Here is a 67,305-nt window from a genome sequence, read left to right as displayed (position 1 = left end):
ATTTCTGCTGGGTTTCGCACCCGATCCTGCTTTCAGTGCTGCAATACCAGTTTCCTGCGTGGCTGACGCAGCTGGTTTTTGCCTAATCCGTTTCGCTCCTTTGCTCTCTGTTTTTCTTTTTGTATAGTTTTCATTAAGTTCTTCAGTTTTACATTTTAGAATATTCATTTAAACCACCTTAAAATTAGCAGTGACTTCCCTTCTTTTCTTTCCATGGTTCATTTTCCATGCCCTAAATCCCTGCATGTTTTACATAAACTAAACCATTTGGTACATAGCTGTCAAGTTTTCCCTTTTCTCAGGAGGAAGCCTATTCAGCATAAGGGAATTCCCCTTAAAAAGGGGGATAACCTGACAGCTATGATTTGGTATTCCATTGTTACATCCATCAAAACATATTTACACAGTTGAATTTATCTTAATGCTGCCAAAGTTTTCAAGTGCACACAATTTTAACCCGTATATTCAGTAAACATTTCCCAATCTCCTTTAAACGTATGTTCCTCTTGTTCTCTTATTCTTTATGTTAAGTCTGCAAGGTGTGCATATTCCATCAGTTTTAAGTTGACATTCTTCTTTAGTTGGGACCTCACTCATTTCCCATTTTTGGGCTAACAAAAACAGGCCGCAGTAGTAGCATACATAAATAGTCTTTTTTGAATTTCCATCTGGATTATCCCCAACTAAAAGGACTGTGGGTTTTTTGGGAAAGTACTTTTAATTCCCCCCCCAATTCATTGTAAATTATTTCCCAATACTCCTTTGCCCTTTTACAAGTCCACCAACCTTTGCTCTCTGTTTTGATCCTCAAGAACCATTCAGTGTTTGAATCTGAAACAGTTTGGGCCATTGCTGACCCAGCCTGGATAGCTGAGTTCGTTAGAGCATGGTGCTGATAACGCCAAGGTTGCAGGTTCGATCCCCGTATGGGACAGCTGCATATTCCTGCATTGCAGGCGGTTGGGCTAGAAGATGATCCTCAGCCAACTCTATGATTCTATTTTGCAAGAGAGTTATAGGTGTGGTTTGGCGCCCCGGCCGCACGAACACTTTATTGCAGCCGGAATACAGCCCAGTTGGGGTTGGGCAAAAGGAGGTTGGACTGGATGACCCTTGTGGTCCAACTCTATCTATAGTTCTAGGAAAAAGGGACGCGGGTGGCGCTGTGGTCTAAACCACTGAGCCTCTTGGGCTTGCCAATCAGAAGGTTGGTGGTTCGAATCCGCACAAGGGAGTGAGCTCCTGTTGTTCTGTCCCAGCTTCTGCCAACCTACCAGTTTGAAAGCACACCAGTGCAAGTAGATAAATAGATACCGCTGGGTCGGGAAGGTAAACAGCGCTTCCATGCACTCTGGTTTCCGTCACGGTTTTCTGTTGCACCAGAAGCGGTTTAGTTATGCTGGCCACGTGACCTGGAAAGCTGTCTGTGGACAAACGCCGGCTCCCTCGGCCTGAAAGCAAGATGAGCGCCACAACCCTATAGTCGCCTTTGACTGGATGTAACTGTCCAGGGGTCCTTTACCTTTACCTTCACAGTTCTAGGATTCTATGATCTTTTCCCCAGACAAAGGCCCCTGAAATGGAGACACAGTGGTGCCTCACTAGACGAATTTAATTCATTCCGCGAGTCGCTTCGTATAGCGAAAAATTCGTTTTGCGAAGCGGCTCCCATAGGAATGCATTGAGAAAGTGTGGTTTCCCATAGGGTGCCTCGCAAGACGGGGGGGATTCGTCTTGTGAGGCACCCTATGGGACAAAAAAAACCATCTTGCGCACCATAGGAAACTTCATCTTGCAAGTCTCCATTGAAATCGCAAAACGCTTTTGTTTTGCGAGTTTTTCGTCTTGTGAGGCATTTGTCTAGCGAGGTACCACTGCATCTCCAAGTCTGTTCATGCTTTATCTAGCCGAAACCAAGGGGACAGCCTGGGCCAAAGGGACATGGCAACAAACAGAAACACAGCAAAGCTGCACAATCACAGGGCTGTGAAGCAGGGCAAAGTGACCTCAAAGAGAGTGAAGGAAATGGTGTGGCACCAGCAGACACAATGCTGGATCTTGATTCTTGTCAGACAGTAGTGTTGAATTTCCCGTCTATCACTTGCTCTGCTTTCCTTCGGACCACATCAGCGAGGCCGAGAGGGTGGTCTAGGCTGCCAGGAGCTCCATACACACACCTACCTGGAGAGAGGTCCCTTTGGGCACTGTGATTCCCCTATTGTTTTGACTTCACCCCCAGAAGCGCGCTCCATTGTTTCCCGAGACAGATGCTTATGCCAACCTAAGTCTAGAAAGCAGGAGTGGCTGATCTGTGGTCCTATAGATGTTGTGGGACTCCAACTCCCATCAGCCCCAGCTAGCGTGGCAGGGATGATGGAAGTTGAAGCCCAACACCTGGAGGGCTGTAGGTGTGTGCTCTCCCCACTGCAAAGATCAATCTACAGTACTGGTGTCAAGACTACTTTAAAAAGGCATTGAAGGGGGGGCAGGGGATGAGCACTCTAGACATAGCACTTGTCCCAGAAAATTCAAATGTGCCACTAATTTTCTTTTTTCTTTTTTAAGTGTTGTTTGAGAAAAGAAGGCCCATATCTCTGCCTACGATTAAGGAGTTCTGTTTGCACGTTTTCTACATGCCATGAACTCCTGTTTTCTAAACATGCTGCAGATAGTCCGTACAAGGTTCTAGCTGTCTCTTATGTTCCTTTTTTTCTTTCAATGCTTTTGTGATATGGTGGGCTAGCACGTTCCTTGCGTAGATGCCGGCCTTGGCATGCCGGCACTAGCATTATGAGAAGCCCTCAGTTTAAATCCATTAATTCTTAGGGTTTGCACATTTTTAACCTGCCCCTGTGCCTTTAACAGCAGCTTGCTGTGTGTCGACATTAGGGTGGGGGGGGGGAGGCTATGCTTAACCTGTTAATTTCTCTTTGCAACTGCGTTGTTAAACATGCAGGAATTAACCAGGGTTTCTCCCCCCCCTCCCCCCCCGTCAGCTGACAACCAAAGGCATTGCCATAAATCCTTTTGAAGAAATTATTGTTATTATTATTATTATTTCATTTTTACCCAGCCCATGTGCTCTGAGCGAACAGCAGCCGTTACTGTGCAAAGTTGTTCCAGTAAAACTTGGCATGGAAACCAAAACTATTTAAAAGCTCTGGGAGAGCTCTTTGGTTAATTCCAAAAGGAACTGGATTGCATCCTTACAATGCAGAACCTATAACACTGCTTCTCTATCCCAGACCAACACGCAACAACAACAACAACAACAACAACACATAAAGTGCAATCCAGCTGCTTCAGCCGCTTTTCAGATAAACCAGGAGACAATCTTCAAGCCTGGATGGAGAATAATGTGATTATTTGCTCCTGCAAACTGCATAAATTATGCAAACAGACTGGGAAATGCAATAGATGAACTTCACTTGAACCGTGAAGGGTCTGTAGCTACTCTTATAATACTTGCTGCTCTGGCTTGCTTTCCGTTTCTTGCTTGATATTCCTGAGAACTAAACTACCTGTTTAGGAAGCTTTTAATATTTAATAGATTATTATATTTTAATACTTCTGTTGGAAGCCGCCCAGAGTGGCTGGGGAAACCCAGACAGATGGGCGGGGTAGAAATAATAAATTATTATTAATGTTATTATTATTATTATTACCTTTGCTGCCACCAGTTATGGAGAACTTTGGTGCGTCCTAGTTTTGAATCATGAACGTTGCAACTAATTGGTTTTATTGGATTAGTTTTGGATCATTATTGGATGATCAAAACGAGGTCTTCAGTTTACTATTCCATTTAGCATTCCACTTATAAGTTGGTTTCTTATGTGGCAAAGCCATGAAACCCTGGGACAGGCATCCCCAAACTTTGGTCCTCCAGATGTTTTGGACTACAATCCCCATCTTCCCTGACCACTGGTCCTGCTAGCTAGGGATCATGGGAGTTGTAGGCCAAAACGTCTGGAGGGCCGCAGTTTGGGGGCGCCTGCCCTGGGATATTGGGGTGAAAATTGGTATACACATTCAGGGCACTGTTCTATGTTTTAGGTTGGACTAGCAGCTCTTGCCCTTCAACCCATTTTCAAATGCAAATACAACATAATGGGATATGAACCCAGAAACATCGGAGCAAAAGTCGCAGTGAATATTCAGGCCTGTATTCTGCATTTCAAGGACAAAGGTGAACTTCAGCTCAACCCCTTGCACTCCTTTTCAGGAAAGATGATGTCAGACACAACACAATGCAACATCTGTCTTGTAGGGGTGTTTTTCTTTTGTCTTTAAAGGGAAAATCCCTAAAAATAGGTTTTGCTTCCTAAACTAGCTTCTTTCTCTTTGGTGATCACTCGTAGCCGAGTAAGATTGTCTTCCATGAGCACGGTCTTAACAGTGACTCCGTAAGTGACTGTGGAGGCCAGTTCTGGATCCACACGTCCTTCCACAATGGGGACATAGGTTTCCAGGCGGGAATTGATCACAGTGTGGATTTGCCAAGCGTACCCTCCTCTTAGCACGTTTCTCCCTTTCGTCCTGAGTTCGAGAGTCTTCAAAGCCCATGACACCTTTGGTAAAAGGCTGTTCTCCAACTGGAGCGCTCGCAGCCTAGTGTTTCCCAGTTTTCAGTGTTTATACTTTTGTTTTTAATATTTGCTTTGAGAGTCTTTAAACCCTCCCACCAGATCTCAATGAAATAAACAACTATCTGACTTTTAGAAGACATCTGATGCCGTTTAGGGAAGTTTTAAATGTTGGATGTTTTATCGTGCTTTTAATATTCTGTTGGGAGCCACCCAGCCTGGCTGGGGAAACCCAGCCAGATGGGTGGGCTATAAATAAATTATTATTATTATTATTATTAAATCCATTTTGAGAAAACCTAAGGTTCTCACAGCGGCCTGTTTAGGGCGGGGTATAAATATAAAAACTAATAATAATAATAATATTCTTCCAGTACACTGACATCAATTCCCCTCCCTTCCCAAGTGATATGCCAATTTTTTCCGGAGACGCTGTCCATGGAATCTTTCGACGATTTGGAGAGGCTGCAAGTTCGAAACGAGTACTGTCTGTATATCGTTGCACAACAAGCACGGCGTCGATTGCACGATCGCCGGATTTTACATTGTCATCCGCCTCGCACGACTCCCGCTCCTTCCCGATTGCGGTAACTCAGCCCAGCTTCCCAGCTGGGGAAAATCTTAATTATTATTTTTTTAATGTCCACCTCTTTCTCTCTCACGCATATATGTGAAAGTTTATGATTCCTATTATTTATTTAATTAATAAGACGCATGCTGCTTGCAAATTTTAAAAGCAATAAAGCATAATTACCGCCCAGTCAGCCTGACATCAATACCAGGAAAGATTCTAGAGCAGATCATTAAGCAAACAGTCTGTGAGCACCTAGAAAGAAACTCTGTGATCACTAAAAGTCAGCATGGGTTCCTGAAAAATAAGTCATGTCAGACTAATCTGATCTCATTTTTTGACAGAATTACAAGCCTGGTAGATGAAGGGAACGCTGTGGATGTAGCCTATCTTGATTTCAGCAAGGCCTTTGACAAGGTGCCCCATGATATTCTTGTAAAGAAGCTGGTAAAATGTGGGCTAGACAATGCTACCATTCAGTGGATTTGTAACTGGCTTACTGACCGAACCCAAAGGGTGCTCATCAATGGCTCCTCCTCATCCTGGAGAGTAGTGACTAGTGGGGTGCCACAGGGTTCTGTCTTGGGCCCAGTCTTGTTCAACATCTTTATCAATGACTTGGATGATGGGCTTGAGGGCATCCTGAGCAAGTTTGCAGATGACACCAAATTGGGAGGGGTGGCTAACACCCCAGAGGACAGGATCACACTTCAGAATGACCTTAACAGATTAGACAACTGGGCCAAAGCAAACAAGATGAATTTTAACAAGGAGAAATGTAAAGTACTACACTTGGGCAAAAAAAATGAAAGGCACAAATACAGGATGGGAGACACCTGGCTTGAGAGCAGTACATGTGAAAAGGATCTAGGAGTCTTGGTAGACCACAAACTTGACATGAGTCAGCAGTGTGATGCAGCAGCTAAAAAAGCCAATGCAATTCTGGGCTGCATCAATAGGAGTATAGCATGTAGATCAAGGGAAGTAATAGTACCACTGTATTCTGCTCTGGTCAGACCTCACCTGGAGTACTGTGTCCAGTTCTGGGCTCCACAGTTCAAGAAGGATACTGATAAGCTGGAACGTGTCCAGAAGAGGGCAACCAAAATGGTCAAAGGCCTGGAAACGATGCCTTATGAGGAACGGCTTAGGGAGCTGGGTATGTTTAGCCTGGAGAAGAGAAGGTTAAGGGGTGATATGATAACCATGTTCAAATATATAAAAGGATGTCATATAGAGGAGGGAGAAAGGTTGTTTTCTGCTGCTCCAGAGAAGCGGACACGGAGCAATGGATTCAAACTTCAAGAAAGAAGATTCCACCTAAACATTAGGAAGAATTTCATGACAGTAAGAGCTGTTCGGCAGTGGAATTTGCTGCAAGGAGTGTAGTTGAGTCTCCTTCTTTGGAGGTCTTTAAGCAGAGGCTTGACAGCCATCTGTCAGGAATGCTTTGATGGTGTTTCCTGCTTGGCAGGGGGTTGGACTGGATGGCCCTTGTGGTCTCTTCCAACTCTATGATTCTATGATTCTATGATTCTATAATGTAAAATCAGAAAAGGAACGGCGTGCTCCGACAATAACTTTCCCCCTTTTGCGTCCCTCGCGGGGCGCCGTAGCAAAGGCTCCTCCCACCTCCCTTTCCCCGACCTCCCTCTCCCGCCCTTACCAAGATGGCGGCGGCCACCGGCGGCGGCGGTTGCGAGGCCCCCGTGCGCCTCCGGCTGCTCTTCGACTACCCCCCGCCGGGGTCGCCGGCCTGCGGGCTGTGCTGGCTGCTCCTGGAGCCCCGCCAGGTGCGCCTCGTCACCGACCTGAGCAGCCTCGTCCGGGACAAGTTCGGCTTCAGCCACCGCGCCAAGCTCAGCCTCTTCCTCGACGGGGCGCTGCTGCCGCCCACCGAGAGCGCGAGGATCGTGCGGGACAACGACTCTCTCCGGTGGGGCTGAGAGTGGGGCTCGGGGGGTGGGTGGGGGGGGGGAGAAAGAGGGCTGGGTAGGTGGGGGTGGGGTGGAAGTGAGAGTCGTCCTCGCGACTCCCCCCCCCCCGCCCCACTTTGAACGAACCAGCAGGTGGCTTATGTTTAGGGGTTCCCCGCTTCTTTGTTCTGGCAAAATACAGGACGGGACAATTGGGGGTGGGGTGGGAGGACTCCCCCCCCCATCTGTAACTCAGGAGGTATTATTATTATTTTGTTTTATTTTATGATTGAGTTTATATACCGCTCTATACCCGGTGGTCTCAGGGTGGTTCACAGAAAAGATCGTAACACGTACAGTACAGGTGAAACTCGGAAAATTAGAATATTGTCGAAAAGTGCATTTATTTCAGTAATGCAACTTAAAAGGTGAAACCAATATATGAGAGATCGACCAAAGGCCTGGTTTGAATGGAACGATAGTGGCAAAATACATTCCAAGGTATGAACTCCACTCCAGGTTATACTTGGCCGTTACAGATATCTTTTACACATACTGTACGCACTGTTCCAGGCATGGCCAAACTTGGACCTCCAGAGGTTTTGGGACTACAACTCCCATCATCCCTAGCTAACAGGACCAGTGGTCAGGAATGATGGGAATTGTAGTCCCCAAACATCTGGAGGGCCAAGTCTGGCCATGACTGCACTATGCATACTGTTGCTAGCTAAAAGTTAATATTATTATTATTTCTTGAGTTTCTATACCACCAAATCCCCAGAGGTTGCAGGGCAGTTCATAGAAAAAAACACACACAACATATATAATCAGAATAAAATGAGCAACCGAATTTTTAAAACCCCCAGAAAAGAACCACATTTTAAAAGGGTATAGGATCTCAAACAGATGGACCAAAGGCCTGGTTAAAAAGGAACGTTTTTGCCTGGCACATAAAGGTGTATAATGAAGGCACCAGGCGAACTTCCCTGGGGAGAGCATTCCACAGAGGGGAAGCCACTGCAGAGAAGGCCCCATTCTCGTGTTGCCACCCTCCAGACCTCTCGAGGAGGAGGCAGACGAAGGAGGCTCTCCATTCTTTGCTGGTTGCATCAAAGGCATGACAACAAACCTGATGTACCTTTGGGAGGCAGGAGGGACAAAGGGTGTCATTTGGCAACTGTAGTTTCCTATCCGACATGAGAATGCACCCAGGAAATGCCTGGCTTTCACCTGTAACCTGGTCCTGTGCGGAATTAGATGCAGATGCACTTAGGTCCGCTGAAGTAACGCTGCTGCCTTGCCGGGGAGTAAGCCCCATTTAGCTCAGTGGTGTTTACTTCCAAGTATGCATTAATAATAATAATAATTTATTACCTGCCCTTCCACATAAGGTCCTACTGTAACTTCATAAGATTGTGCCGTTTACTTGGCTGTAAGTTCCATTATACATAAATGTGCACACAGCTGCAGTCCAACTTGAAACCAAGATCCTTTCAACACAGTGGAACCAGAATGCTAAAAAAGTACATTGATTATGTGCACGTTTTTGCATTCTGGTCCTCCTTTGTTGAATGGATCCTGGTTTCAAGTTAGCTATTCGTGACATGCGGTTCACTGGCTTTCTTGTACTTTAAGACTGCAGTCCTAAACGTGCTCCTTAGGGAATAATGGAGCAACCCTAAACTCCTGGCAGGGTAGCAGGGGTATTGAAACCCTTGGTGTTCATGTTGCCTGGGACAGAAGATAGGCAACTGTGTCAGCTGCAGGCTGGTACAGCAGAGAGACGTAGGCTCCCTTGTGCCCTGGGCAAGATGTATCAAGCAGAGGAGTCATCTGGGGAGTGTGTGGGCAGGCAGGCTCCTAACCACTCTGAGTCAGAGTGGAGAGGCTCAATTTTTGCGCCCCCAACTTCTAGGTATGCCCCAGCCCCATTCTGCCATGTTTTGAGGCTACTGCTTGTAGGAATGGTGCTGGCATGCTGTTGTTGGGTGTAATAGGGCCATCTATGTAGAGATGTGCTTTTGGAAATCACCCTCACCTCTGTAGCATGGCTCAAGGTTATGGTTGCTCACCATAATGCTATTTACTTTCACGGAAAATGTTTCCAGTGTGAAACACACACTGCAAACAGGTGGTTCTACTGAAATCCTTAAGGTTTCATTGCCAAGTGTAGGATTAAAGTTTGGCGTGAATGGATGTTTTTAGAGTAACAATGTAAAAACGATGCCATGATCATAACAGAACTTTCTCTTGTATGATATCCCGACAGAGTCAAATTGGAGGAGGTTATCGGGGAAGACGACGATAAAATTGCCAACGGTTTTGGTAACCAATCAAAAAAACAAAGGAAACGACGCCGGCAGAAGTTGGAAGTGAAAGATTCTGACAGTGAAGACGAAGGTCGCAGAAAAAGAAAGAAGGGCAAATGGAACTGTGAGCGTCTTTCTTGTCAGGAAGAGAGCGCTGCAAACATTCAGGACCCAAAGGCCCTTAAGAAAAGGAAAAACGTGATCGGACGTTCCTCTACCCCAGACAGCGGGAGCGATGATAGTACTGGCCATTCCAAGAAGCTTAAAAAAAAGGTTGACCGGGAAAAAGAGCAGGGGGCAGTGAGGCATAAAAAGAAAAGGAGAAAAGAAAAGGCCATAGAAATAAATAACACTTCACAAAAGACCAACAAGACTTTTTCTTTGAGCCCCAGCCAAAAAAGTGCAGCGAAAACCCCAGCAGCACAGTCCGGCACAAAGAAATGTGAAACCTCAAGTGACTCTTCCACTTCATCAAGCGAGAGCGACCACAATATAGCAGATGCAAAACAAAAACACTCACATCAAACTAAGGTGGCATCGCAGCACGTAAACAAACCACAACTGGCTTCTTCTGTGAAATCTGCTGGCAAAGCTGCCGCTAATCAGAGAGGCAGCAATCCTCCTAAGGCAGCGTGTAGTAAAAAAGCCAAGAGTCCGTCCTCAGATTCAGATTCAGATTCAGATTCTACTTCAGGGGAGCAGGAGGAGCAGAAAAGCAATAACTTGAAAAGTAAGCAGCCATATAATAGCCAAGGACCTGCAAGAGGCCCAGCTTCAAGGAGCAAACCTAAAAGCTCCTCTTCAGAATCTGATAGCTCAGACTCGGAGGCTTGTACCGCTAAGAAACCCAAGACAAATTCTGCAGTCAGTCAGACGTTGGGAGGGAATGGCGGCAAACAGCTGCCAGCTGTCACTTGTGGACCAGAAATAAGTCCCAGCGACAGCAGAAGGGGTCGTGGCAGAGGAGAAAACCCCTTTTGGAGAGGGCCTAGGGTTCGTGGATGTCGTGGGATGATCAGGGGCCGGGGAAGAGGAAGGGGAGAGAATCCTAACTTCTTCCACAATTACAACGGTGAGCAGCAAAAGCAGCAACAGTTGCACGAAGTAGCAACAAACTCTTCAGTTATTATACAGGTGAGTCTGCTGGCGACTGCCTGCTTTTGTCTCCATGACACGTGATACACCGGTACTTCTCGATGGGACACTGTTTGATAACTCACAAAATTAAAAGAAACAACTGGTGTAAAGCAAAGCGTGTAACTGTTAGTGTGATCGTGGTGACCCTGCCTACACCCTAAATTACGTACAAAATAATAACCCACAAATTGAGCAATGTGGGTGACGAAATCCAGTGCTGCCATTCTGCTTGCAGAAAGGGTTTAGCTTAAGAGAAAGGGAGATGGTTTTTCGCTGATTTTCTACTGCAGTCCCCTGGAAATCTGTTCCAGGGAGTTGAGGTGCTCTTCAGGGCAGCATGGAAGGAGGTGCTGGGGAAAGGGGGAATTGAAAAAAGGGAAAATAAAATTATTATTAATTATTATTATTATTATTATTATTATTATTATTATTATTATTATTATATTTCTTAACTACCCTTCACCATAAGTTCCCTGGTAAAGCAATTTAAAATCAGAAGAATAGAGTGGACCTAAAAACGTGGACCTAGGGTGTCAAAAACCAAGACAAAGAGGTACGGTATGTCTTTAGTATATGATGAAGGTAAAATCTATGGGAAGGGAATTCCACAGATATTGCCCTCTCCCAGATCTCCCCCCCCCCAAAACCTCTGAGGGCAATGGCTTCCCCTCTGCTGATCTTAAGACCTGAAGGTTATAGAGAAAGAAAACATTTCCCAGAAGTTAGCAGACACTTCCATGGCCTCAGAAGACTTTCAGCAATTGGAATAGCAGCATTGGGTTTCACATTTTGTCGCCTGCAGAGGAAATATAGATACCTCTGAAACCTGACGAGCAGGACATGAAGGTGGTAGCTTTCCAGTCCTGGTTGTTCCCAGTATCTGGAACCCAGAGGTAGAGTGCATCTATGGTTTTTCCTGCAATTTTTCCTGCCTTCTTTTGCCCTCTATATGACATGAATGCTCTGTATTGGGTTTGATTGTGGGTGATAATGTATTTAATCATTGCTTCACAGAATCCACCAGAAGCTCCAAAGAAGGACTACAGCATATTGCCTCTGTTAGCTGCTCCTCCACAAGTAGGAGAGAAAATTGCCTTTAAGGTATGAAATCTCAAAACACTTTTGTTCCTCGCTTCTTACTTAAATAATTTTTATCCTGCTCTTCGGTCATCTTGCAAGCTGTATGAAGGGAGACACTAGTAACATTGGCAGGAATTTGAGGGCTGGAGTCAAGACTTCTTATGATGAGTGTGTTAGCATATTCTGTTGGGTGAGATAGACTACGAAATACATACTTGTAGTGTTAGCGTAGTTCTGGCATGAAGTCTTTAAGTCCTCAAGCATCTATTTTAGGTAGCTATGATTCCTGAAAGGTCATATCCTCGCCTATTTGCATATAGTTTAAGAACAGTCCTGTTTACGAATGATTCGGTTTACGAACTCCGCAAAACCGGAAGTAGTGTCCAAGTTTGCAAACTTTACCTCGGTCTAAGAACGTAATCTGAACGGTGGAAGGTCACCGGCGGTGGGAGGCCTCATTAGGGAAAGCGCGCCTCAGTTTAAGAACGGTTTCAGTTTAAGAACGGACTTCTGGAACAGATTAAGTTCGTAAACCGACGTACCACTGTATACTTAGATAAAAAAAAAATTTTTAAGCATTTTATTAAAATTTCCAAATAAACACATTTAAAACAATAAACAAAACAAATAAACATTCAAAAACAAATACAACACACAAAACTATCTTTTTAGCAATTCTTTCCAAATTTCTTCTTCTCAATGCTCTGCTGAGCTTGACTTCCCTCCCTCCCCTCATTTGGTTTTCTATTTAACTCTTATCTCACAGTTCCTTTATTCCATCCATATAAAATCAATTCGTATGATTTATTTCAGTCCTGCAAGTGTCTTTAAACTTCTACAGTTCTTTTCCATATAGTCCACAAATTTACTCCAGTCTTTTTGGAACCTTGTTTCCCTCTGGTTCCGGATCCTGCTAGTCAGTCTCGCTAGTTCCGCATAGTCTATCATTTTTGTCTGCCACTCTTCAATCGTCGGTAAATCCTGAGTTTTCCATTTTTGGGCTAATAAAGTCCTAGCCGCGGTTGTCGCATATAAAAATATTGTATAGTCCTCCCTTGCAATCTCTTGTCCAATAATTCCTAATAAAAATGTATCTGGTTTTTTGGGAAAGGTATACTTAAAAATCTTTTTCAGTTCATTGTATATCATTTCCCAAAATCTTTTAACTTTTTTGCATTTCCACCACATATGATAAAAAATCTTCTTCCTTCTCATTACATTTCCAGCACATTTTATTACTCATCCTATACATTTTTGCTAATTTTGCTGGTGTTAAATACCATCTATACATCATCTTCCACACATTCTCTTTCAGGGCGGTACATACAGTAAATTTCAATGTTTGATTCCATAATTTCAACCACGCATCATACTCAATATTATACCCAAAATCCTTTGCCCATTTTATCATCACATCCTTTGTCAATTCATCCTTTGTATACCGTTCTAGCAACAAATTGTACATTTTAGACAACAATTTTGCTCTCCCTTCCAACAATTCTATTTGGAATTTAGATCTTTTGTCTTCAAAGCCTATTTTTTTTAATATACTTAGATAAATTAATGCATCAATGTGTGTGTGGTTCCGCCCCCCCCCCCCTGTTTCCAGCAAATTAAAACACCAAGCACTGATAATTTATCAGTGTTACTTTGGTTGCACATCCCTTGGTGTTAGCAAAGACCAAAGGGAGGCATGGTTGGATTCAGGAGCCGACTGCTAAGATCTTTGGTTACTGACCATTTTCATAAGACAGAATGGCTATAGGGACTTACAGTGCAATCCTAACCATGTCTCCTCAGAAGTAAATCCTTTTTTCATTCATTGAGGCTTATTCCCAGGTAAATGGAGTTCGGATTGCAGCCATATATGGATGACGTCATCTCTTGGGATTACCAGCTTGTCTCATGCTTACTGTTTTGATTTTCCTTCAACAGCTTTTGGAGCTAACTGAAAATTACACCCCTGAAGTATCTGATTATAAGGTATTGAGACTGACTACTGTTCATTGTGTTTTGATGGTATTTTTTTTTAGCTAGATTGCATCTTGGCCTTTTAATATTGCCATTTCTCATTGCTTATTCTAATAATGGTTAAGAAAATGAGACACATCAGAAGGTTGCATAGTTCAAATTTGGATTCACCAAGCTCTTAGAATCACAGAGTGGAAGGGAACAATCCCAAGAAAATCCACTACATAGCTGGGGGGGGGGGGGAGAGAGAGAGAGAGAGAGAGAGAGAGAGAGAGAGAGAGAGAGAGAGAGAGAGAGAGAAATGTGCACTGCTAATTGCCAGTGGGGGAGCCTTCATCTCCCAGCTTGAGGTTCTATTTTGTGTGGCTTAATAAAAGAAATGAACATTCCACAAACTTTGTACAGTTGTACCTTGGTTTTCGAACAGCTTAATTCTCAAACATTTTGGCTCCCGGACGCTGCAAACCTGGAAGTGAGTGTTCCGGTTTGCGAACTATTTTTGGAAGCTGAATGTCTGTTAGGGCTTTCATGGCTTCTGATTGGCTGCAGGAGCTTCCTGCAGCCAATCAGAAGCCGCGCTTTGGTTTCCAAAAGTTTTGGAAGTCGAACGGACTTCCGGAACGGATTCTGTTTGTCTTCCAAGGTACGACTGTATACATAGATTAAGAATTCACCAGTATGCAGGAAAGAATCCAGATTAATTGTTTCATTTATATATCACCTGTTCCTCCATGGAGCTCAACATTGCACATGGTTCTCCCCTCCCCATTTTATCCTTACAACAATCTTGTGAGGTAGGACAGTCTGGAAGACGGTGACTGTCCCAATGTCACCCAGGGAGCTTCATGGCTTAGTGAGGATTCAAGCCCTGGTCTCCCAGGTCATAGGCCAACACTCTATAACCACTGTACCATACAGTCTCATAGTGTATACCAGGGTTTCCCAAACTTAGGTCTCCAGCTGTTTTTGGACTACAATTTCCATCATCCCTGGCCACTGGTCCTGCTAGCTCAGGGTGGTGGGAGTTGTAGTCCAAAAACAGCTGGTGACCCAAGTTTGAGAAACCCTGGTGTATAGCAAGAAGCCTGTGCAGCTGGGTTAGGAGAATGTAAAGGAGCGTTCTCAGCACCTGTTGGGGTGGGGAATGCTCTGGAATGACCCCATTTTCTTGACGGGGAGCAGTTTCATCCATAAGAGCTGTTTAGATTTTGAAGCTGCTTCTGTGCTTATCCTGACTTCCGATTCAATGCTTGAGGGTGAACTTGTTAATTCACATATACACACGCTGCATTCCTTTGTGGAGATCCCTGCCTATGAAGGTTAAACCACCCAAGGTTAAAGGAGAAGAATCAGGTTTTGCCCTTGCTACAGCAGTGTCTTTTAAGTGCAAATGTTGTTTTCCCCCATAGGAACAAATGGTACTAATTCACTGTACTGTATATGTGAAAGAGAAAGGCTATCAGGCATGGGCTAATGCTGCTGTATCTCTGCTGAGCCTGCTACTGAGAATCAAGCCTGCTCTTATCTTTAGCCCCGTCCGTGAGTTCTGTTCCTGGGTCACCCCTGAGTGTGACGGAACATTCAGCACTGACTTGTGTATATAATGGCATTCTAATGACTTGCGCCGATCTGTTGCAATTTGTACAGGATTTAAACTTGGGACAGGTGACATTTGTCCATTTACTCTTGACCTAGAATAAACACCGCTTTTCCTCCTTTATTTTTTCTTTTCTTTTCAAGGAAGGGAAAATTGTCAGTTGGAATCCTGCTAACAAACAGCTGGAACTTGAAATTCTTTCTTTCTCATCAGGTAAGAGATACGCAACTTTGGAGTTGAGTGTGAATATGGGTTGTATTCAAGCAAGTTCTACTTGGAGTAAACCCACCGAAATTAATGGATAGCTCAGTTGGTTAGCATGTAGTGCTGATAACGCCAAGGGTGGAGGTTCAATCCCCATATGATACAGCTGCACATTCCTGCATTGCGGGGGGTTGGACTAGATGATCCTTGGGGTCCCTTCCAACTCTACAATCCTATGATTCTATGACCCACGTTAGTCATGTTCATTCATTTCACAACTAATTGCTTTCACAACTAATATTGACTACAACCCAATATATTTTCTCATATGAAAGGCAGCAACTTCTCTTTTAAAATTGACTTTTCTTTACTAATTGTACATCATTCTGCTTTAACTGCATGTTACAGTGTGATTGTTTATGCATCAGAAATAAGTCCCACTGTGTTAAATGGGACTTAATCCCAGGAAAGTGGTTATAAGATTACAGCCACAATTATATAACCATCCTTGCAACTTCTAGCCACATTATCAAGTACCTCCAAACCTTTGTGCAAATGTTCTAATTGGATTTGTTGTGGTTTTTGCTTCTTCTTTAAGTTTCAAAAGAGCCAGGGAAGTTTGATCTGGTTTACCAGTCTGCAGATGGAGCTGAAAGAATAGAATATGCTGTGTCTCATGATAGCAAGGTATGGGGGTAGCACTTCCTTGAAATTAATTTAAAATTATTCCGATGACCTTTTATTTCTTACCATGTTCGTAGGGCACATTCCATTGTCTACTCAATTGCAGTGTCTCTCTGCATAGAGGATTCTCAACCCTGCAAGTTACTTGCCTTACACGACAGGCTAGAGGAGGGGGGAGAGGTGTCCCAGAATGTCCCCCCCAACTGCCTGTAATATAGCATTTGTATGTGCCAAGGTGTGTTTGGAGGAGACATAAGAGAACAGAGCTCTGTTGAGCCCTCCTGGAAGTCTCTGCGCTGGAGGGTTTTCATCCAACTGTATTGTCCTTATAGTGTGTTAGAAGGGCAATATCCAAATAATTTGGGGCAATGTTCAACTAATTAGTCCTGTTAGTGCAAAGATTACCACTAGTGGAAGGAGACTTTTCTGTGCCCTCACCCAATCTGCTCTGGAAGGTTGGGGGAACTCTTGCAACATATTTAGGGGAGGAGAAGGGAAATCCTCACGCTTACAGAACAATTGCATTTGTGCTGTGTTGAATGCAACCCTCATACCCAAATGAAATCAGTCCATTGGTTTCACTGGTTCTACTGTTGATTAAGACACTAAATATCACACTAAGACATAGCTGCCAAGTTATCCCTTTTTTTAAGGGATTTTCCCTTATGCTGAATAGGCTTCCTCGCGAGAAAAGGGAAAACTTGGCAGCTACCGTGTTTCTCATATTATAAGACATGTCTTATATTTATTTTTTCCTAAAAAAAAACACTATGGCTTATTTTCAAGGGATGTCTTATTTTTTTCCTCCTCCTCCTGCCGCGGCCGGCATTGCTGCTGCGCCTATCACTATGTCTTATTTTCGGGGTATGGCTTATATTCCTTGAATGCTTAAAAATCCTGCTATGGCTTATTTTATGGGTATGTCTTAAAATATGAGAAACAGGGTATGCACTAAGAAAATAATTGGTAACAATACAAATTCTTTGTCTAGTTCCCTATTTGAAATATTTATAGAAGTCTGCATTGTTTCAAATGTTGACAAATGAAATACTGCTTAAACAAAGCAAGTATACTTAAAAGTGCTGGCATTTTGTCTGCTGTTTTAACTTTGAGCATGCAATCATTTTGCCATTATTGCGATAGGAAGAAGCCTGGGTGACCTTTGGGATGAGATTGGAAGCTTTCGCTTTTTTTTTTATATTAACTGCAGCTTTATGTGTCACTCAGCCCTGACAATCTGTCCGCCCCCCCCCCGCCCCCCCGGAATTATTGTTTGCTTGAAACAAGGCAACTTCAGGCCAAGGTACACGAAGCTGCCTTGTTTCAATAAATCATAGAGATTAACCACAGGTTGATTGAAATAAGAAGTAAAGGGTTCTGATCTCCTGATGGTCATACGCCCTGGGAAGTGGGAGGGAGCCTCAGGCTCGCTTACACTCATTCCTGCCATGTTTATCATGATGCCTGAATGCAGCCAGGGAGACAAACAGATTCAGCCTCGAAGCTATCAGACATAGGTCTTGTTCAGCAATTTGTCTCTTGGGCAAGTGTGTGTTAAAATTGGATTTTATTACACAAAATAGTTTAATCACGTTAAATTTATTTAAAAGGATTAATGCTGGTGAAATGGCGTGTATCTGATCTTGGTGAAATGGCGTGTATCTGATCTGTTCATGTTGAGTCTTACATGCATTTCCCCCCCCCCCCTTTAGATAACTGAAAGTTGGGATGCATTGATTGAGCCCAGACTAATAGTCGACCCTCCGAATAACGAATCAGGCACTGGAAGTGGAAATCCCTAGGCTGTGAATTTACTTATCTGTAAATAGTCTGTGAAATGCTGTCCTTCTGTTTCTGAAGATAAGTGTATGCATACTGCTGTTTCTTTTCTAAAAAAATAATAAAGGATTTCAAAAACTGAAATGAGGTTTAAGAACAGTTTGTGCCATGGTTCAGGTGCTTGTTCTGAGATGTTTACATTAAGAGCTTGTGTTTTCATAGGGCTATGGGGGGTCTATTTTCAATGGAGGAACTTGATCTGCTCCTTGCCCTCTCCAATAAAGCGAATAAAAAGGAGGTCAACATTTCATTGGAAGTCTCTCCCATGGGTCAAATAAAAGGGGGAGGAAACAACTTCTCCAAGATTAGGTAATAAGTTGTATTGTGAAAGCATGCAAAACATACCGTATTTTTCCATGTATAACACTAGGTTTTTTCCCTTTAAAATAATGTCCAAAATTTGGGGACGTCCTATACGTGAATAGATCTTCCCCCATTTTCTTAAATCAGAGTCCCCCCCCCAAATTGGGGGCATCTTATAGACGGAAAAATACAGTACTTCCTGCAACCTAGCTGCCCAATTTGGGTGTGAAAGCTCGCAAATGGTCTGCAAGGGCTTTCTCATTCACAGAGGGGAAGGTTGGCTTTTAGCAAACTAAGGTATACATGCAGTAAAGGTAAAGGACGCAGGTGGCGCTGTGGTCTAAACCACCGAGCCTCTTGGGCTTGCGGATCCGCTTGGCAGTTTGAATCCCCGCGACAGAGTGAGCTCCCGTTGCTCTATCCCAGCTCCTGCCAACCTAGCAGTTCGAAAGCATACCAGTGCAAGTAGATAAATACTTCCCGCTGTGGCGGGAAGGTAAATGGCGTTTCCATGCACTCTGGCTTCCATTGCACCAGAAGCGGTTTAGTCATGCTGGGACATGACCCGGAAAGCTGTCTGTGGACAAACGCCGGATCCCTCGGCCTGAAAGTGAGATGAGCGCCGCAACCCTACAGTCGCCTTTGACTGGACTTCACCGCCCAGGGGTCCTTTACCTTTTTACCTTTTACATGCAGCAAAGTCCTGCACCGAACAAAATTCAGAAATGTGCTTTTCACATAGGTGTACCTTACAGAGATGGGAGGGAGGGAGGGCATTGTGAGTGTGGCTGCATACTTGACTCATTTTGGTAATGCATTTAGCGCACTGCAAAAATTATGTGAGTGATATAGCTTACTTCTCACTGTTTGCAATGTCATGGATCACGTCCAGCTAAACATATCAAGGGCACAAGCTGAACTTGCCAACAAACAGTACGAGCTGGCGCAGCATCACGAAACTTGCTGCCGTGTGCTGAGTCATGAAAGTGTGTGTGGCAACTCTACCTTGGGGCTAGGGTTCACTGTTGTTCAAACACTCGGACAGATCGAAATTTTTAAAAATGCCTCCAAGCTTGTGGGAAATGTGCTTCTTTCCACCACTCCCAATTAAACTAACGTCTCATACATTGTTTTCTCCGCACATGCGTAGGTTGCAAAGGAGCTGGGAAATTCATGGACACCAGTATTTATTTTAGGCATGAATGTCACCTGTCAATTTGGCAGGTGTCTTATTCATAAGGTCTCCAATTCCAACAAGTGGGATTTGGAACAAAATGTTGCAGTGTAGCCTCACTTCCTAGCACAGGGGACCTTAGGCCCTCCAGTTGTTGCTGAACTACGTCTCCCATCATCCCTGGCTACTGACCATGCCTGCTGGGGCCAATAGGAGTTGTAGTCCTGCAGCATTTGGAGACCGTAAGGTTCCCCACATGCCCTAGCAAGAGGGCTCCCAATTTAGGGCAAGAAACCAGCCGTAGCCTCCAGATCACAATCTCCCATATTTGGGTCTCCAGCTGTTATTGGACTACAAGTCCCATCATTCCTGAACCCTGGTCCTGCTAGATAGGGATGGTGGGAAATGTAGTCCTTTTCTTTGGTGATCACTTTTAGCTGAATAAGATTGTCTTCCTTGAACACAGTCTTAACAGTGAGTCCATAAGTGACTGTGGAGGCCAGTTCTGTCCTTCCACAGTGAGGACATAGGTTTCTGGGCGGGAGTTGATCATGGTGAGGGTTTGCCAAGCATGCCTTCCTCTTAGCACGTTTCTCCCTTTCATCCCGAGTTTGAGCGTCTTCAAAGCCCATGACACCTTCGGTAAAGGCTGTTCTCCAATTGGAGTACTCTCAGGCCAGTGTTTCCCAGTTGTTGGTGTTTATACTACTTTTTTTAGATTTGCCCTGAGAGTCTTTAAACCTCTTTTGTTGACCACCAGCATTATGCTTTCTATTCTTAAGTTCAGAATAGTGTAGTTGCTTTGGAAGACGATATTCAAACATCTGCACGACATGACCAGTTCAACGAAGTTGATGTTGACAAATCATTGCTTCGACACTGGTGATCTTTGCTTCTTCCAGTACCCTGGCATTAGTTTGCCTGTCTTCCCAAGTGATGTGTAAAATCTTTCGGAGACACCGTTGATGGAATCTTTCGAGGAGCTGGAGATGGCGTTTATAAGGGGTGCAAGTTTCACAAGCATACCGTAAGGTTGGTAGTACAATTGCTTTGTCAACAAGGATTTTGGTTTCTGTAGTGATGGACACGTCGTCAGGGAGTTGTTGCAGGTGAGCTGTGCGAGGAGCAAGCTGATTGGCAAGCTGGGCAAAGCCCTTTTTATCAACACAAATGCACACCTGTAGGAACAGTCTGACCTTTCGTGCTTTTACATCATGAGCTGACACATATGTTTCCTCTGACATTTGCGGGACTTGCCCCACCACGTCATGTTCCTACCAAGTGGGAAGTGAGCCATGCCTTTCCAAAGGGAGGCAAAGGTCCCAGGCAGGACACAGCAGACTACTGAGAAAGCCAAAGGTGAGAGTGAGGGCATGATGTGCAGACCGTCACGGCTTGCCTAGGGGGGGCAAGTGTGCCTCACCCCCAAAGGTCAGGCTGTGGCCTGCCAGGTGATCAAACCGCAGCCTATCTGTGGGGCGGATGTCTGCCTCACGCCCGGTGGTCACTGCTTCAGGTTTCCCTGCGAATGTCCCGGTCCTCAAACAGTCTGCACTTGGAGACCCAAGTTTGGGAAGCCCTACACCCGAGTATTGTAAACTGCAAAGGGTGCAAGGCAGCCAATTGATTGTCTTTTCCTCCGTCCTGCCTCCTAAGCTGCAGTAAGCAGGCTGTCTTCACTGGGCTGGTGGGAGAGGATTAATTCCTACTTAAAAAAAAATAAATCTGCAAACCTCAAGGCCTGTCCCCATGGCATTCTCTTGTGCTCCCGTCTTGGTTCCCATCCTGCCAACACTCCGTCACCAGCATGATACATGATGTGAGCAAATCGAACAGTGATGTGCACCTTTATACAAACACACACATTCCTCCTGTGCCAAGAACTGGTTCATGTCTACCACGTGATTTTCCTTAGTTGACCACTTGGCATTGATGGATGGCGGAGTAATGCATATAAACTCTATCCAATGGTCGGGCCCCGTTCACACATGCGTGTCATCCCGTTAGGACAGCAACCAAGCGACAAGAAATGCACACACACCTCCATTTGTCCAACCTCCATTTGTCCAGCATGGATGTTTTTGGGACACGAGGCACTCGATCGCCATCCTGGCGGACCCTTTCCTTGGGAATAAAGGCTCGTTTATAAGAGCCAACTCCTAAGGGGCTGAGGTCCGTGGCACCCAAAATTAATTGGCATTGCCTGTCAAATGGTGTGGCCGTGGATGTGTGCACCGTGTCAGGTGATCGATTGTGCGGCGGTGTTTACTTCACCCACCCCACAATATTTTATTCAAGTTGGCAACCCCCGTGGCCCTATTACATTCTGTGAGTGCACTGCAGTTCACTCCTAAAGCAAGCATGCAAACATGGGCATAGCCAAGGGGGCGTGGCAGAGAGGGGCAGCTGCCCACCAATCAATAAAAATCCTTAACTGCATGGACATAGACAGGATTTTTTTTGGGGGGGGGGAGAGAGAACCTCAGGGAGCTGTTTATTTTTATTGATGGGAGGTCAGCTGCCCCTCCTTGGCCACGCCCATGACCAGCTGAGGTTCTGCCCCCTCTAATATAAAGCCTTGCAAAAATCCTGCATGCAAAAGAGCTCCCTTTCGGCTGAGATCGGCTGGGCTTACTCGCGAGCAAGCGGTGACACCTGACCTCCGCCGCCGCCGCGCAGGAATTGCCCGGGGACGAGCATTGGGCGAAATGCAAAGAGGTCTCCCGTGCTTTTCCTTAAGCGGCGAAGGGAAGAAGAGCGAGACGCGCGCACACGCCGCAGCCGCTCCGGACGCCCCGCCCCGTCTAGGCGCGCCCCCGCCCTGCGGCTCTCCGGGGGGGGGGGGCACGTGATTTCCTAGAAGAGGGCAAGGCGTTAGCTAGGTCGCTTTAAGTTTCGCTTTCCACTTTGCAAACGCTACCAGTTGCTGCGACGGGCGGGTCGGACGGCAGGGCTCGCTTTTGTCTCTGCTCCTCGCGCGCGCCCCAGCCATGGCTCAGCTGCTGCGGGCGCCTTCGGCCCCTTGCCTGGTGGGCTTGGAAGAGGAGCTGACGTGCTCCATCTGCCTGTGCGTCTTCGAGAGCCCCGTGACGACCCCGTGCGGCCACAACTTCTGCCTGCCATGCCTGGAGATGACGTGGTCGGGCTTGCTGAGGAACTTCTGCTGCCCGCAGTGCAGGAGCTCCTTCGACAGTCGCCCCGAGCTGAAGAAAAACACGGTCCTGTGCAGGGTGGTGGAGCAGTTCCAGAGCACCCAAGGAGAGCCAGCCGGGAAGAAGAAGGGCCTTGGAGATGCCACCACCACCACCACCAGCAGCAGCAGCAGCCGCCCTTCGGTGGCCTGTGACAGTTGCCTGGAAAAGGTGGCCGACAAGACCTGCCTCACCTGCATGGCCTCCTTCTGCCCGGAGCACCTGCGGCCACACCAGGAGAGCCCTGCCTTCAAGGGCCACCAGCTGGTCCCACCAGTGAAGGACCTCCAGAGCCGGAAGTGCCAGACCCACCAGAAGCTACTGGAGTTCTACTGCAAGGAGCACAACAGCTGCATCTGCTGCTTCTGCTTGGTCACGCACAAGGCGTGCGCCACCGTCCCCTTGCAAGAGGCCAAGGAGGAGAAGGAGGTGAGACGGTCACGGGGCCTTGCGGATAGGTGTCTGCTGGGCTTCCGGTGCCGTCCAGGCGTACAGTCGTACCTTGATAGTCAAATGGAATCTGTTCCAGAAGTCCGTTCGCCCCCCCCCCCCGAAACATTCGGAAACCAAAGCACGGCTTCCGATTGGCTGCAGGAAGCTCCTGCAGCCAAATCGGAAGCCCCGTCCGATGTTCGGCTTCCAAAAGAATGTTTTCAAACTGGAAAACTCACTTCCGCGCTTTGATCGCTCGGGAGCCAAGGCGTTCGAGATCCAAGGTACGACTGTATTGGATTCCCAAATCCCGTCAGCCCCGGCCAGCACAGCGAATGGTCAGAGGGGCGACACGGGGATTGTCATCTAAATTTGGAAGGTGTGCAGCCAGGGAAAGGCTGGTCCGTATCGCAAATGTTGCTCGTGCAACCTTGCAGTTAGGCACTCGCCTGGTAGGCACGGAGGCAAGTGAGCAGGCTGGTTGAGGAGGGGCAGAGCACTATGGTCCGGCAGCAGAGCATGTATTCATGGCGTCCGGGGAGGGGGCATAGTGGGCGAACAGAGACCACCACATGCCAACCCAGCTCTCAGCCAAACCAGAACAACAACAGCCCTGAGCTGCTTTGCGAGGCCTTGCAAAGCGGCTCAAGGAGGACTGTGAGAGAAGCAAACTGTGTACCCTTCGATCCAAGGACATAGCCAGGATTTATGTTGGAGGGCAGGACACCTGTTGGTCATCATCCTCTGTCCGGCTCTGTCCAGCGGATTCAGAATGAACTGTCTCAACAACATTTGTTTTAAATTCCTTTCTTTTGACCCCAAGTGCTCAACATCTTCCTACAATTTCTACTTTTAGTTAAGTATTTCTATTTATTTGCTAGATTTGGGGGGGGGGTGCAGCTGCCCCTCCTGCCCCCTGGCTATGCCTAGGCAAGATAGCCTTGCCTTCCAGGGACTGAGATCAAAGGGCACATGGCTGTTGCATATTTATGGATCCTAGCCTCACAAAGCTGGCTCATGAAGCTCCCTCCCCCTCTCCTGCTATGGTTTATAGCTATGCTGGGTGAAGAGAAGAGACAACTGGGCTGCTGGAGGAGGGAGGCATGTGCCTGCTATTCAAAAATCACAATGTGGGGAAAACTGTTAAGCCAGCCAATGCCTCTACATAGCTCCCCCCTGTTATTTCAGACATTGCAATATACCAGGGGTGGCCAGGGGGAAAGCACACTATTGGGGGAAGGAACAGAGACAGCCAATCTTCCGATTGCTAGCAGTAGAAAAGCCTCCCTTGTAAAACTCTGGCTTCCCCACAAACTTCCCTTCTGCAGCAATAGAGGCCAGCGCAGGGAGAGGGGGTGGGGCCAGAAGGGGACCGGCGATCGAGCTCACGGATCTACTATGTGTTGGACATCCCTGCAATATACAGTTGTACCTTGGTTGTCGAACGCCTTGGCATTCGGGCTTCTGAACACTGCAAACCCGGAAGTGAGTGTTCCAGTTTGCAAGCGTTCTTTGGAACCCACATCTGACGGGGCTTCTGATTGGCTGCAGGAGCTTCCTGCAGCCAATCAGAAGCCGCACTTTAGTTTCCAAGTGTTTTGGAAGCCGAGCGGACTTCCGGAACAGATTCCATTCGACTTCCAAGGTACCACTGTACCAGTAGATTGCAACATTTAGCTGGTGATATATCACGAAGTTAAAAACCAGATATCACCCAGCCTTGGTCAGGAATTAATGGAGTTGCAGTGTGTTAATATCTGGAGGGAAGCAGGTTCCCCTTTCCTGCTCAAGAGCTGGAATGTTGTGTCTGTGGGTGTCAATAGCTGATCTGTACTCTTAAAGCAGATCCTCTTTTTATTCTCTTGCAGTCCCAACTGAAGCAGAGACTAACGGAACTCTATGCTCTGAGCGAGAAGGCTTTGCAGTCCTTGGACCAAGTGCGAGTGCAGCAGAAGCAAACCAGTGTAAGAAATGATTCGTGTTTTCACAGCTTGGTTTTGATGAGAGGGGCGGGAGATTTGTGCACCACAAGCCTTGAGTTGAAAAGGAAGACCAAGATGGTGGATGTGAGCCTCAGTCAGATAGCTGGTGACCAGCTGGTTAACATCAGCCTTACACTGCTGGTGGCAATCTATTATCCCTGGAAACGGCTCACAAACGTGATGAAACAGACTCATTTTCCTACTCATATTGAAATACTGCCCCTCAGTGATCTGAAACTTAGATTCACAAAATGTTTAGGGGTATGTGTATCCCTGCACACACACCCAGAAAAAAAATCACTCTGTGTGTGTGTGTGTGTGTTATAATTTTTATTAAATTTTCTAAATTACATTTCAGAATATTCATTTAAACAACCTTAAATCAATGACTTCCCTTCTTCTCTTTCTGTGGTTCAATTTGCATACCACACATCCCTGCATATTTTACCTGAACTAAACCATTCAGCAATCCAGTGTTGCACCCATCAAATCTTCTTTACAGAGTTATTTCTTTTTAAGGCACAACATGCAACAAAAGGTTGTTGTGTCTTCCTATAGGGCTCAGGTTTGGGAGCTGCCTTTTGGTATTTAAAACGTGGCCATTTTATTATACCTGTAGAGCAGGTTGTATGCTACTTCTGGAGAGTAGCAAAGGGGTCCCTCTTTCATTTCCTCCTGAAACATCCCTATGTAGTGCAGCAAGGGGCAGTCTTATAACCTTGTGGCAATACATCTCCGCTCATCCCTTAGTACAGTACAGGCATAGGCAAACTCAGCCCTCCAGATGCTTTGGGACTACAACTCCCATGATCCCTAGCTAACAGGACCAGTGGTCAGGGATGATGGGAGTTGTAGTTCCAAAACATCTGGAGGGCCGAGTGTGGGGATGCCTGCCTTAGTACTTCCTGTAACTCTGCTGGCGATTTGAGGAGACCCATTCTTTCTCTCCGCTCCCCACAACCCCACCCTCCACCTCTGATTTCATTTACCATTTCCCTTCTTAACTTACACCCCAACATTTCGTATATCCTGGAAGCTCACGGTTTCTTGTCAATCCCTTTTGGGGTTTTTTAAAAAAAGAAGTTTTCTTTCTCATTTCCAAAATTTCTCTCTACCTCAGAAGTCTCTCTCTTTTTGTAAGCCTTCCAAGACAATAGGTACATGTCCTCTTGAGTGGAATGTAGAAAGAGAATATGCAGTTTATTAAATCTTTTTTTTTCAAATGCTTTTCTTTTCGTCTTTTGGGGTCTCTTCAGGATACAGCTAATCGGAAGTTGGACTTGCTGAAGGCAGAATTCCTGGAAATTATTGCTTTAATTGAAGAGGAAGAAAAAGAAGCTGTGAAGACAGTCCTAGCGGAGGAGAAAAGAGTCCGTGATAAATACGAATATGTCTATAAAGTCTTGGGTAAGAAGAAAACGGAAATCCAGGGAGCGAGAGACCAGATTGAAGTGACCTTAACAGAGGATGACGACATTACATTCTTAAAGGTAAACCTCTGTTTCCCTGAACCAGGGTCGGATTTAGGTTGGATGCCGTTTACCTTACTGCCACAGCAGTACCTATTTATCTACTTGCACTGGCGTGCTTTCGAACTGCTTGGTTGGCGGGGATTCGAACCTCCGACCTTCTGATCAGCAAGCCCAAGAGGCTCGGTGGTTTAGACCACAGCACCACCCGCGTCCAGACAGGAAGGGGATGTGACAGTGTGCAAGAGCATAAATCCTCACAAGATCATCTGCTTTTATTTCAGAAGGCAGCAAAACTCCGGCAGTTACCCATCAAAGATGTCTTCATACCTAAACTAGAATTGGATCAAAACTTAATACACACCGTTTATCAAAAAGCCTTTGGCCTCAAAGAAAACGTGAAGCAGTTCTTGTCTCAACCCCAGGAGATGAAAAAAGAAGGTGTGTGGTCTGTTTCTTGTTCACTAGCATCTGTCTTTTGCTTATTGTATGCACACTGTATTAAAGTTTTAAAGTCTAAATGGTTTTGGTATAAATTATGGGAATCACAGGTCCAGGGTCTCTCGAACTACTGCTTATATATACCAGTAACTACTGCCATTACGTATTAATGTGAATATGGGTGATGGTGGGAGCACGATTGATTTGTAAATTCTGTATAGTAACTGACTTTGAGTGAGGAGACCTAGGTTAGAAACACAGATATCTTTTGGGGACAGCCGTCTCAAAAGTCGTATTTTTCAATACAACTTTTTGGTTCCTGAAGTTCATTCTGATTGTGCAGATAAAATGTAATGGATAGAATTCTACAGGATGTGTTGCTAGCGGGTGAAAACAGTCACGATCCAAGGAGCCCCAGGCATGCACCTTCAGGTGGGGGAGACATCAGACGCCATCCCGGCGCCTGGGCATCTTCCCTTGGTTACATGTGGCTGATAGCCAGGTGCAAAATGCGCCTGGTGAATTTCGAACGCTATTTGAATCCCTTGGTCCAGTCTCTTGGCCTCACACCTCTCTGTCTGTAAAATGGGTTTATAAATATTGTCCCCCATTGCTGTGGCGATGTTGGGTAGCTTATTGTAACCAACTGAGCTATCTGCCCACCAGAAACAATTATTTTCGGTGCATCGCCAAGGAGCAAATTTGGAACTGTTTGCCAAAGTAACTTTCGGTGACAGATCCAAACCATACCACGAGATGTGTACACCTGTGGCATGGGGAACCAGGGCAAAGCACATCGTGAGAAGCTGTGCATGTCTGTACATGCTTGCATATGCTTTACTTTCAGGAGCCGCACAATGGAAACCAAAGCCTTTTGTGCAGCCAGGGGCGAAAATTGCTGCAGCCAGTAAGTAAAAATGCATGTGACCCTCGCTGCTTTCTAAATTCTTTTTTGCAGTAGCAAATATGCGTCTTAACTCCAGCCTTGGTTGCTAAGTGGGTGGAAGGTCCTACGACAGATGCATCGCTTCCAGTCATGTGCATGCCCATTCCTCCTTTTGCCTGGCTGTCTTTTAAGACAGCGTTTCTCAACCACTGTTCCGCGGCACACTACTGTGCCGCGAGACGGTGGCTGATGTGCCGTGATGTGAGGCAACGAGAAGGGCGATTTGCGGCCGCCAATAGGCAGCGCTGATCCGCCGGAAAGGAAGCCGGCCGGGTCAGTCTGGAGGGCGCGAGGGCGCGAAGGGTGTTTCTCCGTCATCTCCTCGCGCTCGCTCCCTGAGCGAGGCAGCGCTTCATGGCCGAGGCCGCCTCCTCGCGCTCTCCCCGCGCGCTCCATGGAGAAGGCAGCGGCGCAGGGCGGCGGGGACTCCGCAGCAGCAGCCGCCCCACCTCGGCGGGCTCCTCGCCGTCCTCCTCCGCCAGCCGGGGAGGGCTCTCGGGCCGCCAAGGAGCAGCGGCGGCTACACCAGCGGGGAGGCCGGAGGGAGGCGGCGGTGGCGGCAGCAGCAGCAGCCCCAGCTCAGCCGCAGCCAGCCCAGGAGGGAGCGGGGGGCTGGCGGCAGGCAGGACGACGGAGGCGGTGCTCGAGGGCTCTCTCAGCAAGTACACCAACCTCATCCAGGGCTGGCAAAGCAGGTAAATGTTGTGGGAATGACCTCTCTCAGTCTCATTTTTTGGGGTGTGTGTGTGTGTGTGCCAATGGGTCAACCTACTTCCTTTCCCCCCTGTCTCCCCACCCTCCCTATTCCTCAGTCCCCCACCCATTCCCAACCCCCAGGATTTGCCCTGTCTTTTAATGGTGGTGTGCCGCGTGATTTTTTTGACGGAACAAGTGTGCCGTGGCCCAAAAAGGTTGAGAAACACTGTTTTAAGATATGCAGCGGAATTCTTACTTGCTGCAGAAGTCTAATATCACACCACCCTTCTAAGTGTTTTCTTTTTTAAAGGAGCAGCAAAGAGAGACGAGCCCCCATCAGCATCTTCACAGGAGAAGAAGACAGAAGAGGATGCAGCTGCTGCAGACACTAGTGAGTGTTGAGGACACAAATTATTATTGATAATTTCCAGAGTCTCTCCCCCCCCCCCCTCTTGTGTGAGCAAGCAGAGCTCTTGAGATAAGAGGTTAAAGGAAGCCAGGGGCTCCTCCCAAGCTTTCTTGGTGCTATATGGTGTTTACGCAGCCTAAGTTGCTAATCTTTGAGAAGGTGGGTATTTATTGTTTTTGGGCAGACAGCTTTATTTGTTGGCCTTCCCAAAGAGAGACGCTGTGGCGTAGCAGTTAGAACATTGGACTAGAAGGAGCCAAATTCAAAGCCTCACTCTGCCATGAAGTTCATAGAATAACCTCGGGCGGGCTAAAATGGAAGATATTTGTGCATGCCACCTTGAGCTCCTTGGGGGAAAGGCAGAACAAAAAAAATTCTGGAAATAATAATAATAATAATACCCCACTCATCTGGCTGGGTTGCCCCAGCCACTCTGGGCGGCTTCCAAAACATATAAAAATGCAGGTTTTGGATTCAAAGATAACGGTGGCCTGCACACTTTAAAGCCTGTTTGTTGCAAGCCTAACTCTGGAAATGTCCCTAGATTTGAATAGGCCATACCCTCCCTGCCCAAGCAATAGTGCTTGAGACCCTCCATGTTATTTCTAAAAAAATCTTATTTATTGATTTTTCACAAAAAAACTTTTAACATAAACCACATGCTTCTTTGCCCATTGATTTCCCATCTTCCCTTTCCACAATTTTTATATTATTTACCCTTCAATGCTGTGCATTTCGTCTATAGAATTCAAGACATCCATTTTAACCCACTTACCTTAATAATTCATACAGTCATACCTTGGAAGCCGAACGTCTTGGCTCCCTATCAGATCGGCTCCTGAACGATCGAAACCTGGAAGTGAGCGTTCTGGTTTTCAAACAATTTTTGGAAGCCGAGTGTCCGGTGCGGCTTCTGTGGCTTCCGATTGGCTGGAGGACACTCCTGCAGCCAATCGGAAGCCGCGCTTTGGTTTTCAAACTGCTCCGGAACGCATTCTGTTCGAAAACCAAGGTACCACTGTATTTCAAACCCTAGTCGCATCTTTTTTTCTCACTGTAGGGAAGTCTCTAAATACATCTCGAGTCCTCGATGAATTTTTCGTCACGAGACCCTCTTATGCAGGCATCCCCAAACTTTGGCCCTCCAGATGTTTTGGACTACAATTCCCATCATCCCTGACCACTGGTCCTGTTAGCTAGGGATCATGGAAGTTGTAGGCCAAAACATCTGGAGGGGCGCAGTTTGGGGATGCCTGCTCTTATGTTACTGCTTCCTCTCTTCTCTGTAGTTTCCTCTAGGCGGTGCTGTTGTAAATATAAGCTCCTTGGCACCGGCAGTATCTCTTGTGCTGTTCTGCATACCTGATGGCACTATGGAAACAGTAAACAGGCGTTTCGGCTGCCAAAGTCCAAAGGTGATTGTGGCTCCGTTGTTTCCTTGTGTGCAGCAGGCCTTATTTGCCAGGTGATGACCTGGGCTGTGCCCTTTGTTTGACATTCGCTGCCTCCACCCATTATGTTTGTTCAGGAAGAAAGCGTAATAGGAAATTCCTATTGCAAATTCATACCTGGTTACTGCAGTAAATAAGGCGTAATGTTTCTGGAGATTGAGCTGTCTTACTACAAAAGAATTTCAGAAATAGACTGGAAAGAGAAGTTGCTGAATTGCAAATTATCACCAAGCTCAAAACCATGGAGGGACCTGGTTTGAACAGAGATATCGGGTTCTTATCTCATTATACATGATAAGCGATCTTCAGCCATCTCCACCCTTGCTTTTTCATGCAAAACCATTTGCAGTCGTTTCCGGTCATCAACAGCTATCAGTCAGTCAATCACCCATTTCCACCACCCTTCTGAGTGATCCCCCCTCCCCATCCCCACCCCTCCCCACCCCTTCTCTACATAAGTGCCTGGAAACTTCCATTTCACTGTATCTGAAGAAGTGTGCATGCACACGAAAGCTCATACCAAAATAAAAACTTAGTTGGTCTTTAAGGTGCTACTGAAGGAATTTTTTTATTTTGTTTCTGGAGATTGATTTCCCCGCCCATTTTCCCACGATGATACTGTTGAATTGCATGCAATCACTTCCCCAATTCTGCTTGCTTTTAAGAAGGGAGATTCTTCCCAAAATGAGGTGCGTGCCTGCTGTGTAGCTCTGCCACTTCTTTTTCTGATTAAAAACAAGGCTGTAATAACAATAATTTATAAGTTATTACCCCGCCCATCTGGCTGGGTTTCCCCAGCTACTCTGGGCAGCTTCCAACAGGAGATTAAAAATACATTAAAACATCAGTCATTTAAAAACTTGCCTAAATAGGGCTGCCTTCAGGTGTCTTCTAAAAATAATAATAATTTATTACTATATATAATATTTATTTATTTATTTATTTATTTATTTGCCACCATCTGACTGGGTTGTCCCAGCCACTCTGGGCGGATCCCAACAGAATGTCAAAACACAATACAGTGGTACCTCGGGTTACAGACACTTCAGGTTACAGATGCTTCAGGTTACAGACTCGGATAACCCAGAAATAGTACCTCAGGTTAAGAACTTCGCTTCAGGATGAGAACAGAAATCGCACGGCGGTGTGGCGGCAGCAGGAACCTCCATTAGCTAAAGTGGTACCTCAGGTTAAGAACAGTTTAAGGTTAAGAACAGACCTCTGGAAAGAATTAAGTTCTTAACCCGAGGTACCACTGTGTCACGGTCCTGCCTGGACCTGTACAGCACCACTGGATGTTTTACGATCGATTGATACTGCACCAATGACACTTTGTATCCGCGGATGCAGTTTCCCTCAGGCTGCCAGCTGGATACTTGCTACTACAGTAATACCTCGGGTTACGAACACGATCCGTTCCGGGTCGCAGTTCGTAACCCGAAAAGTTCGTAACCCGAACGCAACCCGAACCGCCATTTTGCGCATGCACAAAGCGCTATTTTCTCGATTTTCGCATGCGCGGGGCGTGCGTGCGGTAAAAACTACTTCTGGGTTTACGGAGTTTATAACCCGAATTGTTCGCAACCCGAGGTGGTTGTAACCCGAGGTACGACTGTATCTTTAGATAACACAGACCAGGATGTTCTTTAAGAAACAAGTTTGGTTTGTTTGTTTGTACAGAAGTGTGTGGTTACTGAATGAATAATATCGTAAATAAACTTAGTAGCACCTTAAAGACCAACTAAGTTTTTATTTTGGTATGAGCTTTCATGTGCATGCACACTTCATCAGATGATGATGCACACTTCATCAGACACGAAAGCTCATACCAAAATAAAAACTTTGTTGGTCTTTAAGGTGCTACTGAAGGAATTTTTTTATTTTGTTTCGACTCAGACCAACACGGCTACCTACCTGTAAATAAACTTATAACTGTTAGCCTATACCGGCCGTGTTGTTGTTGTTTAGTCGTTTAGTCGTGTCCGACTCTTCGTGACCCCATGGACCATAGCACGCCAGGCACTCCTGTCTTGTACTGCCTCCCGCAGTTTGGTCAAACTCATGTTCATAGCTTCGAGAACACTGTCCAACCATCTCGTCCTCTGTCGTCCCCTTCTCCTAGTGCCCTCCATCTTTCCCAACATCAAGGTCTTTTCCAAGGATTCTTCTCTTCTCATGAGGTGGCCAAAGTATTGGAGCCTCAGCTTCACGATCTGTCCTTCCAGGGAGCACTCAGGGCTGATTTCCTTCAGAATGGATAGGTTTGATCTTCTTGCAGTCCATGGGACTCTATACCAGCCTATATCTGCTAAATTATTTACCGGCCTGTACCACTAAAACCTCTAATTAAACAACGCAACAAGTTTCACATTGATCTGCTATCCTGTCTGTTCCTTCCCACCAATAATCCACCTAACTATCTGACTAATCTTCCACAGCGCTCTCTCTCTAACCAACACCTCCACCTTCCCTTCCACAATTCTCCGACTCCAACAGCCCTAACTGCCACTAGGGAGGGTTTTTTATACCATGACGGAACCTGCCCCTGAGGGTTCTAAGGTTCCAAAACCTAACCCCTTACTTGCTCAACCTTCTTCCTAAATAGGCTCGCCACGCACTGTAAAACATCAGACGTTAAAAACCTCTCTGTGCACGAGTCCTTTGCGAGCATCAGCAATGGGTGTCATGTTGCATCACCCCCTTTTCCTTTCTGTTGTGCTTGTCTTTGTTCTTGGCTTCCTGTGTTGTTGGCGGGACACCTGCCCAGTTGTCGTCCCCCAACCTGTTATTAGCCAAACCACCAGAATCAAGTCACAAGTTCACTGGTATTTCTTTTGAAGAATACCACCCACAAGATGGTAGCTTATAACAAGTGCGAAGTTTGAAGAGGTTTTTCTTTTTTTAAAAATGTATAAAAATGGATGGTCAAAGGCAGATAAACTTAGATAACCAGGAGAGACTGAAGAAGATGGCAGAATGGAACATGGGTCAATAAAAACATGGAGAATGCAGCTAAAAGAACAAGGAGGAAGTTTACATTTTAGAGTTTAAAAGAAAACGATTTGAATTGTTTGGGGCCTGCCTTACATCTGCTGCAGAATGAGATGTCAGAGGTAAACTGGATTTTGCAGCTGGATAAATTCAACTCTTGAATGAAAATAAGTTTCAGTGAATCCTCCAGATGGCAAACCTCTAGTTGCTAGGCACAGGTGCTCCATTCTTAGCATACTCTGAAGTTGCTTGTTTAAAAAAATATATTGTTTCATTACATTCCCCAGTAACCACAACCAATAATATACTGTTTCATTTCTCTTTTCTTTCAGAGCAGAGAAGGCGACCTGCTAAACGCTGTAAGTTCACTCTTGCAAAAATTGCATTGCTTAACATTTGAGGAATAACCGACCTCTTTTGAGCCTGGTGTCATAAGAGTGCTCTGCATGCCCCTACCCAGACATGTGGGGCAGCTTGGCTCGTGGCCCTATCCATAAAGTATCCCTGCCACCATCCTGTGGAGAGCCAGTGTGGTGTAGTGGTTAAGAGCAGTAGACTCATAATCTGGGGAATCGGGTTTGCGTCCCCGCTCCTCCACATGCAGCTGCTGGGTGACCTTGGGCTAGTCACGCTTCTTTGAAGTCTCTCAGCCCCACTCACCTCACAGAGTGTTTGTTGTGGGGGAGGAAGGGAAAGGAGAATGTTAGCTGCTTTGAGACTCCTTAGGTAGTGATAAAGCGGGATATCAAATCCAAACTCTTCTTCTGTTTATGTGGTTTTAAGCCAGGCATCCCCAAACTTCGGCCCTCCAGATGTTTTGGACTACAATTCCCATAATCCCTGACCACTGGTCCTGTTAGCTAGGGATCATGGGAGTTGTAGGCCAAAACATCTGGAGGGCCGCAGTTTGGGGATGCCTGTTCTAAGCTAACAAGGTCCTAAACATATATCTCAGCTGGCAAAGAGGCACATTTTCAGCATATGACAAAAAGTTGTACAACGAGGACGGTTGCACTTCTGTGGGGAAGGAATTCCACAGTTTTGAGGGTTGTAATCTAATTCTATGTTCTAAACTCTGTACAGTCGTACCTTGGATCCCGAACGCCTTGGTACTAGAATGTTTTGGCTCCCAAATGCCACAAACCTGGAAGTGACTGTTCTGGTTTCTGAACATTCTTTTGGAACCTGAATGTCTGAGGGGGCTTCCGCGGCTTCTGATTGGCTGCAGGAGCTTCCTGCGGCCAATCAGAAGAAGCCACGCTTTGGTTTCCAAACGTTTTGGAAGTCGAACGGACTTCCGGAACGGATTCCGTTCAGCTTCCAAGGTACGACTGTATTGGTTTTAAATTATATCATTGTTTTGCTGAAAGTTGTTACGGTGGGTTAGAAACCTTGCGAATGAATAAATGTTTCTCATGTTAACCCCTACTAAAGTTACTGTGAACCAAATCACATTTCAGATGGGATCAAGCCACCAGAGGGAGTGTTAGAGGCACATAGCGGTCAGGTGAAGCAGACTTGAGAGTGCATGAATTGCTTGCTAGGAAAGCATCCATTTGCTTGCATTGCCTTTCCAACCAAAAGCATTTTCAAAGGTGTCTCCTTTGTAAAACAGAATAAAGAGATGAAGACTCTGCTTTCTTCTTCTAAAAGTTATCTGTGTTGCCTTGCCTTGGACTAGAGGGTTCGGCCTGAGGAGGCCTGTCAGTGATGTTGAGCGTCTAGATTTTAGGAAACAGATCTACCGCAAAACTCAGGAGAGATCTTCCAGTAAATCCTGAATCTTCTTTCTGCCCACCCTTCTCCTAGAAGACTCGGAGGTATAGGGAGAATAAGGATGTTTTAAAATGCCTCTGCTGCCTTGCTAGATCTCCAGTGGTCCCAGACTGGGAGGGAAGGAGCTCTGAAGTGTTACTGAACACAAGGTGACCAGGGAATGGAAGTTTTTTAAGTGATTGAAAATGGACCTTGGGCTTTTCCTCACCTGGGTTAAATGGTATTCAGCAGCTCCTGGCTCTTGGGACAACAACAACAACAACAATTTATTATTTATACCCCGCCCATTTGGCTTGGTTTCCCCAGCCATGCTAGGCGGCTCCCAACAGAATATTAATAATTTTTTTAAAAAGCAATAAAACATCAAATGTTTTTAAAACTTCTCTTAAATTATCAAAGTTTCCTGCTTTTCAGTTCAACAATCTTAAGACCAGTTGTATGGAGAAAAGACCTTTCAGAATCGAGGAGACTTAACTTTTGAATGAATGTGGCTAGAATTTGGCTTGTAAGCTCCTGTTTGTGCAACCTGTGTTGTCGAGTTGAATAAAACCTTGCAGGAATTAAGATGCCTTGTTTTGGTGACGGTTGTTTAGAATGTGTGCATTGTAAAATAAATAATAATAATCACATGACTCCATTTCCCTCCCTTCCCCCCCTCCCCAGCACAAAGTCCCAGCCAGAGAGCACGAAGTTCTAGCAGGCCTCAAGCAGCGATTCCATCGATAACTCTGGAAAGCTTCTTATCTAAATCCCGAGAGGAGCTTTTGGAATGTAAGTCACCTGATTCCATGTATTGCAAGTTCAGTTCCCGGAATTCCGCCACGCTCTCAACATTCTGTCACATTGTTTTGGATAGGAAAGGTCCAATGTATTTTTTTTTTAAGTATACACTAGTGGCCAAAATTGTGGAAACCTTTTGGGGAAAGTGTCTTTCCGAGGTTTGATGGCTCATAACACATGACTGGCTCATTGGCTACATTCAAATGAAAGAAAGCTACCCGCATATCAACCTAAGCAGTAGGTTCCTTTTTCTGGTTATTTGGCTATAACGTTCAATAGAATACAGATAATTGAACAAACCTTGCTGCAGTACATTCTTCATTAAATTATCTTTCCATTGATATATAGTGGTACCTCGGGTTACGAACTTAATTTGTTCCAGAGGTCCGTTCTTAACCCGAAATCGCTGCCGGCGCACAATTTCCGTTCTCATCCTGGGGCAAAGTTCTCAACCCAAGATACTTCTTCCAGGTTAGCGGAGTTTGTAACCTGAAGCGTTTGTAACCTGAGATACCACTGTATAATTTTATGGTAAAGGTAAAGGGACCCCTGACCGTTAGGTCCAGTCGTGACTGTCTCTGGGGTTGCGGTGCTCATCTCGCTTTATTGGCCGAGGGAGCCGGCATACAGCCAGCATGACAAAGCCGCTTCCGGCGAACCAGAGCAGTGCACGGAAACTCCATTTACCTTCCCCCTGGAGCGGAACCTATTTATCTACTTGCACTTTGACGTGCTTTCGAACTGCTAGGTTGGCAGGAGCAGGAACCGAGCAACGGGAGCTCACCCCGTCGCAGGGATTCGAACTGCCGACCTTTTGATCAGCAAGCCCTAGGCTCTGTGGTTTAACCCACAGCGCCACCTGCGTCCCAATTTTATGGTATTACTCCACAAAAAAGTGGTGTTACACACTTTTTCCAAAAGGTTTCCACAATTTTGGTCACTCGTGTATTAATGTATGGCAATGTAACAGTATTACTGCCCCCCCCCCCCGGCGTCCTCACAAACTTTGTTCTTTCTTTTTTCCTCACTCGTATCTTTCTATAAATGAAATTCTCTAAATAGCAAAGATTATCCTGCTCTTCTTCCCCACCCTTTCCAACTTTTCCCTCTTGCTCTGTAAAACATCAAGTGTTTGTTCTTCTCACTTCTCCCCTGAACTTCTCCACAGTTGCGACAAAATTCACTCTGGATTTCAACACCGCCCACAAGAAAGTGCTGCTCTCCGAGAGGAACACCAAGATATCCGTGTCGGAAACCCCCCAGAATTACGCCCAGCACCCTCAGCGCTTCACCTACTGCTCCCAGGTGGTGGCCTTCCAGTGTTTCAAGCGAGGCATCCATTACTGGGAAGTGGAGCTGGAGCACAACACTTTCTGCGGGGTCGGCGTCTGCTACGGGAGCATGGCAAGGCAGGGGGCGGAGAGCCGCCTGGGGCGTAACAGCAGCTCATGGTGCATCGAGTGGTTCAACTCCAGGATCTCAGCCTGGCACAATGATGTCGAGAAGTGCCTGCCCAACACCAAGCTGAAGAAGATTGGCATTTTGCTGAATTACGATGGTGGCTTCGTCATTTTCTTCGGCGTCGGTGAGAAACTCATCCTCCTCTACAAGTTCCGGGCACAGTTCACGGAAGCTCTCTATCCAGCGTTCTGGGTCTTCTCCAGCGGGGCCACTATCTCGCTCTGCCAGCTGAAGTGAAGAATGGAACTGCCACCATTTGCTTTGCTCGTATAGGGCCTGTCTGTATGTTAACTCCTCTCTCTTTCTCTCTCTCTTTCTCTTTCCTTTTCTCTCTCTCAGAATCCTTGGCTTCAAAGCAAAAGTTCACCCTTTTGAAACTTGGACCTTGCTTTCTGGGAATCTGAGGGCTGCTAAATGAAAGCCACAGTCCACTAAGAACATTGTCTTGCAGAAGCCTCTCTGAGAGTGTCCTTAGGAAACTTTCAGAGGTTTTTCCAGTTGAGCTTTCGATGGACTGTATTCGTCAGGCACACGGAACTCCTGGAACGTGTTGTACAATGCAAGTCTGGGGCATGTCTGAGCAGATGCTGGCTTTGCTTCTGCCGCCATCCCTAACGCGCTGCCAGGAGTTCCGAGCAAAGGATATCTAAGGTGCCCGCTGTGTATCCTCACTGCTGTGTCCCGGAAGAATTCAGTTCTTGCCGTATGGGCACTGGCAACAGATCCCTGGAGGTGCACACTTGCGCACGCCCAATGGCACTGTCTCAGGCAGATCAGGCTTCAAACAGATTTCTCTTTGAAATAGCCTGTGGTGATGCTTAGGCAGTAACTTGCATTGGGAGTTGCATTTTGATCAATGAGAACAGGGCAGTACTATGGAGACAGTTGGGCATTCTTGTATCCCATATTGCTCATTTGTTATTCAAGCAGAGCAGGGGCAGTAAGTTTGGTATTGCTGCTGCATGGAGGAGGGACACAAAACAGTCTCGGCAAAACCTGTGATGTTACAAAAGGACCCCCCCTTTTTTTCAATTGCTTGGAGCATCCATTAAGATGCAGCTGAGCCCCTCTTAACTCAATTCGTTTCTTTGCAGTCATGGGAACTTAAGGAGCAAGATGCTGTTGGAGGCTTTAAACCATATTCAGCATGCCAGGACAGGAAGGTTGGGCAGGAAGTGCTCGTGTTATGGTTGCACTTCCTGGTCAAAGACCCTTGCTGAAGGGGAATGGCTTAACACCCTCTATGGCATTGACCGCCTGGAATAAAGCACTTCATTTCTCATCCCGGTCCTTGAAAATATTAGCTGCGGCATTTTTTCTGATTTTTGAGGCTGCGGGTGAAATGTAAGATCTTTCAGGCTAGTCTGGTAGATGGAATCTTCTGCTCTTCACTGTTGGAGGAGATTTTGATCCCTCTGGTTGGACACATGCCGTTCTCCAGGGGCAGACTGACAGTGTTTTGACTTAAAAGTCATCACTAGTGTGAAGAACTAGCATGTCCTAACACAGATCAGGTCCCTGAGTGGTCCCTCCTAGTGGGCATTTCAGACTTAATGTGTGATGATCTGCCAGTCAGCAAACTAGGAAAGACCTGAGGAAGCTGGAAAGCTAAGATCAACATCCTTAGCTTTCCTGTGCCTTAGGTTTTCTTCATTGATACCTGCTGCCGTGCCTTTCCAACAGTTACACATCATAAGCAATTGAAGAGAACTTTGCAACACACTTGATTAAAGAGGAACAAGCTGGAGGCACTGCTAAAGTCTTAAGAAAATGTGTGTTTTGTCCTGTGTGCTAGTAGGCAACACGTTTTGCCTTTCTAGGGCCAGAACACGCACACTTTGCACAGATGCTTTTGAGCAAATCTCTTGCCTTGAAGCTCTCCAGTTTAGAAGCCTCACATGCCAGGGGTCTTCTGGCAGAGGTGAAATGAAAACTGAGAAGCTTCGATGCTTGGCATGAGTTGAGACCTCTGGAGACAGCCTGAGATAACAGCAAAGTGCTACAGCAAGTTGGCCCACATGTTTAAGAATCAAGCCATGGCTTTCTTCCCATAGTCAAAGGATCGAGTGACAAGACACTGTTGGGAAAGAATTCCTTTCCAAATATTTCAAGCAGTGACATCTCTGCATCCCTACTGCTAGATGGGCTTTTGCACCAAACGACTCTTCTTCAGAATAGTCCAGGAATCGGGCACAAGTTACTGAGACCTTCTGTGGAGCTTATGAAAATGTAGTAGATCGTTGGCCCTCTTCCAAAAAACCCCAAGGAAGTTCAAGAAAGCCAGGAAAGAGGGATGAATGAGCTGAAAACAAAGTAGGGTCTGAGGCAGACATGGGGAACACACTGGCGTTAAGCTGTAGTGTGACTTTGTAACAAACTACAGAACAAACCACTGTTGAGGGAATGTTGGTCCCTAAAAACCCACAGGGGTGGAAGAATTGCTGGAATAGAGATCTGATGATTCTTCTCCAGTCTAGCAAAACCTTGGTGTTCAGGAGCTCTGCGACCACATTTCCCCCTAATGACCCATGGATGTGTATTGTAGGATCTGAGGACATCATCTGCCTCCATAGAGAGAATTTTGGATGTATGTCCTTTTTCTCATAAGGCCTACTAGCTCTTTTTTTGTAGAAGTGCCCTTGAGGACTACTTTCTCGAATGAGTTGAGTATTTTCCTTTAGGTATTCTTCCTACAAATGCTGACGGGCTCTTGACACACTTTTCCATGTGTTTAAAGAACCCACAAGATATAAGGCACAGTAGAACCAGTTCCCCTTATCCAAACTTTGTGTGATTTGGGATGTTTCCTACAGTGACTTGGTCAATGCCCAGCTGCCCTTCTGCTCTCATTACGATCTATCTTCCTTGACCTTTGCTGAAGTCTTCTGATTATAGTGCAATGGGTTTTGAGATGATGATCTTTGGGAATCTCGCTGCTTTTAGTCTTTTGCCTGGCACAAATATTGAGCATTGGCTAAAAGTTGATCACTATTTTTGATTGTTGAGATAAAAAATGAAAGGTAATCTGTTTCTTCTTAGGTTAAGGCTTGTTTCCTAGCCTGGAATACCATGGGGGTGTTATCTCATGGCAAGACAGGCAGTAGCATACTACTAATGGATCCAGTCAGGCCAAATGTAAACGTATTACGTCCTATTGGTTTTGAGTGGAAGGATGCCGAGCCTCATTTTTGCAACTCTGCCTTGATAATCAATGATACAATGTGATTTTCCGCTGTTGTTTTCCCGGTCCAGAGGAAACCCTTCACCGAAAAGCAATGTTTCCCTAGCAGTGTGGCTGTGTTTACATGGATACATGGTTGGCTCAATTATAATAATCTAGTATGTAAGCTACCATTTTCCACCCAGCTTTTCTGTGTAGTAAATGAAACAAAAGCTATCTTGTCTGCAACACTGCTGGGAAATAACTTCAGCATGCTTGGAAGCTTGTATAGAAGCACAGAACATAAAAATCGAAAGTCTAGCTAATGTTTCTTCTAGTTCAGATTGCGAACCATGTCGGTCTGTGGGTTGTTTTTAAGAAGCAGAGGTTAAAAATAAGAGAGTGAATGTTTTTGGCATTCCCCCCTTTTTTGCCACTGGGCTGCTTTTGTGATTGGCCTATTGCAATCTCAGGCAAGGCTATGTCAAATGTAATGTTGCAATGTATCCAAGACTGCACGGCCATTGTCTTGCAGTGTGGCTTGATGTTTATTAAGCAAAAATTCAATAAAGTTTGATTTTATGATCATTACCGCGGAGTGATGACTGTTGAAAAAGAAAACCTGCTGCCTCTACTGGGGAATGAACATGGGGTTAACGTAATTCACTTGTAAGGAATCTTAATTGAAAGCAGCGGGACCTTCGTCAAGCAAATGCCAGTGAAACTTACATAGGACTGCAGTGTCCACCTAAACTGAACCAGGAAGTCTTTGGTCCAGATCTCACTAGGAGATGCACCTATCTCACTCATTGGGGGCATTCTCTGCACTTGTGTGCTTCTTCCTTTGGTGCATGAGCTTACCCTTTCGATGTTGACAGTGCTCTAGTTATCTCCCGCTGGACTACTGCAATGTGCTCTCTGTGGGGCTACCTTTGAAGGTGACCCAGAAATTACAACTAATCCAGGATGCGGCAGCTAGACTGGGAGCGGCCGCCGAGACCACATAACACCCGAAAGACCTACATTGGCTCCCAGTACATTTCCGAGCACAATTCAAAGTGTTGGTGCTGACCTTTAAAGCCCTAAACAGCCTCAGCCCAGTATACCTGAAGGAGCATCTCCAATCCACAAGATATAAGGCACAGTAGAACCAGTTCCCCTTATCCAAACTTTGTGTGATTTGGGATGAAGGCAGAGGGCCTTCTCGGTAGTGGCGCCCGCCCTGTGGAACACCCTCCCCTGAGATGTCAAGGAAATAAACCACTATCTGACTTTTAGAAGACATCTGAAGACCACCCCAGACACTGAGGTCCAGCTCTAAAGGCCTTCTGGCGGTTCCCTCACTGTGAGAAGCCGAGTTACAGGGAACCAGGTAGCAGGGATCCTATAGCATCATCCACGGACCACAAACATTGAACTTCAGTTTGGCCTCTCGTTCTATGTTGCATCATGCTTTCCAGCCAAAAGATAAGGAGGCCTATTTTGTAATGCAAGGATATGTTCAAGCAAGGATACCTTCCTTAAAAAATAGCAACTGATAGACCTTCAGCCTACAGGGAAGCAAAAGCTTTGGGTCCTAGGTGTTGTCTCTCTCCAATGTGCCCAAAATTGAAGGCAGGATTCCTTGCTTGTGTCATGAGGCTCCCCTCATGTGTCCCCCACATGGGGGTTGGGCAAACATCCAGAACACTGTATAGGGGGAGAGGGGTCATTGCATTGGGCAAGCTGCAAAGCTTGCTCTGACAGAACATCCAACATAGTGTGACTTTGGATTCCTGAAGGAGCGCCTCCACCCCAATCATTCAGCCCAGGCACTGAGGTCCAACTCCGAGGGTCTTCTGGTGGTTCCCTCACTGCAAGAAGTGAGGTTATAGGGAACCAGGCAGAGGGCCTTCTCGGTAGTGGCGCCCGCCCTGTGGAACACCCTCCCCTGAGATGTCAAGGAAATAAACCACTATCTGACTTTTAGAAGACATCTGAAGGCAGCCCTGTTTAGGGAAGTTTTTAATGTTTGGTCGTGTTTTTAACATTCTGTTGGGACCGCCCAAAGTGGCTGGGCGGGATATAAATAATAAATTTATTATTATTAGGCATAGTCATAGATTTGCACTGATTTCAAACCTGACCACAGTTCCTCATTGAGAGGGTCTGTTTGCTGACCATTCAGAAATACAGTGGAACCTTGGTTTATGAACACCTCGGTTTACGAATGCCGCAGACCCATCTGGAACGGATTAATCCACTTTCCATTACTTTCAATGGGAAAGTTCGCTTCAGTTTATGAACGCTTCAGTTTATGAACAGACTTCCGGAACCAATTACACCCATGCTTCGGGTTAAGTACGCTTCAGGTTGAGTACTCCGCGGACCCATCTGGAACAGATTAATCCACTTTCCATTACATGTACTTTCAAAGGGAAAGTTCGCTTCAGTTTATGAACAGACTTCCAGAACCAATTGTGTTCATAAACCAAGGTACCACTGTACCTGTTTTGGACCAGAGATGCAACCACAAGTTTGAAGCAAGCAAGTATGTATTTCAGTGAAACACTACTGAATTGTTCGAACCTTGCTTTGGGCACTTACTATTTTTTTTCTTTTTGAGTTAAAAAATTGTTCCTCTACATTTTGAGCAGAATGTGCGACTTTTAAAGAAACTGCATAGCTCCCCACCCTGACCCACTGCTTCCACCCCCCACCCTCCAGCCCGGCCCTCCCCTCCCCTTCTCCTCTGTCTTCAATTGAGTGGCTGCTACTTCTCAAATAATCAATATGTCAGTTAAAAACATGGTCACGGTGTGGTCATTGTATGGTTCCCATTCAAAGTCCATGTCATTTAGACTTTCATTGGCAGCTATTTTGTCCCATTAAAAAGTTCAAGACAGCAATTTGTGAATCCTGCTCAGCCAAGGAGAACTGTGAAAAAAGGAGTTATTTTAAAAGTCAATTAATTGTGGTCTATTGGAGGCCGCCTCATTCACTTTTTTTTCCAGGCCTTGTCACGGGCAAGCATCTGTCAGGTCTGTGTTTCCCAGGCTGCTATCAGATGCCGTTACATTGTAAATAATGGGTTCATTCAGGCTCTTTATTGGACTTTGTGTGGTAGACACATTTGTATATCATTTTACGGTGTAACAATTCCATTTACATAAAATATAGGCAATTATGTGAGCAAGTCCAAAAAAGCGGTGGGAGGGAGGGAGGGACCCCCCATTAAAATAATAATAAGCTAATTGAAAAGAAGGAGATAATTTAGGAGAAAATGCCAACACTTCGAATTCATGGTTCCATGATGATTCGGGAATAGAGTGTGTATGTTTAAAGATAATACCAGAAATACTCCGAATGATACCGTTTAATACTACATATAACGTGTATTCATTGTTGGATAAATAAAACTACATGTACTCTTTTTTCCCTTCAGCGATATTTTATTAAGTTCCAACACTTTTAACATATACAATCGAAACACAATTTCATCTTTGTCAACTTCCTACCGTTTTCCATGTTATTGTTTTCTCCCCTTCTGCTGCATCCTATCTTCCATCTATTAAATCACAAGCATGATATTATAATCTAATTACTTCTGTTGCTCATAGCTCAAATCCAACCTCTTTTTTTTCTACCTTCTGTTGAAATAGGTAGAAAAACTCCCACTAGTTTTGCATATCACAAAACACTTCCCATGGTTTTCTTTTTAGCACCGTAGTTTGGTTAAAACTGCTGAGCTAGTGATTGTAGATGAAACTGATTTATATTTCTGCTGAGTTTCCATTCTCCCCACCATAGATTGCTCAGTCAAATGAATAAAGCAAATATGTTTGTTTCCAAGACGCCAACCGTTGGTTTGGCTCCTTTGTGTGGATCTAAAATTCTTAGATCACTTAATTCACGAGAGACTCCTTGTGTGTTTGTTTGCTGTTTGTTTGCAGATACCTAAGGGGAAACTATTAAGACCTCAGGAAATTTTGAAGAAAGAAAGAAAAAACTTTTTCTAAAGGAAGAAGCACTTTTTGTTTCTGGTCAATTCCCTTGCACAAATGGTGTGCCTCTTTCTAAGGCAATGCTTGCTATCCATAAGCAGTTGCAGTAAATATTTTTCTACACACACAAAAATCTGCCAGAATAACGAGCAGCATTTATTTTAGTCTCTTAATCAACAAACGTTAATATATACTTGGCAGGCCCAAAAACTATGCAGAAGAGCTCCGATAATCCTGAAAGCTTGGCATTGTCTTTTACCAACAGATGTTGTCTTTGGGGTTTGTTGCACCCAACATGTTTGACAAAGGCTGCGGTCAGGTGGTTAATGTGAATCTTTTAAGTTCACCAAGGAGAGTCAGTGACTATTGAGAACTACTTAACTAGATGAGATAGTGTGGCACATTCATGTGTTTTGAATTCAAATCTCAACCTTGGTCCCGCTGGAAGCGAGGTTGGTGGGTAGGTCTTCCATGGCAAAAACCAGTTTTGAGCAGCATCTGAGCCTTCTACAGGCAAATTTGAGGTGGGGTGGGGATTGGCCGAACTCCCTTTCCAGGCCCTACCTCCATCCCTCCCAGTTGGAATCCAGGTTTCGTAGTCAGCCCAGCCCGGAGGCGGCTTGTACGTTGCAATTATTTATATCCCATCTTCTAGCATACAGATCCTCCTGTACCAATGAAAATAAATTGCAAGACCACAATGAAAATTAACTTCTGTTTTGGTGTCAAGATGCTCCACACAGGGCAGGTCGTGGGACATGAGCTTGTGGGGAAGAGGACAATCTGGGTTGGAGCTAAAGCACTCAGGGTCACCGTTGCCTGTCTTTAACTCTTGGTATCCTCCTCGTGGGTCCGTCAGTGGTAGATGGCGATGCAGATTTTACCACTGTGCAGTAAACATGGATCTCTGTTTCATGCGTACAGGGCAGGGGGGAGGAGAGGCCACTACTTGATTTTATGCAGATGAGATGTGATGCTCATCTAGCCTCCAGTAGACTCATGTATGAAGCATTTAGGGATGCCATGGGGGGGGGAGGTAAAAGGTAAAAGACCCCTGGATGGTTAAGTCCAGTCAAAAGCGACTATGGGGCTGTGGCGCTCAGCTCGCTGTTCAGGCCCAGGGAGCTGGTGTTTGACCACAGACAGCTTTCCGGGTCATGTGGCCAGCATGACTAAATAACCGTTTCGGGCGCAACGGGACACCGTGATGGAAACCAGAGTGCATGGAAACACCGCTTTCCTTCCTGCCGCAGCAGTACTTACAGTGGAACCTCGGTTTACGACTACCTCCGTTTACGAACGCTTCGGCGAGCGAACGCCGCGGACCCGGAAGTGTTTACATCCGGGTTCCACGGCGTCAGATGCGCAGAAGCGATCTGTGCAGCTTTCGCATGTGCAGAAGCGATCTGCGCAGTGTGTGTGTGTGCAGAAGCGCTCTATTGGCGCTTTGCGCATAAGCGTGCCTTCGGACCCTGAGATCATCTTCTGAGGCCCTCCTTCGTGTGCCTCCACAAAAGGTTTGGAGGGTGGCAACACAAGAACGGGTCTTCTCTGCAGTGGCCCCCTGTCTGTGGAATGTTCCCCCCAGGGAAGTTCGCCTGGCGCCTTCATTATACACCTTTAGGCGCCAGGCAAAAACATTCCTTTTTAACCAGGCCTTTGGTTGACCTGATCAACATCTTATACCCTTTTAAAATGTGGCTCTTTTCTGGGGGTTTTTTTTAATTGGGTTGCTCTTATTTTGATTATGTTGTGATCTTTTCTGTGAACTGCCCTAAGACCTCTGGGTATTGGGTGGTATAGAAACTCAATAAATAATAATAATAACTTTTAGCTAGCAACAGTATGCATAGTGCATATGTGTAAAAGATATCTGTAACGGCCAAGTATAACCTGGAGTTCATACCTCGGAATGTATTTTACCACTATCGCAACAGCATAGAAAGCCAGTGTTGTCTAGGGGCTAGTGTCAGACTAGGAATTGGGAGGTAAAGGGACCCCTGACCATTAGGTCCAGTCGTGACCGACTCTGGGGTTGCGCACTCATCTCGCATTATTGGCTGAGGGAGCCGGCATACAGCTTCCGGGTCATGTGGCCAGCATGACAAAGCCGCTTCCGGCGAACCAGAGCAGCGCACGGAAACGCCATTTACCTCCCCCCCGGAGCGGAACCTATTTATCTACTTGCACTTTGACGTGCTTTCGAACTGCTAGGTTGGCAGGAGCTGGGACCAAGCAACGGGAGCTCACCCCGTCACAGGGATTCGAACCGCCAACCTTCTGATCGGCAAGCCCTAGGCTCAGTGGTTTAGCCCACAGCGCCACCTGGAATTGGGAGACCAGAGTTCAAATCCACACTCGGGTGATGATAAAATAAATATATTCATTCATTCATTCATTCATTCATTCGCCACCTATCCGGCTGGATTTCCCCAGCCACTCTGGGCAGCTGCCAACAGAATAAAACATCACACATTAAAAACTTCCCTAAACTTTGTGACTTTGGGCCAGCCACTGCACCTTAGTGTAACTTGCCTCACAGGGTTGATGTGGGCATTAAATGGGGCGTGGGGGAACCAAATGCGGCACCTTGAGCTTGGAAAAAAGGTGGGCTACAAACAGGGGTGCCATCCTGAATAAAACATTGGGGGCCCAGAATTGGAAGACACAAGAGCTACATATGATAGATGAATGGCAAATGAAGATGATGGACCATATGGAACTCGCTGAAATGATTGGGAGACTACGTGACCAGAAGTAAAAGACGGTGGAAGAAGATTGGAAGAAATTTAAAGAATATTTTTTAAAAATATTGTAATATATAGAAAATTATTTTCCCGAGGGAAGATTATATAGGCTATTAAGCATAAAAATTTAGATTTGAATGTATAGAGTTAGTAAATGTAGAATTTAATAAAAGGATAATAGGTGATGGAATAATTAAATTAACAAGCAATTATTAGATAATGGTGAATAAACTGCTAAAGATGTATAAGGAAATCCAGAAGGAAGGGGGTCGAGGGAAGTCACCTGATGATGTTTAGGAAAATTAGGTTTATATAAGAAATGTTTTTATATGTTTTGTATGTTTGTACAGTGGAACCTCGGTTTATGAACACCTCGGTTTATGAATTTTCAGTTTACGAACGCCGCGGACCCATCTGGAACGGATTAATTCACTTTCCATTACTTTCAATGGGAAAGTTCGCTTCAGTTTATGAACGCTTCAGTTTATGAACAGACTTCCGGAACCAATTGTGTTCATAAACCGAGGTACCACTGTATTGTTTTATTATTTGTTTCTTTTTTTAAAAAAAAACACACATTGGGGGCCCAGTAAGTCTCTCCTGCATAAAATTGATCACATGATGTGGCACATGCACATTGTTTGAATGGCAATGCCCATCAACTTTAGGGGTGGCTTGGCCCCTTCAAATATTTCATGCCGGGGGGGGGGGGGCAAAAAGACCTTGATCCCTAGGAGTTGGCTCCGATGGCTACAGATGCAGTAAGGAAATAAATAGGATGGAGATGAAAATCAACTTGCATGAGTTAGATGTTGGGCTGGAAAGGTCAACTTTTAAATAGTGCCAGTGGGTTCAGCGAACTTAAGAAATGACCGCATCTCTTCAGAAGGAAAATGTCGAACGGTGTTTTACAATATGCTGACTGCTGTACTTTTCTAACGAAAGAGTAGCATTAAATGGAAGGGTCTCGTCTCAGTGCAGCTTAAGTGAGAATCCTTTCACAGGAACAGAGCAGAATAAGTTGCACGGATTTCTTTTCACACAGCCTGCCATATATAGGGGTGGTCCCAGTCACTCAAAAGCTCATTAAGGAGTGGGGGGGGGAGTGAGTGCCTTTGCAGCCTGCAGCCACTTCTTGGACCACTGCTTCTACCATAAAGAGCAGGCCTGTGCAGGCACCAGATGCAAGTGACTCCTGTACCTTTGATAACCTGTAAATGCCAGAGGTTGCTGCAAAAACCCACCTTGACCTTCCCAGCAAGCCAGGCAAGGAGCATTACTATGGGTCATGGAACCATTCCAGTCTGAAGAGAATGCCTGATGGGGTACAGACAACCCCAAGGTCATTCTGGAGTATGGACTCCCATCCCTGAGATTCCTTGCACCACACTGGACACAGGTGTGGCAGTGGAACACATAGCTGTCAACTTTCGGATTTGAAAATAAGGGATCAGCAGCCTCACCTGTCCACTTTCAGATATGAAAATAAGGGATCAGCAGCCTTACCTGTCCTAGGGACAGTCTATGGCAGGGGTTCCCAAACTGAGGCCCGGGGGCCGGATGTGGCCCAAACGCCTTCTAAATCCGGCCCGCGGACTGTCCAGGAATCAGCATGTTTTTACATGAATAGAATGTGTCCTTTTATTTAAAATGCACCTCTGGGTTATTTGTGGGGCCTTCCTGGTGTTTTTACATGAGTAGAATGTGTCCTTTTATTTAAAATGCATCTCTGGGTTATTTGTAGGGCATAGGAATTCGTTCATATTTTTTTTCAAAATATAGTTCGGCCCCCCACAAGGTCTGAGGGACAGTGGACCAGCCCCCTGCTGAAAAAGTTTGATGACCCCTGATCTACGGTATATCTAACAATCCAAGATAGCAGTGGGAAACGGCGCTGGAATAAGGGAATTTACAGCCAAAAAAAAGGGAAAGTTGACAGCTGTGGCTTAGATTAAGGGAGTTTCCTGCAAAAAAAAGGGAGGGTTGGCAGCTATGGTGGAACATGGAACTTTTCTCAAATAGTACCAACATCTCATTGTCTCAGTCCCCGTGGCGGTGTGCCAAGTTGGCTACACTGCTGGGCTAAACAACGCTCCTGTAGCTGGTTAGTGGAGTTCAGAACACACCTGATATTAGAGACAATACAATTCCGACTCATCCTTCCTCTGTTCTTTTTTATTTTTTTAATTCGCAAAGTGCTTTACATTCTTTATTGTTCGCCCTCACAACAACCCTGCGAGGTAGGCCACTACAACTTCCCCCTTTTACCAGTCAGGAACTGGCGTGACTTCACTTGCCCACGACTGCACGACGAGTCCATTGCAGAGAAGAGACTTGTTAGCTAACCTGTCGCTATTCTCCGGCCCCCTTTCCCTTAAAGAAAACACACACTTCTCTTTTGACGTTCCACCTCTGCCAAGCAACACGAGCGCCATCGTTCTCCCTTATACGCAAAGCTGTCCTGGAACTGGTCCTTTGGTTCATCACAACAGGCACGGTGACTCATTAGTCAAATGGAAACTCACAGGGATTCGCCCCCCTCTCGATGGCTTTTTGATAGACAGCGCCAAAGTCTTTAAATCGCGGGGCACAACCCAGCCAAGCTTCCCCAAAGTGCTCATTGCCCGTGAAGAGGAAGTCGCCGGTTCCTTTCTTCACCTTACACTGCAGCAAGGTCTTGACGGGTCCTCGCCATTTGCCGCTCACTTTATCTTGCTGAAAGATCCGGTTTTTCTGCCTGTAGACCCGCCGCGCGCCAACTTCCACCTGGGACATGTGGTTCTCCGCATCGTGGGTGACGTTGTGGATCGATCCTCTCACCACTAGGTGTAAATTTTGCGTGTTTATTTATGAGGGATTTATGAATCACCCTCCCTCTAAATGGGCACAGGGCAATCCACAACAAACATAATTTTAAAAACAGGTGAGAGATTTTAAAACAGCAAATTGTCGAAACACTGACTCATGGAATGCTGCTAAGGATTAAACACCGCATTATCAAGCCTGGGAAAAGGAAACTGTTCCTTAGTTGACATCTGAAAACCAACAATGTGGAAGACAGGCGTAACTCTAGGGGTGAAGATTCTCTGAGCCTGTGGGTCAAACTTGGCCCATGATGCCATTTTCCCCAAACTGTGCTCATCAGCTGACATCACCGGGGGTCCTTTACCTTTTTTTAACCTTTTACTTTATACAGTAATGGCTTGGCTTCCCCCAAATAACTATGGGATGTGTAGTTTGTTAAGGTTACTGAGAGTTGTCAGCAGACCCCCTTTCCCCTCACAGAGCTACCGTCCTTAGGGTGGTTTAACAGTCAGTCTCTCTTTCCAGAAAATGCTAGGAATTGTACCTCTGTGAGGGCAACAGGGGTCTCCTGACGCTTTTCAGCATCCTTGGTAAGCCACACTTCCCATGATTCTTTGGGAGAAGCCATGCCGTTTTTGTAGTGGTATCACGGTGCTTTTAAATGTCATGTGCGGATGTGCCCAAGGTCTTCTACTCTGCTCAAGCTGATAGGTCATTTCCCTCCTTCTCTCGCTCAGCTAAAGCAGTCAGCCCCACTGTTTTTGAGTTGATTAAGTTACCAAGACTCAAGCCAGGAAGTTCCTCCTTGCTGGGCCTGCAAAACACACACACACACACACACACACACACACACACACGACTGACAGATGTTGTGCTGCAGGCCACACGGTGGGGGGCATTTAGCCTTAAAGCATCCACAGAACAGAAGAAATAGCCCTTTGAGATGACTCTATTTATGGCTTCACTTCCTCGTCCTGAGTTCAGCAATCACCACCCCCAGGTTCGAGTGTGTGTGTGTGGATTAGATCAAAATAACTGGTCGTGGAAGTGCAATTGACCCCCAAAGCACACTTAGCTTTATGGTTCTTAAGAGCCTCGGCCCTCAGACCTCATGAACAACTTGGAGCAGGAGGAACAAGAGCATTATAGTTTGTCAATAGACTTGACTGAAGCTGGGGGGTGGGGGGGGAGAAGGGGAACAGAACAGGGGGACATCTGTTATGCTAAAAGGCTAGTGGCTCCAGGAAATTGGATTAACTAAGGAAGTTCCCGAAGTCTTCCTAAGTAAGTTCTTTGTGCCCATGACATGAGTGAGATATTTATCCTCAGAGGGGGGAAGATTTCAAATACTTCCTTCTTTTGCAGACAAATTCCATGATTGATTATTTGGTTTGGGATGCCATATTTTCAGTCACAAGTGGGAATTGTCCTCTGAGAGCTATAGGTGTGGAAATGGGCTTGTGACCAAATTAGGGACAATTTATTCACCCACTGGCCTTAAATACACACACACACACACACACACACACACACACACACACAATGAGGAGGGGTGTTTTGCCAGGTAGAATTCAGGGTGCACTCGATTCAGCGGCCGTCTAAAAATGCTATCCCGAGGACCCAGATTTCAATGTAGAACATCACCACGAATACAATGGAGCCAGATGTATGTGACGGATCATTCTGAAGTTCACAATCAGCCTGGGATGGCGACAAAAATAAAAGTTGCCATGGCTCCAAAATATGCCCCCCCCCAGCCCTCCCCTAATAGCGATGCAAATTGGCTTTGAGGAGACCTTTACACAATGAGCCAGTTTATACGACTTGCAGGGCAATATAAGTTTAGTGGATCTTACTCCCAGGTTACAGAAGACCTGCAGAATTTCTCTTCACATGGCCACCACTAGGCATGACTGGAGTTGGCACAAAGGTCCTATCTGTGACGACCCATTTGTTCATGAAAACCATTGCTTGATGTTTTAGTGATGTGAACTTTAAAGACCATTAGCAGCGTGGAACCATCGTAGGGCTCAACTCAGTGATTCATACCAGATCCTGCCAAGAACCAGTTAGTCCTGCAGGAGACCTCGGTTGTTGAACGTACAGTAATCCATTCTGGAAGACCGTTCGACTTCCGAAACATTTGGCAACCGAGGCGCGGCTTCCGATTGGTTGCAAGAGCTTCTTGCACTCAAACGGAAGCAGCGTCGGACATTCGAGTTCCGAGGAACACTTGAAAACCGGAACATTTACTTCCAGTTTTTTGGCTTTCAGGAACCGAAATGTTCAAAAACAGAGCCGTTCAAGAACAGAGAGAGAGAAAGGGAGAGGGAGAGAGGGAGGGAGACTTAGGGGAGTGTGACTCTGCTGATCTTCCTCAATTTCTAAACACTTTCAATACAATAGACCAGACATCTCCAAACTGCGGCCCTCCAGATGTTTTGGCCTACAACTCCGATGATCCCTTGTTAAGAGGACCAGTGGTCAGGGATGATGGGAATTGTAGTCCAAAACATCTGGAGGGCCGAAGTTTGGGGATGCCTGCGATAGACCATGATATCCTTCTGGAGCAACTTGGAACAGTTTGCACCTCTCCAAAAAATGATGTTCTCCTGCCAAGTTCACTTACCAAAATCACTGCTGCAAATAGCCATGAGAAGTTCCATGTTGTCACAGGGGCGGCACATAGCTGGGGAAGGAAAACACAAAGTCAAGGAGGAGTATTGCTAGAGGGCTTCTGAACGAGTACCAAACGGTAAGCCTGGTGCAATGACCTCAATAGCATCTGGATCAAGTTTTGCCTTCATTCTGAACATCTGAGAGCCGTTGCATGATGACCACTTTTCTGTAACATGGGGTGGGGGAGTGGAATATGGGGTCCTGCAGACATTGGTGGACCAGAGCTGCTTTCACTCCTGGGTCTTGGTCCTGTTGCCTGGAGCTGCAGCCCAACGACACCTGAAGATCCACAGGTTCCTCACCTTTGACCAGGCCTAGGCTGGGTGGTGCAATGCGCCAGGGCGCCCGCCCGCCTGCCAGCTGATGTCTGAGCCCTATGGCTCCTCCTCCTCCTCCTCCTCTCCTTCGGCCCACGAGAATCCCCTCAGCTGCTGCCTGCCGAGCTGCTGTCGCCTGCGGGAGCGGCAGTGGCGGGAACGGCTCCCGAGGGGGTTCCTCCACATCTGGTGCCCGCCACCCCACCACCACCAGGGCACAGGCAGTGGCGTGGCACCCGCCTCCTGCTCCTTGGGCTGCTGGGAGCGCAGGCGGAGGCAGCGGTGGACTGGTCAGCCGGCCAGGGAACAAGCGGCGCACTGCGGGACCTGGAATTCACCTGAGCTGGCAGCGGGACACCGCACAGTAGGTGAGGGGTGGCGGGAAGCCTGGGCTGGTGGTACTGGGGACCCTGAGCCAGGGCGAGAGAGAGCAGCTTGGGGAAAGGGAGGGGGCGCCGGAGGGACCTTTGGGCCACAGCCCTGGATTTGCTTAAGATGGCCCTGCCTCTGACCTTGAGGGCTCTTGTGATAATCTGCTCAGGAGCATCTGTTTCCAAAGCAGTGCATAATTTCTGTCGATTGCTCAGGCCTGTAGAGGTCAGCTTCATACCCTCCAACATTTCTCCATTGAAAATAGGGGCATTTGACAAATATATGAGGCACAAGGTCTTTTTAAGACAAGCACTCTCTGGAATTAGATACCTTGGATGGCTCACTAGGAATGCTTGCTCATAGCATTCAAAATGTTTCTTCTTCCATTATTTTAATTCCTTTATAGTTTAACTGGTGGGGATGCAAGAGGGGGCCTTCTTGCTGGCTTGTAATTATTTGTATGTTTTAAACCGGTTATATATATATATATATATATATATATATATATATATATATATATATATATATGTACAGTTGTACCTTGGAAGTCGAATGGAATCCATCCCGGAAGTCTGTTCGACTTCCAAAATGTTCGGAAGCTGCAGAAGCCCCGTCAGACGTTCGGCTTCCAAAAATAGTTCGCAAACCGGAACAGTCACTTCAGAACAGTCCATTTGGGAGCCAAAACGTTCGAGAACTAAGCTGTTCAAAAACCAAGGTTCAACTGTACAGAGCTTTAATGTTTGTTTCCCCTGTATTTCCCTATGTTTTTATCTGTAAGCTGCCTTGAGTCCCATCAGGGGAAAAGGCAAGGTAAAAATATATACTAATAAATAAATAATAATAATAATAATAGCAAAAAAATGGGTAAAACTTTTATTTTGCTCTTCTGGTATAGCTGATTGGATGGCTGGTTTTGCTTTCATTTTATCTTTTGACCTGGTTGCAGCTGCTGATGCGAATAGCTTGCTATACACACACACATATACATTTGATATTTTATTGATCTAATTGTTTTATTGGCAGCTTCTTGGGGGGGGGGGATGGGGTTATTTCATGTGAACTTCCTGAAGAGCCCCTGTCCTCATATGAGGTTCGAACACAAATTGGGGGAAAATGAGACCCGCACGTGGTAATTGCTTACCTTCCACAAGCGCCATTTTCTGGAAGTCTGGGCCTGTGATGCTCTTGTTGCTCAGCAACTCGTACTGGAAGCTGGCTGTCCTGCGGCTGATGTCCCTCTGAGGACTGGCCTGCAGGAAAAGTGCCACCCGCTGGGGCGTGCGGGTGCTGAAGCAGGAGACTTGGTGCAGGCGGGGCTCCTCGGCGTCACTCAGCAGCAGGTGGAGCTGCCCGTCCCGCTCCACATAGATGTTGGCACCTTGGAAAGTGTTGGACGGCTTGATGCAGACGGCGGTGTGCTGAGCGCTGGACAGGTTGGGCTCCAAGATGACACGGAGGGCTCGGGCCGGGTACATCCATTCCAGGAAGCCCTCGGTACAACGCAGGTGGACCTGCTCCACTGCACGGGAGTGGGGCTCCCAGCTCAAGCCACTAGAAAACAGAGGGGTGGACAACTGTGATTAACCAGGGTACAAGGAGTAAGAGGCAGCCAGAGAAAAATAAGACCTAGGGCTTCCATTTTATTCCCACTAGAACTGCCAGGTCCATTCCCTAAAAGGGATCCTGTAAAAAGGTAAAGGTAAAGGACCCCTGGTTGGCTAAGCCCAGTCAACGGCAACTATGGGGTTGCGGCACTCATCTTGCTTTCAGGCTGAGGGAGCCGGCGTTTGTCCACAGACAGCTTTCCGGGTCATGTGGCCAGCATGACTAAATTGCTTTCTGGTGCAACAGGACACCGTGATAGAAACCAGAGCAGCGCATGGAAATGCCGTTTACCTTCCTGCCACAGCGGTGCCTATTTATCTACTTGCACTGGCATGCTTTCGAAACTGCTTGGTTGGCAGGAGCTGGGACGGAGCAACAGGAGCTCACCCCATTGCGGGGATTCGAACTGCTGACCTTCTGATCGGCAAGCCCAAAAAGCTCAGCGGTTTAGACCACAGCGCCACCCACATCCAACTGTTACCTAGAGGAATCTCAACCCCCCTCCCTGTAACTCATACATATTTTTGGCTTGGTTATTAGCTTAACGCTGGAGAGCTCAGTTGGTTAGAGCATGGTGTTGATAACACCAAGGTTGCAGGTTCAATTCCCATGTGGGGATAGCTGCATATTCCTGCATTTCAGTGGGTTGGAAGAGATGATAGTCAGGATCCCTTCCAAGCCTACAATTCTAAGGTTCTAATTCTATGCTGCTACTATTTTCTCCCTTATACACAGAACCTGCATTTTGCTTTGCACCTAGTTACCAATACACATTATTTTGAATTATGGTGCTGGAGGAAACTCTTGAGAGTCCCATGGACTGCAAGAAGATCAAACCTATCCATTCTGAAGTAAATCAGCCCAGAGTGCCCACTGGAAGGACAGATCGTGAAGCTGAGGCTCCAATACTTTGGCCACCTCATGAGAAGAGAAGAATCCTTGGAAAAGACCCTGATGTTGGGAAAGATTGAGGGCACTAGGAGAAGGGGACGACAGAGGACGAGATGGTTGGACAGTGTTCTCGAAGCTACGAACATGAGTTTGACCAAACTGCGAGAGGCAGTGCAAGACAGGAGTGCCTGGCGTGCTCTGGTCCATGGGGTCACAAAGAGTCGGACACGACTAAACGACTAAACAACAACAACCAATACACATTATTTTGTTGTTTTTGTGTGTTGTTTCATGTTATTCTTAATTAAAAAAACAAACAAACTACACACACAAATTCATACATATAAAACTAACCATACTGGCCTTCTGACTGGTGTGTATGTTTCCTCACATATGGATTTATCTCTGGACTGGAGTCACATTCACCAATAGCAATTTTGGGGCAGATATTTAGGAAGTCGGCCTTTTGAGCCAGAGTAGGCCAGAGGCTAAAGGGGAAATCTTCTACACAGTCAAATATGGAAGCCAGAGTTCAGCTTTCAGTACCTACATGCTTCAGATCAGAGCAGAACATGGCCACTTTTAGGTAGCCAATTGACACATTCTGTACATTGTCGAGACAAAAAAGTTTTAGCTTTTTTTAAATAAGTAAAAATGTAATCATACAGGGATCATTTCAGAACAAGCAGTCCGTATTTAAGAACTGCAGAAAGTTAGAGCTTGATGGGGTCGGGGGAGCCTTGTGTAGCGTGATTCTGTACATACAGACTCAGAAACAAGCCCCATTGCATTCAGGAGAACAATATTTTATGCAGCCTTAAAATCCCTTTGAGTTCAGTGGGAGAGGGAAGTTGAAATTCCTCCCATTGCACTCAATGGGACTTAAACTGTTTGCCAGGACAATGTGCTTAAAGCTGCCAGGTATTTAAAATTATGCTATTATGAATTGTGCTGTTAATGTTGTGCACTGCCCTGGGATCTTCGGATATAGAAACTGAAATAATAATAATAATAATAATAATAATAATAATAATATCCATTTCCTCGGGCGGGTAAGTTCCGCGTCGCTTTGCCTCGCCCTCTCCGCCCGCGGCTTACCTGCCCTTCCAGCTGCAGTAGTCGGCGGCGCACGGCTGCAGCCACAGGCGGAGCAGCAGCGGGAGAAGCAGCAGCATCCGCGGAGGCGGCGTCCCTGCGCGCTTGCTCCGCGCCTCCCGCTCCGGGGACATCAAGCGGCGGCTTGGGGGCAGCTGGGGGCCGAGCCAGCGCGAAGCCAGTCCCTCCGTCGAGAAGGGAAGGAGGAGAGGGGAGCCAAAAAAGGTGCTTCGTTTTCCTTTCTCTCTCCGCGGGAGAGAGAAGGAAAGCGGCCTCGTTGGAGAGCACTGGGTGGAGACTGGAGAGAGACAGAGGCGCGCGCTGTGCGCAACAGGACGAACCGAATGAAACGGGAGACCCTCCCTACCAGCGTCCCATGCTTGCATTTCAACGAGGTCTAATCTGCGGTTGAGTTGACAGATGTCCCTGGTTTTCCAGAACTCCCACTTCTCCCCCCAGCATCGCCAAACATAGGGGCTGCGCTTTGTTGCAAAGAGCCCCCTCCCCGACAACCAAACCAAATTATACATACAGAAAGGAGGGAGCAAGGCGAATTCTCGCCATTATTGAATGCCGAGTTAGTGCGTATGCGTGCATTTAGTTGTTCATGTATGGGCTGTGGGTTGGAAAGGTGGTATATAGCAGCAACTTATTATCGTTATTATTATTTTATTTTATTATTATTTCCATCTAATCATTACACTTCTCTCCTGCAGCCTTCACCACTAATGCTAGGACCAACAACGGGTCAATACAGACCACATAAGAGATTATGCCGAAATGGCAAAATTAACTGGGAAGCTCAGAAATCAAGCAGACAAGAACTTTAAGAAAACCACACTTGTAAAGTAACGGAAACCTATATGGATAATTTAGAAGGACAAGAATTTGGATATGCAGTTGTAAATATTATCATTAGGACCCATGGAAAGGATTGGGGGGGGGGGAGTCAGGAGATTCAGAGTGCAGTAATCTCAATATTTGCATTTGGAATTGGTTTGTGGGTTTTTTTGTTACATTTTTATACCTTTTAAAAAACCAAATACAAAAAATATTTTTTTAAAAACACACAACACGGACCACATAAGCAAAAGGCAGCAGGTTTAAACTCCTTAATAGGAGTAGGACTGGAACCAATGGCTTCAAGTTACAAGAAAGGAGATTCCAACTATACACCAGGAAAAACATTTCTGACAGTAAGAGCTGTTCGACAGTGGAACAGACTCCTGCAAGAAGTGGTGGACTCTCCTTCCTTGGAGGTTTTAAAGCAGAGGTTGGGTGACCGACCATCTATCACGGGTTGGACTAGATGACTCTTGGGACCCCTTCCAACTCTACAATTCTATGAGTCAAAAAGTGGCTTAAAAGGGTCAGCTCCCACTTTATAATTTTTTGTGCAACTCTATAAGCCTTCTTCACTAAGCACCCTTGTATAAATGCTATAAATATTGCAGTTGTCCAGCTGATTCTTATAATCGGGTATGCTAGTTGCAGGTGTGTGTTCATGCACTTAGAAGAGTTTGGATTTGATATCCCACTTTATCACTACCCTAAGGAGTCTCAATGAGACACGGGTGGCGCTGTGGTCTAAACCACTGAGCCTAGGGCTTGCCGATCGGAAGGTCGGCGGTTCGAATCCCTGCGACGGGGTGAGCTCCTGTTGCTCAGTCCCTGCTCCTGCCAACCTAGCAGTTCAAAAGCACGCCAAAAAGTGCAAGTAGATAAATAGGTACCGCTGCAGCACGAAGGTAAACGGCATTTCCGTGCGCTGCTCTGGTTCACCAGAAGCGGCTTAGTCATGCTGGCCACATGACCCAGAAAACTGTCTGCAGACAATCGCCGGCTCCCTTGGCCTATAGAGCGAGATGAGCGCCACAACCTCAGCGTCATTCGTGACTGGACTTAACTGTCAGGGGTCCTTTACCTTTTTAAGGAGTCTCAAAGCGGCTAACAATCTCCTTTCCCTTCCTCCCCCACAACAAACACTCTGTAAGGTGAATGAGGCTGAGAGACTTCAGAGAAGTTTGACTAGCCCAAGGTCACCCAGCAGCTGCATGTGGAGGAGCGGGGACGCGAACCCGGTTCACCAGATTATGAGTCCACTGCTCTTAACTACTACGCCACACTGGCTCTTAATACTTCACCTGCTGTTTGTACACTTTTGCTAAGTGCACAACGTGGACCTGAGGTTTTCTTCACAGCTGTATGAGGCTTCAGTTTTTGTCCGTATGTTATCCATTCCCCCCCATCCTGCAATAAACTCACAAGAATGCGCTTTCGATTTTAAACAGCCTCTCCGTTGGGTTTCGGAGTACAGTAACAGTTGAGAAAGGCTCAAAAGTAATGACAGTGCCGAAGAAGAAAACAATTTCAGTCTAACTTGCCTCTCCAAGGTTTGCTCTTGAGCAGTGGATTTTTAAAAGGCCAATCACCTCTGGGGAATGGACTGGTGCTTCTAAGCGTTGCCAGGTTGCCACCCGGGGAAGGCTCTTTTGTTATTTTTAAACCTGCTGCTGTTTATTCCTTCCTCTTTTGTCTCTGCCAGCTGTAGTGAGCAGGACTCTAATGTGCTTCACAGCAGGGCAGAGAAGAGGTGAATTAAAAGGCCAAGGAGGAAAACCAGCAGGAAGCCCCAAAGCTTTCCCCATCCCCTGTTAAAGAAAAAAAGGGGTTTTTTTGTGTGCAAAATGTTCAGGTTCTGTGCAGGCAACCTGACTGGTATTTCATATTCAATGTACAAACATACATAGTAACTAAATCTGAAAAAGTGTTCCATGGAAATGCTTTTTATTAAGATGATTTATCTAACTTGCTTTTTTTTTTTTAAATGGAGGAAGCCTGCCAGTATAATTGCCAGCTGCCATTATAATTGAACCCCACCCCCACCACTGATTCATTTTCTGTGAAACAAAAGTGCCTCTTTTTCTTTGACCAAATGCCGGTGGTTATGAAATGGTTTTAATGATTTGAGTACAAGGGACTGTGAAGTGGCTACTGCTGGAGACCAATTGGACTAAGATGAAGCAACATGGCTTCGGGATAACCTTCTGGGAAGTTTCCTTCCTTCCTTCCTTCCTTCCTTCCTTCCTTCCTTCCTTCCTTCCTTCCTTCCTTCCTCGGCGATCACTCGCAGCCGAGTAAGATTGTCTTCCATAAACACGATTTTAACAATGGGTCTGTAAGTGACTGTGGAGGCCAATTCTGGATCTGTAAGGTGAATCCACTCGAAGTCAAGCATAGTTGTGTCCCACTGATTACAAAAGGATTTCCCAAGACCAAACCATTGAAGGACTGTGAACCTTTTCAGTGGCATGAAGTGATTGTGTGTGTGTGTGTGTGTGTGTGTGTGTGTGTGTGTGTAGGGGTGGAGGCACCAGCTTGTGAGTGACCACGTGAGCATCGTGCCTCCATCCCTAAGCCAGACAGAAGAAGCTTCATGGATTTGGGGAAGGAGATGCCAGGCCTCTGACAAGATGCTGGAGTCCTCCTGCCTCCTCCGCAGGCGGGCTTTGGGAAAGTGGCGGAAGAGCTCTTGGATCCATCAGAGCATCGCACCTCACTCCCAATGCTGGGCAGAAGCTTCCTGGGCTTTGGGGAGGAGGTGCCAGTGAAAATTTTTAGGGGACTAGCCTAGTTCCCCTGGTCCACTGATTGCACACCACTGCATCTCTTGGCTTTTTAAAAAATTGGAAAGCAGCTACGATGTGTTATAGCAAGTCAAATCACTGGGTCCACTTCTTTGGCGATCACTCGTAGCTGAGTAAGATTGTCCTCCATGAATATGGTCTTAACAAAATTCCTTCAGTAGCACCTTAAAGACCAACTAAGTTTTTATTTCGTGTGCATGCACACTTCTTCAGATACACTGAAATAGGAGTCCCCAGGCGCTTATGTGGAGAAGGGGTGGGGAGGGGGTATCACTCAGAAGGGTGGTGGCAGTGAGTCTGTAAGTGACTGTGGAGGTCAATTCTGGATCCCCATGTCCTTCCACAGTGGGGGCATAGGTTTCTGGGGAGGAGTTGATCACGGTGAGGGTTTGCCAAGCATGCCTTCATCTTAGCACGTTTCTCCCCTTTGTCCTGAGTTTGAGCGTCTTCAAATTCCATGACACCTTTGGCAAAGGCTGTTCTCCAACTGGAGCGCTCGCAGGCCAGTGTTTCCCAGTTGTCGGTGTTTATACTACATTTTTTTAGATTTGCCTTGAGAGAGTCTTTGAACATTACGCTTTCCATTTTTAAGTTTGGAATAGAGTATTATAAAAAATAAAATAAAATAGATTTTTGCTTATAACAAGAGTAGTTGCTTAGGAAGACGATAACCTGGCATTCACACAACATGACCAGCCCAAACTTAAGCCAGTATTATCTACACCAGGCATAGGCAAACTCGGCCCTCCAGATGTCTTGGGACTACAACTCCCATCATCCCTAGCTAACAGGACCGGTGGTCAGGGATGATTTGTAGAGTTGTAGTCCCAAAACATCTGGAGGGCCACGTTTGCCTATGCCTGGTCTACACTAACAGACAGGTGCTCACCAGGGTTGCTGTGGGATGGAATACTGGGGCAGACAAGTCACAACAGTTCCCAGAGTGTCCACTTGGAGGAACACCTGATCAAGGCTCAGTTTCCTGTTCCTCCAGACATGCAGATGAGATGGATTAGCTGGCAGATAAAAGCCCCTAGCCAGCAGCCATTCTCTCTCTTAGCCATCTCTTCTTCAATGGGAACACATCTCCAGAGAATCTCCAGTTAGGATGGTTCTCCATCTCGGCCTGCTGCCAAGAGAGAGACCAGATGGAGCCTTACTCTACTAAGTAGACTCCAGATGTATATATTTGTAACTTTTCTACGTAAGCCTGCCTTTCTGAGATTATGCTGTTAACTCAGGATGAACTTGTAAGTAAACTCTATCTTATTTTATGAACACTGTGTTGTGTGTTTCTTTTAAGAGGGACAAAGGGGATTTGCCAGGAAGTATAATATTGTTGTAGAGGTTCTAACAAACCTAACGCTCACGTTTTGCTGCGCACAAAAGGGGAATGTCACTCTGCTGATATTGGAAGCTTGGTAACACAAGCTTGGATAGGATCTATCTAATAATATATCCTAATCCACATCCCTAACATTCCCACAGTTGCAGGCAGAAGTTCCCCCCAGTTCCACCTGGAACTGCATGCAAAGCATCTTATTAGTCACCACTAAGACCCCTGGGGAATGAGTGGTGAGGAATCTCTGCTGCTGGATCTCACTGTTGGCCTGGCTTGCGCATCTGGCAGTTAGTTGCACCGTCAGGCCGATGTGCGCACCCAGTCGGCTTTGAAAGCACAGCACGGTTTCAAAATCGGCAGCACCCTGTTGGTGAGCAGTGAAAAAGTCCGCCCGAGTGCACCTTCTGTCCCACAAAGCGCTCATTCTCAGCCCTTTTGGCTCTGGTTGACGGTTAATGAGGCCACCTCCTTTTGTCTTTGGAAAAAAAAAAAAGATATATCTTAAAGTGATTAATAAGAGTTTCTCACTGCACTTTTAAGAGCCAACAAAACAGAATCTTGTCAGCGCAATCAAAGCAAACATTGAATGATTGATGGAAATTCAATGGCTTTAACTTTGGCTTTCAAGATCGCCTTTCAGGGGTCCCTGCACAAGAAAGCCCCGGGGGTCCCTGCGATTATCATGCTAAAAGCCCGCTCTGTGCCTGCCAATAATTAGATTTCTATATGCATTGCCTTTCCTCGGCTTCAATGCGCAACATGGGGAGCTGCTCTTTTGCGGGCCTCGAGGAGCGAGGCTCCCTTTCGGCCTCCCTTAAGCGTGGAATCGGGATTTTGCACCCGGGCACAGACAATGGCTCTGTGCGCTGTTGGGTGGCACATGCTCAGCTCTGTGTGCTATTGTTCTCCCCCCCCCCTCTCAATAAGGCAAGGCTCACGGGCAGCAAGACTTTCAAGGCCATCTGTTACCTTGTTGCCAACAGAACGTTCTCACATTGTCCACAGCTGCCCAGAGAGGTGGGAGTGGCAAGCTCAGAGAGTCCTGGCTCTGGACAGCTCTTGGAGAAGTATTTTATGCTCTGCCCACCCCGCCTCTGCGAAGGGAAGAGGATCTTTTTAAGGCCAGCCAATGTGAAATGGAGAGCGTGGGTCAGGGTGGAGTTCCTACGGTCCCTGCCTGCATCCTGTGCAGTAAAAACAGCTATATTCAGACTGAACGGCTTGCTGAGGAGCGTAGAATCACAGAGTTGGAAGGGACCCTGAAAAATATGCAGCTGTCCCATATGGGGATCAAACCTGCGACCTTGGCATTATCAGCACCATGCTCCAACCAGCTGAGCTATCCAGGCTTTTCCAGACATGAGGATAACTGTAATATATTTTAAGCTAAGCTGCAGTGACCTCTCTGTCAGCAAAGGGCAAGGTAACAAAGTTTTTAGGGGCACACACACACACACACACACACACACACACAGTGGTACCTTGGTTCTCAAACTTAACCTGTTCCGGAGGTCTGTTCCAAAACCAAAGTGTTCCAAAACCAAGGCACGCTTTCCCATAGAAAGTAATGCAGAATGGATTAATCCATTCCAGACTTTTAAAAACAACCCCTAAAACAGCAATTTAACATGAATTTTACTATCTAACGTGACCATTGATCCATAAAATGAAAGCAATAATCAATGTGCTGTATTATAAAATAAATAAGACAGTATTGTAGATGATAAAAATGAACATGAATTTTATTTTCTTACCTGCACTGATGATAGTCATTGTTTGGGTGGGGGGCTTTTATCCATTTCCGCAGCCACACAATCTATCTATCTATCTATCTATCTATCTATCTATCTATCTATCTATCTAATCTATAGCTGAACTGGGTTCCACAGTGTCACAAAAACAAATTAACCTAAAAAGCCTCAAAAGCAAAAATGCAAAATAAATAGCAAAAACAAAAGCGGCAAACTTAACCTGTTCCGGAAGTCCATTTGACTTCCGAAAGGGCAACTAGGTGTTCTGTTTTGGTGACTGTAACCCAGGGGTCCCCAGACTTACCGCGCAGCGGGCCGGAGGGTAGGCAAGTGCGCGCGCAGTGGGCCAGAGGGCGGGGGAGTGCGCGCCCGTGCGCATGCGCACACGCTCGGGAAAAAATCGCCGAAAATCGCTTGTGCGCATCCGTATGGGCCTCCCCCGACCCGGAAGTGCATCGGAAATGACCTCTTCTGGGTCAGGAGAGGCCCATACGCATGCGCACAAAGGATTTTCGGCGATTTTTTGCCGATTTCGAAGATCGTCGCCGCGCCACGCGCCGTAAGAGCGGGCGGCGGGGGTCGTCGCGGGCCGGATTGGGAGGCCAATTGGGCCGCATCCGGCCCGGGGGCCGTAGTTTGGGGACCCCTGCTGTAACCCTAGTTGGAGGAGCCTTTTGACACCTAGCTTATATATACGAATTTCTTTTACAAAAATAATTTCTATTAATTTTCTGTTTTACAATTTCAGGTAAACATTTTACAAACTTTAAAATATCCAATGACTTCCCTTCTCCTCCTTCCATGGTTCATTTTGCATATCCTACATCCCTGCATATTTTACAAAAAGCATTCCAATCGATTTTCCACTATGGCATCTATCAGTAATTATCTATTCTGTTGAATTTATCTTCATGTTGCCAGTGTTTTCAGCTGTACACTGTTATTTTCCATATACTCAATAAATGCTTTTCAATCGTCTTTAAACATATGCTCTTCTTGCTCTCTTATTCTATATGTTAAATCTGCAACTTGTGCATATTCTGTCAACTTAAGTTGCCAATCCTCTTTAGTTGGGACCTCGCTCACTTTCCATTTGGGGGCTAACAAAACACAGGCCGCAGTTGTTGCGTACACGAATAACCTTTTCTGATACCTGGGAATTTCAGTCTGGTTTATCCCCAGCAGAAAGGACTCTGTTGTTGTTTTTTTTGGGGGGGAAAGTAATTTTAAACATTTTTTTCAGTTCGTGATAGATAATTTCCCAATATTCTTTTACCTTTTTACGTGTCCATATACATGTGAGTTTCTAATACTGCCTCCTGCCATTTTCACACATGAAAATAGGTTCTTTTATTATTATTTTTGCAGAGATTTGTAGTCCACAGCATTTGAAAGGTAGTTCTTTTCACATGCTAGAGAATCAAACAAAACTCTCCCCCATGCAAGTAGTAGTATAACTCGAGATGAGATGTGTTAACTGTCATTACTGATCAAATATAATCAGATTCCAAGTGACATTGCAAGTCAGCTGCGGCATTCAAACATTAAATACTGTTGCATGGCAGTGAAAAATGTTCATCACCATTACAGGCCAGTTTTCCAGTGCTTTGCTTCGGTCAATTCGTTAAACAATTTCTGAGGTTGATCACTTAAATACACTTGTGCTCTAAAAATTCATAGACCACAAACTTGACATGAGTCAACAGTGTGATACAGCAGTTAAAAAAGCCAATGCAATTCTGGGCTGCATCAATAGGAGTATAGCATCCTCCCTATAGCAATAGGGAAGTAATAGTACCACTGTATTCTGCTCTGGTCAGACCTCACCTGGAGTACTGTGTCCAGTTCTGGGCACCACAGTTCAAGGATACTGACAAGCTGGAACGTGTCCAGAGGAGGGCAACTAACATGGTCAAAGGCCTGGAAACGATGCCTTATGAGGAACGGCTTAGGGAGCTGGGTATGTTTAGCCTGGAGAAGAGAAGGTTAAGGGGTGATATGATAGCCATGTTCAAATATATAAAAGGATATAATGTAGAAGAGGGTGAAAGGTTGTTTTCTGCTGCTCCAGAGAAGCGGACACGGAGCAATGAATTCAAGCTACAAGAAAGAAGATTCCACCTAAACTTTAGGAAGAACTTCCCGACAGTAAGAGCTGTCCGACAGTGGAATTTGCTGCCAAGGAGTGTGGTGGAGTCTCCTTCTTTGGAGGTCTTTAAGCGGAGGCTTGACAGCCATCTGTCAGGAATGCTTTGATGGTGTTTCCTGCTTGGCGGGGGGTTGGACTGGATGACCCTTGTGGTCTCTTCCAACTCTATGATTCTATGAAAAATGAGATGGCATAAGTCAGCCTTTGCAAGCCCAGATTTTAACTTGCAACTAGCTTTTATTGGCATAAGTTAAAACAGTAAAATCATACAAACTCATCCAAAATACATTGATAACCCAAACGCATACTGTACAATATATAGAAAAAGACTAGATAACCACCACTGAATAAATCAGGCAATTTTAGATTTAGCTTTAATGATCTTGGCTAGGCACCCCAAAACAATCTTGGTAGTTTCTGGAGTATCATCCCTCAACAAATATTGAATTACAGAATCCTTCCAAATCGATATTCTGAGCTGTAAGGGAGTCACGAGGAGATCTCTGTGATGGGTGCTGAGAAGAGGGCAATCTAAAATTATGTGATGTATTGTCTCTTGTGAGCCCAGATGTTGCTGAACAACTCCCATCATCCTCGGCCATTCGCCATGGTCAAAAACATCTGGAGGGTGCATCGTTGGGGAAGGCAGCATAGAGATCTCTGAAGCTCGGTTCGAGACAATTATGCCATCGCTCAGAGCAAAACGTCGGCTGAATGTATCTGACCCGACCTCATTTTGGAATCAAAAGCTACATGCAAATAGTCTTTTAAAAGGTCTGATTGCAGGCACCATATCGGGAGTCGGAATGCCAAAGCTCCTCCTTTGTTCCGAATCAGTCAGGGAACCAGAAAGGAAAGGATGTTGACACCATGATGAAGTGACCCCCCGGGAGGGTTCATTCAGCCCCAACGTACTCCGCACTCAAAACCAGCCCATCTGCTGCCATTAGAAGCCACTTGATCTCTGAACTGCTCTTTCTACCACCAGCAAACTCACAGCCCATTCCGCCCCCCCCTTCCCCAGTGGACATCCGCATCCACATCTAGTTGGGTTTGTCAGTGGTTCTGGCAAACTAGTTTACTCCCCCATCCAAATCAGCAACTAGGTTCTATGCTTGCCTTCCGAGTTAGGACAGAAAGGCCTATAGTTTGAAGCTGTTTTCCCATGCAAAACTGAAAGATGGTGACCAGCCATGGCCTGCTGGTTCAGACGTGAACCGAGCTGATTTGTGGAGCCGTGCAATTTTAAATTGATTCTGCGTAGAGGAGGAGGAGTGCACAGACTACGCGCACAGACTACGCACAGATCTACGTAATGAACTAGTGGCTCTTCTCTTTTCACCTGTGGCAAATTCCAAGCAGTAGG

General features: G+C 46.0%; 3 protein-coding genes across 4 annotated transcripts; 2 read left to right on the top strand and 1 right to left on the bottom strand.

Annotated features, from left to right (window-relative positions):
* Positions 1–6,812: 6,812 nt before the first annotated feature.
* Positions 6,813–17,975, top strand: COIL (coilin). The gene is made up of 7 exons (XM_035103839.3): positions 6,813–7,090; positions 9,340–10,513; positions 11,531–11,617; positions 13,532–13,579; positions 15,308–15,377; positions 15,967–16,055; positions 17,765–17,975. The coding sequence occupies exons 1-7, from the start codon at positions 6,825–6,827 to the stop codon at positions 17,852–17,854; spliced, it is 1,824 nt and encodes a 607-aa protein (XP_034959730.3). The 5' UTR covers positions 6,813–6,824; the 3' UTR covers positions 17,855–17,975.
* Positions 17,976–22,180: 4,205 nt separating this feature from the next.
* TRIM25 (tripartite motif containing 25) lies at positions 22,181–41,144 on the top strand. 2 transcript variants are annotated; one of them, XM_060272001.2, is made up of 9 exons: positions 22,181–22,988; positions 24,860–24,955; positions 26,230–26,463; positions 26,727–26,883; positions 27,731–27,790; positions 28,836–28,916; positions 33,709–33,735; positions 35,816–35,923; positions 37,101–41,144. In XM_060272001.2, exons 1-9 carry the CDS (start codon positions 22,359–22,361, stop codon positions 37,628–37,630), a joined length of 1,923 nt encoding a protein of 640 aa, XP_060127984.2. In that variant the 5' UTR covers positions 22,181–22,358; the 3' UTR covers positions 37,631–41,144. The 2 variants fall into 2 exon arrangements, with proteins under 2 accessions (XP_060127984.2, XP_060127985.2); XM_060272002.2 differs by lacking the exon at positions 27,731–27,790 and having other exon boundaries at positions 22,234–22,988.
* An 8,306-nt stretch (positions 41,145–49,450) lies between these two features.
* Positions 49,451–57,462, bottom strand: LOC118081460 (meteorin-like protein). The gene is made up of 4 exons (XM_035107946.3): positions 57,054–57,462; positions 54,601–55,010; positions 52,718–52,777; positions 49,451–50,105 (listed from the first exon to the last, which is right to left on the bottom strand). The coding sequence occupies exons 1-4, from the start codon at positions 57,434–57,436 to the stop codon at positions 49,789–49,791; spliced, it is 1,170 nt and encodes a 389-aa protein (XP_034963837.3). The 5' UTR covers positions 57,437–57,462; the 3' UTR covers positions 49,451–49,788.
* Positions 57,463–67,305: the final 9,843 nt, after the last annotated feature.

Source organism: Zootoca vivipara, chromosome 2 (assembly GCF_965207765.1).
Source record: "Zootoca vivipara chromosome 2, rZooViv2.hap1.1, whole genome shotgun sequence".
Taxonomy (NCBI): domain Eukaryota; kingdom Metazoa; phylum Chordata; class Lepidosauria; order Squamata; family Lacertidae; genus Zootoca; species Zootoca vivipara.
The sequence above is the reverse complement of the archived record's forward strand: the minus strand, read 5'-3'. Positions and strand labels throughout refer to the sequence as shown.

What these genes read in the sequence shown, in the direction of transcription:
- LOC118081460 (XM_035107946.3), bottom strand. Translation starts at nt 57,436, where the DNA reads ATGCAAGCATGGGACGCTGGTAGGGAGGGTCTCCCGTTTCATTCGGTT. An exon ending in GAAAATGGCGCTTGTGGAAG is followed by an intron (nt 52,778 to 54,600) that starts GTAAGCAATTAC and finishes TTCCTTCCCCAG; the next exon opens with CTATGTGCCGCCCCTGTGAC. An exon ending in TATTTGCAGCAGTGATTTTG is followed by an intron (nt 50,106 to 52,717) that starts GTAAGTGAACTT and finishes ATTTACACCTAG; the next exon opens with TGGTGAGAGGATCGATCCAC.
- COIL (XM_035103839.3), top strand. Translation starts at nt 6,825, where the DNA reads ATGGCGGCGGCCACCGGCGGCGGCGGTTGCGAGGCCCCCGTGCGCCTC. An exon ending in ACTCTTCAGTTATTATACAG is followed by an intron (nt 10,514 to 11,530) that starts GTGAGTCTGCTG and finishes ATTGCTTCACAG; the next exon opens with AATCCACCAGAAGCTCCAAA. An exon ending in CTGAAGTATCTGATTATAAG is followed by an intron (nt 13,580 to 15,307) that starts GTATTGAGACTG and finishes TTTCTTTTCAAG; the next exon opens with GAAGGGAAAATTGTCAGTTG.
- TRIM25 (XM_060272001.2), top strand. Translation starts at nt 22,359, where the DNA reads ATGGCTCAGCTGCTGCGGGCGCCTTCGGCCCCTTGCCTGGTGGGCTTG. An exon ending in CCAGGAGATGAAAAAAGAAG is followed by an intron (nt 26,884 to 27,730) that starts GTGTGTGGTCTG and finishes CTTTACTTTCAG; the next exon opens with GAGCCGCACAATGGAAACCA. An exon ending in CCGAGAGGAGCTTTTGGAAT is followed by an intron (nt 35,924 to 37,100) that starts GTAAGTCACCTG and finishes ACTTCTCCACAG; the next exon opens with TTGCGACAAAATTCACTCTG.